A 70,748-nucleotide genomic window follows, 5' to 3' on the forward strand; every position below is an offset into this window, starting at 1 on the left:
CTTCCTTCTCCAGTACCTTTGGGTACAGTCACCAGGCCTTCATTCTCAGGTACCTCGCGGTACAGTCACCAGGCCTTCGTTCTGAGGTACCTCTGAGTAGAGTCAGCAGGTGTGCCTTCTCAGATGACTCTGGGTAGTATCACCAGGCCTCTCTTCCGAGGTAACTCTGGGTACAGATAATCAGACCTTTCTTCCGAGATACCTCTCGGTAGAGTGACCAGGCCTTCCTTCCGAGATAACTCTGGGTACAGTCAGTCGGTCTTCCTTCTGAGCTACATCTGGGTGATGTCACCAGGCCTTCCTTCCGAGGTACCTCTGGGTACAGTCACCAGGCCTTCCCTTCACGGTTACTCTGGCTACACTCACAAGGCCTTCCTTCCGAGGTACCCCAGGGTACAGACACCAAAGGTTTCTTCCATGGTAACTCTGGGTACAGTCACCAGACCTGCCTTCCGAGGTACCTCTGTTTACTGTCACCTGTCCTTCCTTCCGAGGTAAGTCTGGGTACAGTCACCAGGATTTCCTTCCGAGGTACCTCTGGGTTAGTCACCAGGCCTTCCTTTCGCGCTACGTCTGGGTACAGTCACCAGTCCTTTATTCTGAGGTACCTCTGGGTACAGTCAGCAGGCCTTCCTTCTCAGATACCTCTGGGCACAGTCACCAGGGCTTCCTTCTTAGGTACCTCTGAGTACAGTCACCAGCCTTCCTTCTGAGGTACCTTTTGGTACACTTACCAGGTCTTCCTTTTGAGGTACATCTGTGGACTGTCACCAGGCCTTCCTGCTGAGGCACCTCTGGGTACACTCATTAGACACTCCTATTTAGGTACCTCTGGTACAGTCACCAGGCCTTCCTTCCAAGGTATCTTTGGGTATATTCACCAGTCCTTCCTTCCGAGGTACCTCTGGGTACTGTCACCAGGCCTTCCTTCTGAGGTAAGTCTGGGTACAGTCAGTAGGCCTTCCTTCTGAGGTACATCTGGGAAATGTCACCAGGCCTTCCTTCCGAGGTATCTCTGGGTACAGTTACCAGGCCTTCATTCTCAGGCACCTCTGGGTACAGTCAATAGGCCTTCCTTCTGAGGTAGCTCTGGGTACAGTCACCAGGCCTTCCTTCCTAGTTACCTCTGCGTATAGACATCTGGCCTTCCTTCTGAGGTACCTCTGGGTACAGTCACCAGGGCTTCCTTCCGAGGTAACTCTGGGTACAGTCATCAGACCTTTTTTCCGAGGTAACTGTGGGTACAATCATCAGACCTTTCTTCCGAGATACCTCTGTGTAGAGTGACCAGGCCTTCCTTCCGAGGTACCTCTGAGTACAGTCAGTAGGCCTTCCTTCTGAGGTACATCTGGGTAATGTCACTAGGCCTTCCTTTCGAGGTACCTCTGGGTACAGTTACCAGGCCTTCCTTCTCAGACACCTCTGGGTACAGTCACCAGGCCTTCCTTCTCAGGCACCTCTGGGTACAGTCACCAAGCCGTTCTTCCCAGTTACGACTGGGTACTGTCACCAGGCCTTCCTTCGGAGGTAACTCTGGGTTCAGTCACCAGGCCTTCCCTCCAGGGTTACTCTGGGTACAGTCACCAGGCCTTCCTTCCAGGTACCTCTGGGTACAGTCCGTAGGCCTTCCTTCTGAGGTAACTCTGAGTACAGTCAGGAGGCCTGCCTTCTCAGACACTTCTGGGTACTGTCACCAGGCCTTCCTTCTGAGGTACCTCTGGGTCCAGTCATCAGGCCTTCCTTCCTAGGTATGCATGGGCAGAGTCACCAGGCCTTCCTTCTGAGGTACCTCTGGGTATAGTCACCAGGCCTTCCTTCCGAGGTACGTCTGGTACAGTCTCTAAGCCTTCCTTCCGAGGTTTGTCTTTGTACAGTTTCCAGGCCTTCCTTCTGAGGTACCTCTGGGTACAGTCACCACGCCTTCCTTCTTAGGTACCTCTGGGTATAGTTACCAGGCCTTCCTTCTCAGGTACGCCTGGGTACTGTCACCAGGCCTTCCTTCCGAGGTACCTCTGGGTACTGTAACCACGCCTTCCTTCCGAGCTACCTCTGGGTACAGGCACCAGCCATTGCTTCCGAAGTAACTCTGGGTACAGTCACCAGGCCTTGTATCCAAGGTAACTCTGGGTACAGTCAGCGGGACTTCCTTCCGAGGTACTTCTTGGTATAGTCAGTAGGCCTGCCTTCTGAGGTACCTCTGGGTAATGTCTCCTGGGCTTCCTTCTCCAGTACCTTTGGGTACAGTCACCAGGCCTTCATTCTCAGCTACCTCGGGGTACAGTCACCAGGCCTTCGTTCTGAGGTACCTCTGAGTAGAGTCAGCAGGCGTGCCTTCTCAGATGACTCTGGGTACTATCACCAGGCCTCTCTTCCGAGGTAACTCTGGGTACAGATAATCAGACCTTTCTTCCGAGATACCTCTCGGTAGAGTGACCAGGCCTTCCTTCCGAGATAACTCTGGGTACAGTCAGTGGGTCTTCCTTCTGAGCTACATCTGGGTGATGTCACCAGGCCTTCCTTCCGAGGTACCTCTGGGTACAGTCACTAGGCCTTCCCTTCACGGTTACTCTGGCTACACTCACAAGGCCTTCCTTCCGAGGTACCCCAGGGTACAGACACCAAAAGTTTCTTCCATGGTAACTCTGGGTACAGTCACCAGACCTGCCTTCCGAGGTACCTCTGTTTACTGTCACCTGTCCTTCCTTCCGAGGTAAGTCTGGGTACAGTCACCAGGATTTCCTTCCGAGGTACCTCTGGGTTAGTCACCAGGCCTTCCTCCCGAGGTACGTCTGGGTACAGTCACCAGGCCTTTATTCTGAGGTACCTCTGGGTACAGTCACCAGGCCTTCCTTCTGAGGTACCTCTGGTACAGTCACCAGGCCTTCCTTCTGAGATACCTGTGGTTACAGTCACCAGACCTTCCTTCTCAGGTTCCTTTGGCTGCAGTCACCAGGCCTTTTCTCCGAGTACCTCTGAGCACAGTCATCAGCCCTTTCTCCCGAAGTACCTCTGGGAATAGTACCAGGCCTTCCTTCTGAGGTACCTCTGGGTACAGTCAGCAGGCCTTCCTTCTCAGATACCTCTGGGCACAGTCACCAGGGCTTCCTTCTTAGGTACCTCTGAGTACAGTCACCAGCCTTCCTTCTGAGGTACCTTTTAGTACACTTACCAGGTCTTCCTTTTGAGGTACATCTGTGGACTGTCACCAGGCCTTCCTGCTGAGGCACCTCTGGGTACACTCATTAGACACTCCTATTTAGGTACCTCTGGGTACAGTCACCAGGCCTTCCTTCTGAGGTAGCTCTGGGTACAGTCACCAGGCCTTCCTTCCTAGTTACCTCTGCGTATAGACATCTGGCCTTCCTTCTGAGGTACCTCTGGGTACAGTCACCAGGGCTTCCTTCCGAGGTACCTCTGGGTACAGTCACCAGGGCTTCCTTCCGAGGTACGAGAGTGTACAGTCACCAGGCCTTCCTTCCGAGATACGTCAGTGTGCAGTCACCAGGCCGTCCTTCCCAGGTACCTCTGGGTACAGTCACCGGGCCTTCCTTCCAAAGAAACTCTGGGTACTGTCTCCAGGCCCTCCGTCTGAGATAACTCTGGGTACAGTCACTGGACCTTTCTTCCGAGGTACCTCTGGGTACTGTCACCAGGCCTTCATTCCGAGGTAAAGTTTTGTACTGTCACCTGGCCTTCCTTCTGAGGTACCTCTGGGTACAGTCACTAGGCCTTCCCTCTGAGGTACCTCTGAGTACAGTCAGCAGGCCTGCCTTCTCAGATACCTCTGGGTACTGTCACCAGACCTTCCTTCTGAGGTAGCTCTGGGTACAGACACCAGGGCATCCTTCGGAGGTACCTCTGGGTAAGGTCATCAGGGCTTCCTTCCGAGGTATGTATGGGTAGAGTCACCAGGGCTTCCTTCTAAGGTACGTCTGAGTACAGTCACCAGGCCTTCCTTCCGAGGTATCTCTGGGTACAGGCATCAGGCCTTCCCTCCGAAGAACGTCTGGGTACAGTCATCAGGCCTTCGTACCGAGTTACCTCAGGGTACAGTCACCAGGCCTTCCTTCCGAGGTACCTCTGTGTTCAGTCACCAGTCCTTCCTTCCGAGGAACCCCTGGGTACAGTCACCAGGCCTTCCTTCCAAGCTACCTCTGGGTATAGTCACCAGTCCTTCCTTCCGAGGTAACTCTGGGTACAGTCATCAGACCTTTTTTCCGAGGTAACTGTGGGTACAATCATCAGACCTTTCTTCCGAGATACCTCTGGGTAGAGTGACCAGGCCTTCCTTCCGAGGTACCTCTGAGTACAATCAGTAGGCCTTCCTTCTGAGGTATATCTCGGTAATGTCACCAGGCCTTCCTTCCGAGGTACCTCTGGGTACAGTTACCAGGCCTTCCTTCTCAGGCACCTCTGGGTACAGTCACCAGGCCTTCCTTCTCAGGCACCTCTGGGTACAGTCACCAAGCCGTCCTTCCCAGTTACGACTGGGTACTGTCACCAGGCCTTCCTTCCGAGGTCCCTCAGGGTACAGGCACCAGGCCTCGTATCCAAGGTACCTCTGGGTACAGTCACCAGGCCTTCCTTCCGAGGTACCTCTGGGTACAGTTACCAGGCCTTCCTTCTCAGGCACCTCTGGGTACAGTTACCAGGGCTTACTTCTGAGGTAGCTCTGGGTACAGTCACCAAGCCTTCCTTCCCAGTTACGACTGGGTACTGTCTCCAGGCCGTCCTTCCGAGGTACCTCAGGGTACAGGCACCAGGCCTCGTATCCAAGGTACCTCTGGGTACAGTCACCAGGGCTTCATTCCGAGGTACCTCTGGGTACAGTCAGTAGGCCTTCCTTCCGAGGTCCCTCTGGGTACTGTCACCAGGCCTTTCTTCTGAGGTACGTCTGGGTACAGTCACCAGGCCTTCCTTCCGAGGTACGTCTGTTTACTGTCACCTGTCCTTCCTTCCGAGGTAAGTCTGGGTACAGTCACCAGGATTTCCTTCCGAGGTACCACTGGGTTAGTCACCAGGACTTCCTTCCGAGGTACGTCTGGGTACAGTCACCAGGCCTTTATTCTGAGGTACCTCTGGGTACAGTCACCAGGCCTTCCTTCTGAGGTACCTCTGTTACACTCACCAGGCCTTCCTTCTGAGATACCTGTGGTTACAGTCACCAGACCTTCCTTCTCAGGTTCCTTTGGCTGCAGTCACCAGGCCTTTTTTCCGAGTACCACTGAGCACAGTCATCAACCCTTTCTCCCGAAGTACCTCTGGGAATAGTCACCAGGCCTTCCTTCTGAGGTACCTCTGGGTACAGTCAGCAGGCCTTCCTTCTCAGATACCTCTGGGCACAGTCACCAGGGCTTCCTTCTTAGGTACCTCTGAGTACAGTCACCAGCCTTCCTTCTGAGGTACCTTTTGGTACACTTACCAGGTCTTCCTTTTGAGGTACCTCTGTGGACTGTCACCAGGCCTTCCTGCTGAGGCACCTCTGGGTACACTCATTAGACACTCCTATTTAGGTACCTCTGGGTACAGTCACCAGGCCTTCCTTCCAAGGTATCTTTGGGTATATTCACCAGTCCTTCCTTCCGAGGTACTTCTGGGTACTGTCACCAGGCCTTCCTTCCTAGTTACCTCTGCGTATAGACATCTGGCCTTCTTTCTGAGGTACCTCTGGGTACAGTCACCAGGGCTTCCTTCCGAGGTACCTCTGGGTACAGTCACCAGGGCTTCCTTCCGAGGTACGACAGTGTACAGTCACCAGGCCTTCCTTCCGAGGTATGTCAATGTGCAGTCACCAGGCCGTCTTTCCCAGGTACCTCTGGGTACAGTCACCGGGCCTTCCTTCCAAAGAACCTCTGGGTACTGTCTCCAGGCCTTCCGTCTGAGGTAACTCTGGGTACAGTCACTGGACCTTTCTTCCGAGGTACCTCTGGGTACTGTCACCAGGCCTTCATTCCGAGGTAAATTTTTGTACTGTCACCTGGCCTTCCTTCCGAGGTACCTCTGGGTACAGTCACTAGGCCTTCCTTCTGAGGTACCTCTGAGTACAGTCAGGAGGCCTGCCTTCTCAGATACCTCTGGGTACTGTCACCAGACCTTCCTTCTGCGGTAGCTCTGGGTACAGACACCAGGGCTTCCTTCGGAGGTACCTCTGGGTAAGGTCATCAGGGCTTCCTTCCGAGGTATGTATGGGTAGAGTCACCAGGGCTTCCTTCTAAGGTACGTCTGAGTACAGTCACCAGGCCTTCCTTCCGAGGTATCTCTGGGTACAGGCATCAGGCCTTCCCTCCGAAGTACGTCTGGGTACAGTCATCAGGCCTTCGAACCGAGTTACCTCAGGGTACAGTCACCAGGCCTTCCTTCCGAGGTACGTCTGTGTTCAGTCACCAGTCCTTCCTTCCGAGGAACCTCTGGGTACAGTCACCAGGCCTTCCTTCCGAGGTACCTCTGTGTTCAGTCACCAGTCCTTCCTTCCGAGGAACCTCTGGGTACAGTCACCAGGCCTTCTTTCCGAAGTACCTCTGGGAATAGTCACCAGGCCTTCGGTCTGAGGTACCTCTGGGTACAGTCAGCAGGCCTTCCTTCTCAGATACCTCTGGGCACAGTCACCAGGGCTTCCTTCTTAGGTACCTCTGAGTACAGTCACCAGCCTTTCTTCTGAGGTACCTTTTGGTACACTTACCAGGTCTTCCTTTTGAGGTACCTCTGTGGACTGTCACCAGGCCTTCCTGCTGAGGCACCTCTGGGTACACTCATTAGACACTCCTATTTAGGTACCTCTGGGTACAGTCACCAGGCCTTCCTTCCAAGGTACATTTGGGTATATTCACCAGAACTTCCTCCGAGGTACCTCTGGGTACTGTCACCAGGCCTTCCTTCTGAGGTAAGTCTGGGTACAGTCAATAGGCCTTCCTTCTGAGGTACATCTGGGAAATGTCACCAGGCCTTCCTTCCGAGGTATATCTGGGTACAGTTACCAGGCCTTCATTCTCAGGCACCTCTGGGTACAGTCAATAGGCCTTCCTTCTGAGGTAGCTCTGGGTACAGTCACCAGGCCTTCCTTCCTAGTTACCTCTGCGTATAGACATCTGGCCTTCCTTCTGAGGTACCTCTGGGTATAGTCACCAGACCTTCCTTCTGAGGTACCTCTGGGTACTGTCACCAGGTTTTCCTTCTGAGGTAACTCTACATACTGTCACCAGGCCTTCCTTCCGAGGTAATTCTGTGTTCAGTCAAGAGTCCTTCCTTCCGAGGAACCTCTGGGTACACTCACGAGGCCCTGTATCCGAGGTACGTCTGGGTACAGTCACCAGGCCTTCCTTCCGAGGTACCTCTGGGTATAGTCAGTAGGCCTTCCTTCTGAGGTACTTCTGGGTAATGTCTCCAGGGATTCCATCTCCAGTACTTCTGGGTACAGTCAACAGGCCTTCATTCTCAGGTACCTCTTGGGTAGAGTCACCAGCCCTTCATTCTCAGGTACCTCAGAGTACGGTCTCCAGGACTTCTTTCCGAGGAACCTCTGGGTACAGTCACCAGACCTTCCTTCTGAGGTACCTCTGGGTATCGTCACCAGGCCTTTCTTCTGAGGTAACTCTGGGTACAGTCAGCAGGCCTTCCTCCTCAAATACCTCTGGGCACAGTCACCAGGCCTTCCTTCTTAGGTACCTCTGGGTACAGTCACCAGGCCTTCCTTCTCAGTTACCTTTGGGTACACTTACCAGGTCTTCCTTCTGAGGTACCTCAGTGGACTGTCACCAGGCCTTCCTTCCAAGCTACCTCTGGGTATAGTCACCAGTCCTTCCTTCCGAGGTAACTCTGGGTACAGTCATCAGACCTTTTTTCCGAGGTAACTGTGGGTACAATCATCAGACCTTTCTTCCGAGATACCTCTGGGTAGAGTGACCAGGCCTTCCTTCCGAGGTACCTCTGAGTACAATCAGTAGGCCTTCCTTCTGAGGTACATCTCGGTAATGTCACCAGGCCTTCCTTCCGAGGTACCTCTGGGTACAGTCACCAGGCCTTCCTTCTCAGGCACCTCTGGGTACAGTCACCAAGCCGTCCTTCCCAGTTACGACTGGGTACTGTCACCAGGCCTTCCTTCCGAGGTACCTCAGGGTACAGGCACCAGACCTCGTATCCAAGGTACCTCTGGGTACAGTCACCAGGCCTTCCTTCCGAGGTACCTCTGGGTACAGTTACCAGGCCTTCATTCTCAGGCACCTCTGGGTACAGTTAGCAGGGCTTCCTTCTGAGGTAGCTCTGGGTACAGTCACCAAGCCTTCTGTCCCAGTTACGACTGGGTACTGTCTCCAGGCCGTCCTTCCGAGGTACCTCAGGGTACAGGCACCAGGCCTCGTATCCAAGGTACCTCTGGGTACAGTCACCAGGGCTTCATTCCGAGGTACCTCTTGGTATAGTCAGTAGGCCTGCCTTCTGAGGTATCTCTGGGTAATGTCTCCTGGACTTCCTTCTCCAGTACCTCTGGGTACAGTCACCAGGCCTTCATTCTCAGGTACCTCTGGGTACAGTCAGTAGGCCTTCCTTCCGAGGTACATCTGGGTACAGTTACCAGGCCTTCCTTCTCAGGTTCCTCTGGGTACAGTCACCAGGCCTTCCTTCCGAGCTACCTCTGGGTACTGTCACCAGGCCTTCCTTCGGAGGTAACTCTGGGTTCAGTCACCAGGCCTTCCCTCCAGGGTTACTCTGGGTACAGTCACCAGGCCTTCCTTCCGAGGTACCTCTGGGTACAGTCAGTAGGCCTTCCTTCTGAGGTAACTCTGAGTATAGTCAGGAGGCCTGCCTTCTCAGACACCTCTGGGAACTGTCACCAGGCCTTCCTTCTGAGGTACCTCTGGGTCCAGTCATCAGGCCTTCCTTCCTAGGTATGCATGAGCAGAGTCACCAGGCCTTCCTTCTGAGGTACCTCTGGGTATAGTCACCAGGCCTTCCTTCCGAGATACGTCTGGGTACAGTCTCTAAGCCTTCCTTCCAAGGTTTGTCTTTGTACAGTTTCCAGGCCTTCCTTCTTAGGTACCTCTGGGTATAGTTACCAGGCCTTCCTTCTCAGGTACGCCTGGGTACTGTCACCAGGCCTTCCTTCCGAGGTACCTCTGGGTACTGTCACCAGGCCTTCCTTCCGAGGTACCTCTGGGTACAGGCACCAGCCATTGCTTCCGAAGTAACTCTGGGTACAGTCACCAGGCCTTGTATCCAAGGTAACTCTGGGTACAGTCAGCGGGACTTCCTTCCGAGGTACTTCTTGGTATAGTCAGTAGGCCTGCCTTCTGAGGTACCTCTGGGTAATGTCTCCTGGGCTTCCTTCTCCAGTACCTTTGGGTACAGTCACCAGGCCTTCATTCTCAGGTACCTCGCGGTACAGTCACCAGGCCTTCGTTCTGAGGTACCTCTGAGTAGAGTCAGCAGGTGTGCCTTCTCAGATGACTCTGGGTAGTATCACCAGGCCTCTCTTCCGAGGTAACTCTGGGTACAGATAATCAGACCTTTCTTCCGAGATACCTCTCGGTAGAGTGACCAGGCCTTCCTTCCGAGGTACCTCTGGGTACAGTCACTAGGCCTTCCCTTCACGGTTACTCTGGCTACACTCACAAGGCCTTCCTTCCGAGGTACCCCAGGGTACAGACACCAAACGTTTCTTCCATGGTAACTCTGGGTACAGTCACCAGGCCTTCCTTCCGAGGTACCTCTGGGTATAGTCAGTAGGCCTTCCTTCTGAGGTACCTCTGGGTAATGTCTCCAGGGATTGTATCTCCAGTACTTCTGGGTACAGTCAACAGGCCTTCATTCTCAGGTACCTCTGGGTAGAGTCACCAGCCCGTCATTCTCAGGTACCTCAGAGTACGGTCTCCAGGCCTTCTTTCCGAGGAACCTCTGTGTACAGTCACCAGACCTTCCTTCCGAGGTACCTCTGGGTATAGTCACCAGGCCTTTCTTCTGAGGTAACTCTGGGTACAGTCAGCAGGCCTTCCTCCTCAAATACCTCTGGGCACAGTCACCAGGCCTTCCTTCTCAGTTACCTTTGGGTACACTTACCAGGTCTTCCTTCTGAGGTACCTCAGTGGACTGTCACCAGGCCTTCCTTCCAAGCTACCTCTGGGTATAGTCACCAGTCCTTCCTTCCGAGGTAACTCTGGGTACAGTCATCAGACCTTTTTTCCGAGGTAACTGTGGGTACAATCATCAGACCTTTCTTCCGAGATACCTCTGGGTAGAGTGACCAGGCCTTCCTTCCGAGGTACCTCTGGGTACAGTTACCAGGCCTTCCTTCTCAGGCACCTCTGGGTACAGTCACCAGGCCTTCCTTCTCAGGCACCTCTGGGTACAGTCACCAAGCCGTCCTTCCCAGTTACGACTGGGTACTGTCACCAGGCCTTCCTTCCGAGGTACCTCAGGGTACAGGCACCAGGCCTCGTATCCAAGGTACCTCTGGGTACAGTCACCAGGCCTTCCTTCCGAGGTACCTCTGGGTACAGTTACCAGGCCTTCATTCTCAGGCACCTCTGGGTACAGTCACCAGGCCTTCCTTCTGAGGTAGCTCTGGGTACAGTCACCAAGCCTTCCTTCCCAGTTACGACTGGGTACTGTCTTCAGGCCGTCCTTCCGAGGTACCTCAGGGTACAGGCACCAGGCCTCGTATCCAATGTACCTCTGGGTACAGTCACCAGGGCTTCCTTCCGAGGTACCTCTTGGTATAGTCAGTAGGCCTGCCTTCTGAGGTACCTCTGGGTAATATCTCCTGGACTTCCTTCTCCAGTACCTCTGGGTACAGTCACCAGGCCTTCATTCTCAGGTACTTCGGGGTACAGTCACCAGGCTTTCATTCTCAGGTACCTCTGGGTACAGTCACCAGGCCTTCGTTCTGAGTTACCTCTGAGTAGAGTCAGCAGGTCTGCCTTCTCAGATACCTCTGGGTACAGTCACCAGGCTTTCCTTCTGACGTATTTCTGGGTACAGTCACCAGGCCTTCGTTCCGAGGTACCTCTGGGTAAGGTCAGTAGGCCTTCCTTCCGAGGTCCCTCTGGGTACTGTCACCAGGCCTTTCTTCTGAGGTACCTCTGGGTACAGTCACCAGGCCTTCCTTCCGAGGTACGTCTGGGTACAGTTACCAGGCCTTCCTTCTCAGGTTCCTCTGGGTACAGTCACCAGGCCTTCCTTCCGAGCTACCTCTGGGTACTGTCACCAGGCCTTCCTTCGGAGGTAACTCTGGGTTCAGTCACCAGGCCTTCCCTCCAGGGTTACTCTGGGTACAGTCACCAGGCCTTCCTTCCAGTTACCTCTGGGTACAGTCAGTAGGCCTTCCTTCTGAGGTAACTCTGAGTATAGTCAGGAGGCCTGCCTTCTCAGACACCTCTGGGAACTGTCACCAGGCCTTCCTTCTGAGGTACCTCTGGGTCCAGTCATCAGGCCTTCCTTCCTAGGTATGCATGGGCAGAGTCACCAGGCCTTCCTTCTGAGGTACCTCTGGGTATAGTCACCAGGCCTTCCTTCCGAGGTACGTCTGGGTACAGTCTCTAAGCCTTTCTTCCGAGGTTTGTCTTTGTACAGTTTCCAGGCCTTCCTTCTGAGGTACCTCTGGGTACAGTCACCACGCCTTCCTTCTTAGGTACCTCTGGGTATAGTTACCAGGCCTTCCTTCTCAGGTACGCCTGGGTACTGTCACCAGGCCTTCCTTCCGAGGTACCTCTGGGTACTGTCACCAGGCCTTCCTTCCGAGGTACCTCTGGGTACAGGCACCAGCCATTGCTTCCGAAGTAACTCTGGGTACAGTCACCAGGCCTTGTATCCAAGGTAACTCTGGGTACAGTCAGTCGGTCTTCCTTCTGAGGTATATCTGGGTAATGTCACCAGGCCTTCCTTCCGAGGTACCTCTGGGTACACTTACCAGGTCTTCATTCCCAAGCACCTCTGGGTACAGTCACCAGGACTTCCTTCTCAGGTATTGTGGGCACAGTCAGCAGGCCTTCCTTCCGAGGTACCTCTGGGTATAGTTACCAGGCCTTCCTTCTCAGGTATATCTGCGTACAGTCAGCAGGCCTTCCTTCCGAGTTACCTCTGGATACTGTCACCAGGCCTTCCTTCGGAGGCACCTCTGGGTACAGTCACCAGGCCTTCCCTTCACGGTTATTCTGGCTACACTCACAAGGCCTTCCTTCCGAGGTACCCCAGGGTACAGACACCAAACGTTTCTTCCATGGTAACTCTGGGTACAGTCACCAGACCTGCCTTCCGAGGTACCTCTGTTTACTGTCACCTGTCCTTCCTTCCGAGGTAAGTCTGGGTACAGTCACCAGGATTTCCTTCCGAGGTACCTCTGGGTTAGTCACCAGGCCTTCCTTCCGAGGTACGTCTGGGTACAGTCACCAGGCCTTTATTGTGAGGTACCTCTGGGTACAGTCACCAGGCCTTCCTTCTGAGGTACCTCTGGGTACAGTCACCAGGCCTTCCTTCTGAGATACCTGTGGTTACAGTCACCAGACCTTCCTTCTCATGTTCCTTTGGCTGCAGTCACCAGGCCTTTTTTCCGAGTACCTCTGAGCACAAGTCACCAGGCCTTTCTTCTGAGGTACCTCTGGGTATAGTCAGCAAGCCTTCCTTCTCAGATACCTCTGGGCACAGTCACCAGGGCTTCCTTCTTAGGTACCTCTGAGTACAGTCACCAGCCTTCCTTCTGAGGTACCTTTTGGTACACTTACCAGGTCTTCCTTTTGAGGTACATCTGTGGACTGTCACCAGGCCTTCCTGCTGAGGAACCTCTGGGTACACTCATTAGACACTCCTCTTTAGGTACCTCTCGGTACAGTCACCAGGCATTCCTTCCAAGGTATCTTTGGGTATATTCACCAGTCCTTCCTTCCGAGGTACCTCTGGGTACTGTCACCAAGGCCTTCCTTCTGAGGTAAGTCTGGGTACAGTCAGTAGGCCTTCCTTCTGAGGTACATCTGGGAAATGTCACCAGGCCTTCCTTCCGAGGTATCTCTGGGTACAGTTACCAGGCCTTCATTCTCAGGCACCTCTGGGTACAGTCAATAGGCCTTCCTTCTGAGGTAGCTCTGGGTACAGTCACCAGGCCTTCCTTCCTAGTTACCTCTGCGTATAGACATCTGGCCTTCCTTCTGAGGTACCTCTGGGTACAGTCATCAGGGCTTCCTTCCGAGGTACGACAGTGTACAGTCAGCAGGCCTTCCTTCCGAGGTACATTAGTGTGCAGTCACCAGGCCGTCCTTCCCAGGTACCTCTGGGTACAGTCACCGGGCCTTCCTTCCAAAGAACTTCTGGGTACTGTCTCCAGGCCTTCCGTCTGAGGTAACTCTGGGTACAGTCACTGGACCTTTCTTCCGAGGTAACTCTGGGTACTGTCACCAGGCCTTCATTCCGAGGTAAAATTTTGTACTGTCAAGAGGCCTTCCTTCCGAGGTACCTCTGGGTTTAGTCACAAGGCCTTCCTTCTCAGATACCTGTGGGTACTGTCACATGGCCTTCTTTCCGAGGTACCTGTGGGTAGAGTCACTAGGCCTTCCTTCCTATATACCTCTGGGTACCGTCACTAGGCCTTCCTTCCAGGTACCTCTGGGTACAGTCACCAGGCTTTCCTTCTGAGGTACCTCTGAGTACATTCAGCAGGCCTGCCTTCTCAGATACCTCTGGGTACTGTCACCAGACCTTCCTTCTGAGGTAGCTCTGGGTACAGACACCAGGGCTTCCTTCGGAGGTACCTCTGGGTAAGGTCATCAGGGCTTCCTTCCTAGGTATGTATGGGTAGAGTCACCAGGGCTTCCTTCTAAGGTACGTCTGAGTACAGTCACAGGGCCTTCCTTCCGAGGTATCTCTGGGTACAGGCATCATGCCTTCCTTCCGAGGTACATCTGGGTACAGTCATCAGGCCTTTGTACCGAGTTTCCTCAGGGTACAGTCACCAGGCCTTCCTTCGGAGGTACCTCTGTGTTCAGTCACCAGTCCTTCCTTCTGAGGAACCTCTGGGTACAGTCACCAGGCCTTCTTTCCGATGTTCCTCTGGGAATAGTCACCAGGCCTTCCTTCTGAGTTACCTCTGGGTACAGTCAGCAGGCCTTCCTTCTCAGATACCTCTGGGCACAGTCACCAGGACTTCCTTCTTAGGTACCTCTGAGTACAGTCATCAGCCTTCCTTCTGAGGTACCTTTTGGTACACTTACCAGGTCTTCCTTCTGAGGTTCCTCTGTGGACTGTCACTAGGACTTCCTGCTGAGGCAACTCTGGGTACACTCATCAGGCACTCCTATTTAGGTACCTCTGGGTACAGTCACCAGGCCTTCCTTCCAAAGTACCTTTGTGTATATTCACCAGGCCTTCCTTCCGAGGTAACTCTGGGTACAGTCAGTAGGCCTTCCTTCTGAGGTATATATGGGAAATGTCACCAGGCCTTCCTTCCGAGGTATCTCTGGGTACAGTTACCAGGCCTTCATTCTCAGGCACCTCTGGGCAGAGTCACCAGGCCTTCCTTCTGAAGTATCTCTGAGTTTAGTCACCAGGCCTTCCGTCTGAGGTACCTTGGCATATAGTATCCAGGCCTTCCTTCTGAGGTACCTCTGGGTCCAGTCACCAGGGCTTCCTTCCGAGGTACGACAGTGTACAGTCACCAGACCTTCCCTCTGAGGTACCTCTGGGTACAGTCACCACGCCTTCCTTCTTAGGTACCTCTGGGTATAGTTACCAGGCCTTCCTTCTCAGGTACGCCTGGGTACTGTCACCAGGCCTTCCTTCCGAGGTACCTCTGGGTACTGTCACCAGGCCTTCCTTCCGAGGTACCTCTGGGTACAGGCACCAGCCATTGCTTCCGAAGTAACTCTGGGTACAGTCACCAGGCCTTGTATCCAAGGTAACTCTGGGTACAGTCAGCGGGACTTCCTTTCGAGGTACTTCTTGGTATAGTCAGTAGGCCTGCCTTCTGAGGTACCTCTGGGTAATGTCTCCTGGGCTTCCTTCTCCAGTACCTTTGGGTACAGTCACCAGGCCTTCATTCTCAGGTACCTCGTGGTACAGTCACCAGGCCTTCGTTCTGAGGTACCTCTGAGTAGAGTCAGCAGGCGTGCCTTCTCAGATGACTCTGGGTACTATCACCAGGCCTCTCTTCCGAGGTAACTCTGGGTACAGATAATCAGACCTTTCTTCCGAGATACCTCTCGGTAGAGTGACCAGGCCTTCCTTCCGAGGTACCTCTGGGTACAGTCACTAGGCCTTCCCTTCACGGTTACTCTGGCTACACTCACAAGGCCTTCCTTCTGAGGTACCCCAGGGTACAGACACCAAACGTTTCTTCCATGGTAACTCTGGGTACAGTCACCAGACCTGCCTTCCGAGGTACCTCTGTTTACTGTCACCTGTCCTTCCTTCAGAGGTAAGTCTGGGTACAGACACCAGGATTTCCTTCCGAGGTACCTCTGGGTTAGTCACCAGGCCTTCCTTCCGAGGTACGTCTGGGTACAGTCACCAGGCCTTTATTCTGAGGTACCTCTGGGTACAGTCACCAGGCCTTCCTTCTGAGGTACCTCTGGTACAGTCACCAGGCCTTCCTTCTGAGATACCTGTGGTTACAGTCACCAGACCTTCCTTCTCAGGTTCCTTTGGCTGCAGTCACCAGGCCTTTTTTCCGAGTACCTCTGAGCACAGTCATCAGCCCTTTCTCCCGAAGTACCTCTGGGAATAGTCACCAGGCCTTCCTTCTGAGGTACCTCTGGGTACAGTCAGCAGGCCTTCCTTCTCAGATACCTCTGGGCACAGTCACCAGGGCTTCCTTCTTAGGTACCTCTGAATACAGTCACCAGCCTTTCTTCTGAGGTACCTTTTGGTACACTTACCAGGTCTTCCTTTTGAGGTACATCTGTGGACTGTCACCAGGCCTTCCTGCTGAGGCACCTCTGGGTACACTCATTAGACACTCCTATTTAGGTACCTCTGGGTACAGTCACCAGGCCTTCCTTCCAAGGTATCTTTGGGTATATTCACCAGTCCTTCCTTCCGAGGTACCTCTGGGTACTGTCACCAAGGCCTTCCTTCTGAGGTAAGTCTGGGTACAGTCAGTAGGCCTTCCTTCTGAGGTACATCTGGGAAATGTCACCAGGCCTTCCTTCCGAGGTATCTCTGGGTACAGTTACCAGGCCTTCATTCTCAGGCACCTCTGGGTACAGTCAATAGGCCTTCCTTCTGAGGTAGCTCTGGGTGCAGTCACCAGTCCTTCCTTCCTAGTTACCTCTGCGTATAGACATCTGGCCTTCCTTCTGAGGTACCTCTGGGTACAGTCACCAGGGCTTCCTTCCGAGGTACCTCTGGGTAGAGTCACCAGGGCTTCCTTCCCAGGTACCTCTGGGTACAGTCACCGGGCCTTCCTTCCAAAGAACCTCTGGGTACTGTCTCCAGGCCTTCCGTCTGAGGTAACTCTGGGTACAGTCACTGGACCTTTCTTCCGAGGTACCTCTGGGTACTGTCCCCAGGCCTTCATTCCGAGGTAAATTTTTGTACTGTCACCTGGCCTTCCTTCCGAGGTACCTCTGGGTACAGTCACTAGGCCTTCCTTCTGAGGTACCTCTGAGTACAGTCAGCATGCCTGCCTTCTCAGATAACTCTGGGTACTGTCACCAGACCTTCCTTCTGAGGTAGCTCTGGGTACAGACACCAGGGCTTTGTTCGGAGGTACCTCTGGGTAAGGTCATCAGGGCTTCCTTCCGAGGTATGTATGGGTAGAGTCACCAGGGCTTCCTTCTAAGGTACGTCTGAGTAGAGTCACCAGGCCTTCCTTCCGAGGTATCTCTGGGTACAGGCATCAGGCCTTCCCTCCGAAGTACGTCTGGGTACAGTCATCAGGCCTTCGTACGGAGTTACCTCAGGGTACAATCACCAGGCCTTCCCTCCGAGGTACCTCTGTGTTCAGTCACCCGTCCTTCCTTCCGAGGAACCTCTGGGTACAGTCACCAGGCCTTCTTTCCGAAGTTCCTCTGGGAATAGTCACCAGGCCTTCGGTCTGAGGTACCTCTGGGTACAGTCAGCAGGCCTTCCTTCTCAGATACCTCTGGGCACAGTCACCAGAGCTTCCTTCTTAGGTACCTCTGAGTACAGTCACCAGCCTTTCTTCTGAGGTAACTTTGGTACACTTACCAGGTCTTCCTTTTGAGGTACCTCTGTGGACTGTCACCAGGCCTTCCTGCTGAGGCACCTCTGAGTACACTCATTAGACACTCCTGTTTAGGTATCTCTGGTACAGTCACCAGGCTTTAAGTCCAAGATACATTTGGGTATATTCACCAGAACTTCCTTCCGAGGTACCTCTGTGTACTGTCACCAGGCCTTCCTTCTGAGGTAAGTCTGGGTACAGTCAATAGGCCTTCCTTCTGAGGTACATCTGGGAAATGTCACCAGGCCTTCCTTCCGAGGTATCTCTGGGTACAGTTACCAGGCCTTCATTCTCAGGCACCTCTGGGTACAGTCACCAGGTCTTCCTTCTGAGGTAGCTCTGCTTCTGTCACCAGGCCTTCCTTCTGAGTTACCTCTGCATATAGTCACCAGGCCTTCCTTCTGAGGTACCTCTGGGTACAGTCACCAGACCTTCCTTCTGAGGTACCTCTGGGTACTGTCACCAGGTTTTCCTTCTGAGGTAACTCTGCGTACTGTCACCAGGCCTTCCTTCCGAGGTAATTCTGTGTTCAGTCAAGAGTCCTGCCTTCCGAGGAACCTCTGGGTACACTCACGAGGCCTTGTATCCGAGGTACGTCTGGGTACAGTCACCAGGCCTTCCTTCCGAGGTACCTCTGGGTATAGTCAGTAGGCCTTCCTTCTGAGGTACCTCTGGGTAATGTCTCCAGGGATTGTATCTCCAGTACTTCTGGGTACAGTCAACAGGCCTTCATTCTCAGGTACCTCTGGGTAGAGTCACCAGCCCGTCATTCTCAGGTACCTCAGAGTACGGTCTCCAGGCCTTCTTTCCGAGGAACCTCTGTGTACAGTCACCAGACCTTCCTTCCGAGGTACCTCTGGGTATAGTCACCAGGCCTTTCTTCTGAGGTAACTCTGGGTACAGTCAGCAGGCCTTCCTCCTCAAATACCTCTGGGCACAGTCACCAGGCCTTCCTTCTCAGTTACCTTTGGGTACACTTACCAGGTCTTCCTTCTGAGGTACCTCAGTGGACTGTCACCAGGCCTTCCTTCCAAGCTACCTCTGGGTATAGTCACCAGTCCTTCCTTCCGAGGTAACTCTGGGTACAGTCATCAGACCTTTTTTCCGAGGTAACTGTGGGTACAATCATCAGACCTTTCTTCCGAGATACCTCTGGGTAGAGTGACCAGGCCTTCCTTCCGAGGTACCTCTGGGTACAGTTACCAGGCCTTCCTTCTCAGGCACCTCTGGGTACAGTCACCAGGCCTTCCTTCTCAGGCACCTCTGGGTACAGTCACCAAGCCGTCCTTCCCAGTTACAACTGGGTACTGTCACCAGGCCTTCCTTCCGAGGTACCTCAGGGTACAGGCACCAGGCCTCGTATCCAAGGTACCTCTGGGTACAGTCACCAGGCCTTCCTTCCGAGGTACCTCTGGGTACAGTTACCAGGCCTTCATTCTCAGGCACCTCTGGGTACAGTCACCAGGCCTTCCTTCTGAGGTAGCTCTGGGTACAGTCACCAAGCCTTCCTTCCCAGTTACGACTGGGTACTGTCTTCAGGCCGTCCTTCCGAGGTACCTCAGGGTACAGGCACCAGGCCTCGTATCCAATGTACCTCTGGGTACAGTCACCAGGGCTTCCTTCCGAGGTACCTCTTGGTATAGTCAGTAGGCCTGCCTTCTGAGGTACCTCTGGGTAATGTCTCCTGGACTTCCTTCTCCAATACCTCTGGGTACAGTCACCAGGCCTTCATTCTCAGGTACTTCGGGGTACAGTCACCAGGCTTTCATTCTGAGTTACCTCTGAGTAGAGTCAGCAGGTCTGCCTTCTCAGATACCTCTGGGTACAGTCACCAGGCTTCCCTTCTGACGTATTTCTGGGTACAGTCACCAGGCCTTCGTTCCGAGGTACCTCTGGGTAAGGTCAGTAGGCCTTCCTTCCGAGGTCCCTCTGGGTACTGTCACCAGGCCTTTCTTCTGAGGTACCTCTGGGTACAGTCACCAGGCCTTCCTTCCGAGGTACGTCTGGGTAGAGTTACCAGGCCTTTATTCTGAGGTACCTCTGGGTACAGTCACCAGGCCTTCCTTCTGAGGTACCTCTGGTACAGTCACCAGGCCTTCCTTCTGAGATACCTGTGGTTACAGTCAACAGACCTTCCTTCTCAGGTACCTTTTGGTACACTTACCAGGTCTTCCTTTTGAGGTACATCTGTGGACTGTCACCAGGCCTTCCTGCTGAGGCACCTCTGGGTACACTCATTAGACACTCCTATTTAGGTACCTCTGGGTACAGTCACCAGGCCTTCCTTCCAAGGTATCTTTGGGTATATTCACCAGTCCTTCCTTCCGAGGTACCTCTGGGTACTGTCACCAAGGCCTTCCTTCTGAGGTAAGTCTGGGTACAGTCAGTAGGCCTTCCTTCTGAGGTACATCTGGGAAATGTCACCAGGCCTTCCTTCCGAGGTATCTCTGGGTACAGTTACCAGGCCTTCATTCTCAGGCACCTCTGGGTACAGTCAATAGGCCTTCCTTCTGAGGTAGCTCTGGGTGCAGTCACCAGGCCTTCCTTCCTAGTTACCTCTGCGTATAGACATCTGGCCTTCCTTCTGAGGTACCTCTGGGTACAGTCACCAGGGCTTCCTTCCGAGGTACCTCTGGGTAGAGTCACCAGGGCTTCCTTCCCAGGTACCTCTGGGTACAGTCACCGGGCCTTCCTTCCAAAGAACCTCTGGGTACTGTCTCCAGGCCTTCCGTCTGAGGTAACTCTGGGTACAGTCACTGGACCTTTCTTCCGAGGTACCTCTGGGTACTGTCACCAGGCCTTCATTCCGAGGTAAATTTTTGTACTGTCACCTGGCCTTCCTTCCGAGGTACCTCTGGGTACAGTCACTAGGCCTTCCTTCTGAGGTACCTCTGAGTACAGTCAGCATGCCTGCCTTCTCAGATAACTCTGGGTACTGTCACCAGACCTTCCTTCTGAGGTAGCTCTGGGTACAGACACCAGGGCTTTGTTCGGAGGTACCTCTGGGTAAGGTCATCAGGGCTTCCTTCCGAGGTATGTATGGGTAGAGTCACCAGGGCTTCCTTCTAAGGTACGTCTGAGTAGAGTCACCAGGCCTTCCTTCCGAGGTATCTCTGGGTACAGGCATCAGGCCTTCCCTCCGAAGTACGTCTGGGTACAGTCATCAGGCCTTCGTACGGAGTTACCTCAGGGTACAATCACCAGGCCTTCCCTCCGAGGTACCTCTGTGTTCAGTCACCCGTCCTTCCTTCCGAGGAACCTCTGGGTACAGTCACCAGGCCTTCTTTCCGAAGTTCCTCTGGGAATAGTCACCAGGCCTTCGGTCTGAGGTACCTCTGGGTACAGTCAGCAGGCCTTCCTTCTCAGATACCTCTGGGCACAGTCACCAGAGCTTCCTTCTTAGGTACCTCTGAGTACAGTCACCAGCCTTTCTTCTGAGGTAACTTTGGTACACTTACCAGGTCTTCCTTTTGAGGTACCTCTGTGGACTGTCACCAGGCCTTCCTGCTGAGGCACCTCTGAGTACACTCATTAGACACTCCTGTTTAGGTATCTCTGGTACAGTCACCAGGCTTTAAGTCCAAGATACATTTGGGTATATTCACCAGAACTTCCTTCCGAGGTACCTCTGTGTACTGTCACCAGGCCTTCCTTCTGAGGTAAGTCTGGGTACAGTCAATAGGCCTTCCTTCTGAGGTACATCTGGGAAATGTCACCAGGCCTTCCTTCCGAGGTATCTCTGGGTACAGTTACCAGGCCTTCATTCTCAGGCACCTCTGGGTACAGTCACCAGGTCTTCCTTCTGAGGTAGCTCTGCTTCTGTCACCAGGCCTTCCTTCTGAGTTACCTCTGCATATAGTCACCAGGCCTTCCTTCTGAGGTACCTCTGGGTACAGTCACCAGACCTTCCTTCTGAGGTACCTCTGGGTACTGTCACCAGGTTTTCCTTCTGAGGTAACTCTGCGTACTGTCACCAGGCCTTCCTTCCGAGGTAATTCTGTGTTCAGTCAAGAGTCCTGCCTTCCGAGGAACCTCTGGGTACACTCACGAGGCCTTGTATCCGAGGTACGTCTGGGTACAGTCACCAGGCCTTCCTTCCGAGGTACCTCTGGGTATAGTCAGTAGGCCTTCCTTCTGAGGTACCTCTGGGTAATGTCTCCAGGGATTGTATCTCCAGTACTTCTGGGTACAGTCAACAGGCCTTCATTCTCAGGTACCTCTGGGTAGAGTCACCAGCCCGTCATTCTCAGGTACCTCAGAGTACGGTCTCCAGGCCTTCTTTCCGAGGAACCTCTGTGTACAGTCACCAGACCTTCCTTCCGAGGTACCTCTGGGTATAGTCACCAGGCCTTTCTTCTGAGGTAACTCTGGGTACAGTCAGCAGGCCTTCCTCCTCAAATACCTCTGGGCACAGTCACCAGGCCTTCCTTCTCAGTTACCTTTGGGTACACTTACCAGGTCTTCCTTCTGAGGTACCTCAGTGGACTGTCACCAGGCCTTCCTTCCAAGCTACCTCTGGGTATAGTCACCAGTCCTTCCTTCCGAGGTAACTCTGGGTACAGTCATCAGACCTTTTTTCCGAGGTAACTGTGGGTACAATCATCAGACCTTTCTTCCGAGATACCTCTGGGTAGAGTGACCAGGCCTTCCTTCCGAGGTACCTCTGGGTACAGTTACCAGGCCTTCCTTCTCAGGCACCTCTGGGTACAGTCACCAGGCCTTCCTTCTCAGGCACCTCTGGGTACAGTCACCAAGCCGTCCTTCCCAGTTACAACTGGGTACTGTCACCAGGCCTTCCTTCCGAGGTACCTCAGGGTACAGGCACCAGGCCTCGTATCCAAGGTACCTCTGGGTACAGTCACCAGGCCTTCCTTCCGAGGTACCTCTGGGTACAGTTACCAGGCCTTCATTCTCAGGCACCTCTGGGTACAGTCACCAGGCCTTCCTTCTGAGGTAGCTCTGGGTACAGTCACCAAGCCTTCCTTCCCAGTTACGACTGGGTACTGTCTTCAGGCCGTCCTTCCGAGGTACCTCAGGGTACAGGCACCAGGCCTCGTATCCAATGTACCTCTGGGTACAGTCACCAGGGCTTCCTTCCGAGGTACCTCTTGGTATAGTCAGTAGGCCTGCCTTCTGAGGTACCTCTGGGTAATGTCTCCTGGACTTCCTTCTCCAGTACCTCTGGGTACAGTCACCAGGCCTTCATTCTCAGGTACCTCTGGGTACAGTCACCAGGCCTTCGTTCTGAGTTACCTCTGAGTAGAGTCAGCAGGTCTGCCTTCTCAGATACCTCTGGGTACAGTCACCAGGCTTTCCTTCTGACGTATTTCTGGGTACAGTCACCAGGCCTTCGTTCCGAGGTACCTCTGGGTAAGGTCAGTAGGCCTTCCTTCTGAGGTCCCTCTGGGTACTGTCACCAGGCCTTTCTTCTGAGGTACCTCTGGGTACAGTCACCAGGCCTTCCTTCCGAGGTACGTCTGGGTACAGTTACCAGGCCTTCCTTCTCAGGTTCCTCTGGGTACAGTCACCAGGCCTTCCTTCCGAGCTACCTCTGGGTACTGTCACCAGGCCTTCCTTCGGAGGTAACTCTGGGTTCAGTCACCAGGCCTTCCCTCCAGGGTTACTCTGGGTACAGTCACCAGGCCTTCCTTCCAGTTACCTCTGGGTACAGTCAGTAGGCCTTCCTTCTGAGGTAACTCTGAGTATAGTCAGGAGGCCTGCCTTCTCAGACACCTCTGGGAACTGTCACCAGGCCTTCCTTCTGAGGTACCTCTGGGTACAGTCACCACGCCTTCCTTCTGAGGTACCTCTGGGTATAGTTATCAGGCCTTCCTTCTCAGGTACGCCTGGGTACTGTCACCAGGCCTTCCTTCCGAGGTACCTCTGGGTACTGTCACCAGGCCTTCCTTCCGAGGTACCTCTGGGTACAGGCACCAGCCATTGCTTCCGAAGTAACTCTGGGTACAGTCACCAGGCCTTGTATCCAAGGTAACTCTGGGTACAGTCAGCGGGACTTCCTTCCGAGGTACTTCTTGGTATAGTCAGTAGGCCTGCCTTCTGAGGTACCTCTGGGTAATGTCTCCTGGGCTTCCTTCTCCAGTACCTTTGGGTACAGTCACCAGACCTTCATTCTCAGCTACCTCGGGGTACAGTCACCAGGCCTTCGTTCTGAGGTACCTCTGAGTAGAGTCAGCAGGCGTGCCTTCTCAGATGACTCTGGGTACTATCACCAGGCCTTTCTTCCGAGGTAACTCTGGGTACAGATAATCAGACCTTTCTTCCGAGATACCTCTCGGTAGAGTGACCAGGCCTTCCTTCTGAGGTACCTCTGGGTACAGTCAGTCGGTCTTCCTTCTGAGGTATATCTGGGTAATGTCACCAGGCCTTCCTTCCGAGGTACCTCTGGGTACACTTACCAGGTCTTCATTCCCAAGCACCTCTGGGTACAGTCACCAGGCCTTCCTTCTCAGGTACTGTGGGCACAGTCAGCAGGCCTTCCTTCCGAGGTACCTCTGGGTATAGTTACCAGGCCTTCCTTCTCAGGTATATCTGCGTACAGTCAGCAGGCCTTCCTTCCGAGTTACCTCTGGATACTGTCACCAGGCCTTCCTTCGGAGGCACCTCTGGGTACAGTCACCAGGCCTTCCCTTCACGGTTACTCTGGCTACACTCACAAGGCCTTCCTTCCGAGGTACCCCAGGGTACAGACACCAAACGTTTCTTCCATGGTAACTCTGGGTACAGTCACCAGACCTGCCTTCCGAGGTACCTCTGTTTACTGTCACCTGTCCTTCCTTCCGAGGTAAGTCTGGGTACAGTCACCAGGATTTCCTTCCGAGGTACCTCTGGGTTAGTCACCAGGCCTTCCTTCCGAGGTACGTCTGGGTACAGTCACCAGGCCTTTATTCTGAGGTACCTCTGGGTACAGTCACCAGGCCTTCCTTCTGAGGTACCTCTGGTACAGTCACCAGGCCTTCCTTCTGAGATACCTGTGGTTACAGTCACCAGACCTTCCTTCTCAGGTTCCTTTGGCTGCAGTCACCAGGCCTTTTTTCCGAGTACCTCTGAGCACAGTCATCAGCCCTTTCTCCCGAAGTACCTCTGGGAATAGTCACCAGGCCTTCCTTCTGAGGTACCTCTGGGTACAGTCAGCAGGCCTTCCTTCTCAGATACCTCTGGGCACAGTCACCAGGGCTTCCTTCTTAGGTACCTCTGAGTACAGTCACCAGCCTTTCTTCTGAGGTACCTTTTGGTACACTTACCAGGTCTTCCTTTTGAGGTACATCTGTGGACTGTCACCAGGCCTTCCTGCTGAGGCACCTCTGGGTACACTCATTAGACACTCCTATTTAGGTACCTCTGGGTACAGTCACCAGGCCTTCCTTCCAAGGTATCTTTGGGTATATTCACCAGTCCTTCCTTCCGAGGTACCTCTGGGTACTGTCACCAAGGCCTTCCTTCTGAGGTAAGTCTGGGTACAGTCAGTAGGCCTTCCTTCTGAGGTACATCTGGGAAATGTCACCAGGCCTTCCTTCCGAGGTATCTCTGGGTACAGTTACCAGGCCTTCATTCTCAGGCACCTCTGGGTACAGTCAATAGGCCTTCCTTCTGAGGTAGCTCTGGGTGCAGTCACCAGGCCTTCCTTCCTAGTTACCTCTGCGTATAGACATCTGGCCTTCCTTCTGAGGTACCTCTGGGTACAGTCACCAGGGCTTCCTTCCGAGGTACCTCTGGGTAGAGCCACCAGGGCTTCCTTCCCAGGTACCTCTGGGTACAGTCACCGGGCCTTCCTTCCAAAGAACCTCTGGGTACTGTCTCCAGGCCTTCCGTCTGAGGTAACTCTGGGTACAGTCACTGGACCTTTCTTCCGAGGTACCTCTGGGTACTGTCCCCAGGCCTTCATTCCGAGATAAATTTTTGTACTGTCACCTGGCCTTCCTTCCGAGGTACCTCTGGGTACAGTCACTAGGCCTTCCTTCTGAGGTACCTCTGAGTACAGTCAGCATGCCTGCCTTCTCAGATAACTCTGGGTACTGTCACCAGACCTTCCTTCTGAGGTAGCTCTGGGTACAGACACCAGGGCTTTGTTCGGAGGTACCTCTGGGTAAGGTCATCAGGGCTTCCTTCCGAGGTATGTATGGGTAGAGTCACCAGGGCTTCCTTCTAAGGTACGTCTGAGTAGAGTCACCAGGCCTTCCTTCCGAGGTATCTCTGGGTACAGGCATCAGGCCTTCCCTCCGAAGTACGTCTGGGTACAGTCATCAGGCCTTCGTACGGAGTTACCTCAGGGTACAATCACCAGGCCTTCCCTCCGAGGTACCTCTGTGTTCAGTCACCCGTCCTTCCTTCCGAGGAACCTCTGGGTACAGTCACCAGGCCTTCTTTCCGAAGTTCCTCTGGGAATAGTCACCAGGCCTTCGGTCTGAGGTACCTCTGGGTACAGTCAGCAGGCCTTCCTTCTCAGATACCTCTGGGCACAGTCACCAGAGCTTCCTTCTTAGGTACCTCTGAGTACAGTCACCAGCCTTTCTTCTGAGGTAACTTTGGTACACTTACCAGGTCTTCCTTTTGAGGTACCTCTGTGGACTGTCACCAGGCCTTCCTGCTGAGGCACCTCTGAGTACACTCATTAGACACTCCTGTTTAGGTATCTCTGGTACAGTCACCAGGCTTTAAGTCCAAGATACATTTGGGTATATTCACCAGAACTTCCTTCCGAGGTACCTCTGTGTACTGTCACCAGGCCTTCCTTCTGAGGTAAGTCTGGGTACAGTCAATAGGCCTTCCTTCTGAGGTACATCTGGGAAATGTCACCAGGCCTTCCTTCCGAGGTATCTCTGGGTACAGTTACCAGGCCTTCATTCTCAGGCACCTCTGGGTACAGTCACCAGGTCTTCCTTCTGAGGTAGCTCTGCTTCTGTCACCAGGCCTTCCTTCTGAGTTACCTCTGCATATAGTCACCAGGCCTTCCTTCTGAGGTACCTCTGGGTACAGTCACCAGACCTTCCTTCTGAGGTACCTCTGGGTACTGTCACCAGGTTTTCCTTCTGAGGTAACTCTGCGTACTGTCACCAGGCCTTCCTTCCGAGGTAATTCTGTGTTCAGTCAAGAGTCCTGCCTTCCGAGGAACCTCTGGGTACACTCACGAGGCCTTGTATCCGAGGTACGTCTGGGTACAGTCACCAGGCCTTCCTTCCGAGGTACCTCTGGGTATAGTCAGTAGGCCTTCCTTCTGAGGTACCTCTGGGTAATGTCTCCAGGGATTGTATCTCCAGTACTTCTGGGTACAGTCAACAGGCCTTCATTCTCAGGTACCTCTGGGTAGAGTCACCAGCCCGTCATTCTCAGGTACCTCAGAGTACGGTCTCCAGGCCTTCTTTCCGAGGAACCTCTGTGTACAGTCACCAGACCTTCCTTCCGAGGTACCTCTGGGTATAGTCACCAGGCCTTTCTTCTGAGGTAACTCTGGGTACAGTCAGCAGGCCTTCCTCCTCAAATACCTCTGGGCACAGTCACCAGGCCTTCCTTCTCAGTTACCTTTGGGTACACTTACCAGGTCTTCCTTCTGAGGTACCTCAGTGGACTGTCACCAGGCCTTCCTTCCAAGCTACCTCTGGGTATAGTCACCAGTCCTTCCTTCCGAGGTAACTCTGGGTACAGTCATCAGACCTTTTTTCCGAGGTAACTGTGGGTACAATCATCAGACCTTTCTTCCGAGATACCTCTGGGTAGAGTGACCAGGCCTTCCTTCCGAGGTACCTCTGGGTACAGTTACCAGGCCTTCCTTCTCAGGCACCTCTGGGTACAGTCACCAGGCCTTCCTTCTCAGGCACCTCTGGGTACAGTCACCAAGCCGTCCTTCCCAGTTACAACTGGGTACTGTCACCAGGCCTTCCTTCCGAGGTACCTCAGGGTACAGGCACCAGGCCTCGTATCCAAGGTACCTCTGGGTACAGTCACCAGGCCTTCCTTCCGAGGTACCTCTGGGTACAGTTACCAGGCCTTCATTCTCAGGCACCTCTGGGTACAGTCACCAGGCCTTCCTTCTGAGGTAGCTCTGGGTACAGTCACCAAGCCTTCCTTCCCAGTTACGACTGGGTACTGTCTTCAGGCCGTCCTTCCGAGGTACCTCAGGGTACAGGCACCAGGCCTCGTATCCAATGTACCTCTGGGTACAGTCACCAGGGCTTCCTTCCGAGGTACCTCTTGGTATAGTCAGTAGGCCTGCCTTCTGAGGTACCTCTGGGTAATGTCTCCTGGACTTCCTTCTCCAGTACCTCTGGGTACAGTCACCAGGCCTTCATTTTCAGGTACTTCGGGGTACAGTCACCAGGCTTTCATTCTCAGGTACCTCTGGGTACAGTCACCAGGCCTTCGTTCTGAGTTACCTCTGAGTAGAGTCAGCAGGTCTGCCTTCTCAGATACCTCTGGGTACAGTCACCAGGCTTTCCTTCTGACGTATTTCTGGGTACAGTCACCAGGCCTTCGTTCCGAGGTACCTCTGGGTAAGGTCAGTAGGCCTTCCTTCCGAGGTCCCTCTGGGTACTGTCACCAGGCCTTTCTTCTGAGGTACCTCTGGGTACAGTCACCAGGCCTTCCTTCCGAGGTACGTCTGGGTACAGTTACCAGGCCTTCCTTCTCAGGTTCCTCTGGGTACAGTCACCAGGCCTTCCTTCCGAGCTACCTCTGGGTACTGTCACCAGGCCTTCCTTCGGAGGTAACTCTGGGTTCAGTCACCAGGCCTTCCCTCCAGGGTTACTCTGGGTACAGTCACCAGGCCTTCCTTCCAGTTACCTCTGGGTACAGTCAGTAGGCCTTCCTTCTGAGGTAACTCTGAGTATAGTCAGGAGGCCTGCCTTCTCAGACACCTCTGGGAACTGTCACCAGGCCTTCGTTCTGAGGTACCTCTGGGTACAGTCACCACGCCTTCCTTCTGAGGTACCTCTGGGTATAGTTACCAGGCCTTCCTTCTCAGGTACGCCTGGGTACTGTCACCAGGCCTTCCTTCCGAGGTACCTCTGGGTACTGTCACCAGGCCTTCCTTCCGAGGTACCTCTGGGTACAGGCACCAGCCATTGCTTCCGAAGTAACTCTGGGTACAGTCACCAGGCCTTGTATCCAAGGTAACTCTGGGTACAGTCAGCGGGACTTCCTTCCGAGGTACTTCTTGGTATAGTCAGTAGGCCTGCCTTCTGAGGTACCTCTGGGTAATGTCTCCTGGGCTTCCTTCTCCAGTACCTTTGGGTACAGTCACCAGACCTTCATTCTCAGCTACCTCGGGGTACAGTCACCAGGCCTTCGTTCTGAGGTACCTCTGAGTAGAGTCAGCAGGCGTGCCTTCTCAGATGACTCTGGGTACTATCACCAGGCCTTTCTTCCGAGGTAACTCTGGGTACAGATAATCAGACCTTTCTTCCGAGATACCTCTCGGTAGAGTGACCAGGCCTTCCTTCTGAGGTACCTCTGGGTACAGTCAGTCGGTCTTCCTTCTGAGGTATATCTGGGTAATGTCACCAGGCCTTCCTTCCGAGGTACCTCTGGGTACACTTACCAGGTCTTCATTCCCAAGCACCTCTGGGTACAGTCACCAGGCCTTCCTTCTCAGGTACTGTGGGCACAGTCAGCAGGCCTTCCTTCCGAGGTACCTCTGGGTATAGTTACCAGGCCTTCCTTCTCAGGTATATCTGCGTACAGTCAGCAGGCCTTCCTTCCGAGTTACCTCTGGATACTGTCACCAGGCCTTCCTTCGGAGGCACCTCTGGGTACAGTCACCAGGCCTTCCCTTCACGGTTACTCTGGCTACACTCACAAGGCCTTCCTTCCGAGGTACCCCAGGGTACAGACACCAAACGTTTCTTCCATAGTAACTCTGGATACAGTCACCAGACCTGCCTTCCGAGGTACCTCTGTTTACTGTCACCTGTCCTTCCTTCCGAGGTAAGTCTGGGTACAGTCACCAGGATTTCCTTCCGAGGTACCTCTGGGTTAGTCACCAGGCCTTCCTTCCGAGGTACGTCTGGGTACAGTCACCAGGCCTTTATTGTGAGGTACCTCTGGGTACAGTCACCAGGCCTTCCTTCTGAGGTACCTCTGGGTACAGTCACCAGGCCTTCCTTCTGAGATACCTGTGGTTACAGTCACCAGACCTTCCTTCTCATGTTCCTTTGCCTGCAGTCACCAGGCCTTTTTTCCGAGTACCTCTGAGCACAAGTCACCAGGCCTTTCTTCTGAGGTACCTCTGGGTACAGTCAGCAGGCCTTCCTTCTCAGATACCTCTGGGCACAGTCACCAGGGCTTCCTTCTTAGGTACCTCTGAGTACAGTCACCAGCCTTCCTTCTGAGGTACCTTTTGGTACACTTACCAGGTCTTCCTTTTGAGGTACATCTGTGGACTGTCACCAGGCCTTCTTGCTGAGGCACCTCTGGGTACACTCATTAGACACTCCTATTTAGGTACCTCTCGGTACAGTCACCAGGCATTCCTTCCAAGGTATCTTTGGGTATATTCACCAGTCCTTCCTTCCGAGGTACCTCTGGGTACTGTCACCAGGCCTTCCTTCTGAGGTAAGTCTGGGTACAGTCAGTAGGCCTTCCTTCTGAGGTACATCTGGGAAATGCCACCAGGCCTTCCTTCCGAGGTATCTCTGGGTACAGTTACCAGGCCTTCATTCTCAGGCACCTCTGGGTACAGTCAATAGGCCTTCCTTCTGAGGTAGCTCTGGGTACAGTCACCAGGCCTTCCTTCCTAGTTACCTCTGCGTATAGACATCTGGCCTTCCTTCTGAGGTACCTCTGGGTACAGTCACCAGGGCTTCCTTCCGAGGTAACTCTGGGTACAGTCATCAGACCTTTTTTCCAAGGTAACTGTGGGTACAATCATCAGACCTTTCTTCCGAGATACCTCTGTGTAGAGTGACCAGGCCTTCCTTCCGAGGTACCTCTGAGTACAGTCAGTAGGCCTTCCTTCTGAGGTACATCTGGGTAATGTCACTAGGCCTTCCTTCCGAGGTACCTCTGGGTACAGTTACCAGGCCTTCCTTCTCAGACACCTCTGGGTACAGTCACCAGGCCTTCCTTCTCAGGCACCTCTGGGTACAGTCACCAAGCCGTCCTTCCCAGTTACGACTGGGTACTGTCACCAGGCCTTCCTTCGGAGGTAACTCTGGGTTCAGTCACCAGGCCTTCCCTCCAGGGTTACTCTGGGTACAGTCACCAGGCCTTCCTTCCAGGTACCTCTGGGTAGAGTCCGTAGGCCTTCCTTCTGAGGTAACTCTGAGTACAGTCAGGAGGCCTGCCTTCTCAGACACTTCTGAGTACTGTCACCAGGCCTTCCTTCTGAGGTACCTCTGGGTCCCCTCATCAGGCCTTCCTTCCTAGGTATGCATGGGCAGAGTCACCAGGCCTTCCTTCTGAGGTACCTCTGGGTATAGTCACCAGGCCTTCCTTCCGAGGTACGTCTGGGTACAGTCTCTAAGCCTTCCTTCCGAGGTTTGTCTTTGTACAGTTTCCAGGCCTTCCTTCTGAGGTACCTCTGGGTACAGTCACCACGCCTTCCTTCTCAGGTACCTCTGGGTACTGTCACCGGGCCTTCCTTCCGAGCTACCTCTGGGTACAGGCTCCAGCCATTGCTTCCGAAGTAACTCTGGGTACAGTCACCAGGCCTTGTATCCAAGGTAACTCTGGGTACAGTCAGCGGGACTTCCTTCCGAGGTACTTCTTGGTATAGTCAGTAGGCCTGCCTTCTGAGGTACCTCTGGGTAATGTCTCCTGGGCTTCCTTCTCCAGTACCTTTGGGTACAGTCACCAGGCCTTCATTCTCAGCTACCTCGGGGTACAGTCACCAGGCCTTCGTTCTGAGGTACCTCTGAGTAGAGTCAGCAGGCGTGCCTTCTCAGATGACTCTGGGTACTATCACCAGGCCTCTCTTCCGAGGTAACTCTGGGTACAGATAATCAGACCTTTCTTCCGAGATACCTCTCGGTAGAGTGACCAGGCCTTCCTTCCGAGATAACTCTGGGTACAGTCAGTGGGTCTTCCTTCTGAGCTACATCTGGGTGATGTCACCAGGCCTTCCTTCCGAGGTACCTCTGGGTACAGTCACCAGGCCTTCCCTTCACGGTTACTCTTGCTACACTCACAAGGCCTTCCTTCCGAGGTACCCCAGGGTACAGACACCAAACGTTTCTTCCATGGTAACTCTGGGTACAGTCACCAGACCTGCCTTCCGAGGTACCTCTGTTTACTGTCACCTGTCCTTCCTTCCGAGGTAAGTCTGGGTACAGTCACCAGGATTTCCTTCCGAGGTACCTCTGGGTTAGTCACCAGGCCTTCCTTCCGAGGTACGTCTGGGTACAGTCACCAGGCCTTTATTGTGAGGTACCTCTGGGTACAGTCACCAGACCTTCCTTCTGAGGTACCTCTGGTACAGTCACCAGGCCTTCCTTCTGAGATACCTGTGGTTACAGTCACCAGACCTTCCTTCTCAGGTTCCTTTGGCTGCAGTCACCAGGCCTTTTTTCCGAGTACCTCTGAGCACAGTCATCAGCCCTTTCTCCCGAAGTACCTCTGGGAATAGTCACCAGGCCTTCCTTCTGAGGTACCTCTGGGTACAGTCAGCAGGCCTTCCTTCTCAGATACCTCTGGGCACAGTCACCAGGGCTTCCTTCTTAGGTACCTCTGAGTACAGTCACCAGCCTTCCTTCTGAGGTACCTTTTGGTACACTTACCAGGTCTTCCTTTTGAGGTACATCTGTGGACTGTCACCAGGCCTTCCTGCTGAGGCACCTCTGGGTACACTCATTAGACACTCCTATTTAGGTACCTCTGGGTACAGTCACCAGGCCTTCCTTCCAAGGTATCTTTGGGTATATTCACCAGTCCTTCCTTCCGAGGTACCTCTGGGTACTGTCACCAGGCCTTCCTTCTGAGGTAAGTCTGGGTACAGTCAGTAGGCCTTCCTTCTGAGGTACATCTGGGAAATGTCACCAGGCCTTCCTTCCGAGGTATCTCTGGGTACAGTTACCAGGCCTTCATTCTCAGGCACCTCTGGGTACAGTCAATAGGCCTTCCTTCTGAGGTAGCTCTGGGTACAGTCACCAGGCCTTCCTTCCTAGTTACCTCTGCGTATAGACATCTGGCCTTCCTTCTGAGGTACCTCTGGGTACAGTCACCAGGGCTTCCTTCCGAGGTACCTCTGGGTACAGTCACCAGGGCTTCCTTCCGAGGTACGACAGTGTACAGTCACCAGGCCTTCCTTCCGAGATACGTCAGTGTGCAGTCACCAGGCCGTCCTTCCCAGGTACCTCTGGGTACAGTCACCGGGCCTTCCTTCCAAAGAACCTCTGGGTACTGTCTCCAGGCCTTCCGTCTGAGATAACTCTGTTGTACAGTCACTGGACCTTTCTTCCGAGGTACCTCTGGGTACTGTCACCAGGTCTTCATTCCGAGGTAAATTTTTGTACTGTCACCTGGCCTTCCTTCCGAGGTACCTCTGGGTACAGTCACTAGGCCTTCCCTCTGAGGTACCTCTGAGTACAGTCAGCAGGCCTGCCTTCTCAGATACCTCTGGGTACTGTCACCAGACCTTCCTTCTGCGGTAGCTGTGGGTACAGACACCAGGGCTTCCTTCGGAGGTACCTCTGGGTAAGGTCATCAGGGCTTCCTTCCGAGGTATGTATGGGTAGAGTCACCAGGCCTTCCTTCTGAGGTACCTCTGGGTAATGTCTCCAGGGATTCTATCTCCAGTACTTCTGGGTACAGTCAACAGGCCTTCATTCTCAGGTACCTCTTGGGTAGAGTCACCAGCCCTTCATTCTCAGGTACCTCAGAGTACGGTCTCCAGGACTTCTTTCCGAGGAACCTCTGGGTACAGTCACCAGACCTTCCTTCCGAGGTACCTCTGGGTATCGTCACCAGGCCTTTCTTCTGAGGTAACTCTGGGTACAGTCACCAGGCCTTCCTTCTCAGGTACTGTGGGCACAGTCAGCAGGCCTTCCTTCCGAGGTACCTCTGGGTATAGTTACCAGGCCTTCCTTCTCAGGTACCTCTGGGTACAGTCACCAGGCCTTCCTTCTCAGGTACTGTGGGCACAGTCAGCAGGCCTTCCTTCCGAGGTACCTCTGGGCACAGTCACCAGGCCTTCCTTCTTAGGTACCTCTGGGTACAGTCACCAGGCCTTCCTTCTCAGTTACCTTTGGGTACACTTACCAGGTCTTCCTTCTGAGGTACCTCAGTGGACTGTCACCAGGCCTTCCTTCCAAGCTACCTCTGGGTATAGTCACCAGTCCTTCCTTCCGAGGTAACTCTGGGTACAGTCATCAGACCTTTTTTCCGAGGTAACTGTGGGTACAATCATCAGACCTTTCTTCCGAGATACCTCTGGGTAGAGTGACCAGGCCTTCCTTCCGAGGTACCTCTGAGTACAATCAGTAGGCCTTCCTTCTGAGGTACATCTGGGTAATGTCACCAGGCCTTCCTTCCGAGGTACCTCTGGGTACAGTTACCAGGCCTTCCTTCTCAGGCACCTCTGGGTACAGTCACCAGGCCTTCCTTCTCAGGCACCTCTGGGTACAGTCACCAAGCCGTCCTTCCCAGTTACGACTGGGTACTGTCACCAGGCCTTCCTTCCGAGGTCCCTCAGGGTACAGGCACCAGGCCTCGTATCCAAGGTACCTCTGGGTACAGTCACCAGGCCTTCCTTCTGAGGTACCTCTGGGTACAGTTACCAGGCCTTCCTTCTCAGGCACCTCTGGGTACAGTTACCAGGGCTTACTTCTGAGGTAGCTCTGGGTACAGTCACCAAGCCTTCCTTCCCAGTTACGACTGGGTACTGTCTCCAGGCCGTCCTTCCGAGGTACCTCAGTGTACAGGCACCAGGCCTCGTATCCAAGGTACCTCTGGGTACAGTCACCAGGGCTTCATTCCGAGGTACCTCTGGGTACAGTCAGTAGGCCTTCCTTCCGAGGTCCCTCTGGGTACTGTCACCAGGCCTTTCTTCTGAGGTACGTCTGGGTACAGTCACCAGGCCTTCCTTCCGAGGTACGTCTGGGTACAGTTACCAGGCCTTCCTTCTCAGGTTCCTCTGTGTACAGTCACCAGGCCTTCCTTCCGAGCTACCTCTGGGTACTGTCACCAGGCCTTCCTTCGGAGGTAACTCTGGGTTCAGTCACCAGGCCTTCCCTCCAGGGTTACTCTGGGTACAGTCACCAGGCCTTCCTTCCAGGTACCTCTGGGTACAGTCCGTAGGCCATCCTTCTGAGGTAACTCTGAGTACAGTCAGGAGGCCTGCCTTCTCAGACACTTCTGGGTACTGTCACCAGGCCTTCCTTCTGAGGTACCTCTGCGTCCAGTCATCAGGCCTTCCTTCCTAGGTATGCATGGGCAGAGTCACCAGGCCTTCCTTCTGAGGTACCTCTGGGTATAGTCACCAGGCCTTCCTTCCGAGGTACGTCTGGGTACAGTCTCTAAGCCTTCCTTCCGAGGTTTGTCTTTGTACAGTTTCCAGGCCTTCCTTCTGAGGTACCTCTGGGTACAGTCACCACGCCTTCCTTCTATATATAGTTACCAGGCCTTCCTTCTCAGGTACGCCTGGGTACTGTCACCAGGCCTTCCTTCCGAGGTACCTCTGGGTACTGTCACCAGGCCTTCCTTCCGAGCTACGTCTGGGTACAGGCACCAGCCATTGCTTCCGAAGTAACTCTGGGTACAGTCACCAGGCCTTGTATCCAAGGTAACTCTGCGTACAGTCAGCGGGACTTCCTTCCGAGGTACTTCTTGGTATAGTCAGTAGGCCTGCCTCCTGAGGTACCTCTGGGTAATGTCTCCTGGGCTTCCTTCTCCAGTACCTTTGGGTACAGTCACCAGACCTTCATTCTCAGCTACCTCGGGGTACAGTCACCAGGCCGTCGTTCTGAGGTACCTCTGAGTAGAGTCACGAGGCATGCCTTCTCAGATGACTCTGGGTACTATCACCAGGCCTCTCTTCCGAGGTAACTCTGGGTACAGATAATCAGACCTTTCTTCCGAGATACCTCTCGGTAGAGTGACCAGGCCTTCCTTCCGAGATAACTCTAGGTACAGTCAGTCGGTCTTCCTTCTGAGGTACATCTGGGTGATGTCACCAGGCCTTCCTTCCGAGGTACCTCTGGGTACAGTCACCAGGCCTTCCCTTCACGGTTACTCTGGCTACACTCACAAGGCCTTCCTTCCGAGGTACCCCAGGGTACAGACACCAAACGTTTCTTCCATGGTAACTCTGGGTACAGTCACCAGACCTGCCTTCCGAGGTACCTCTGTTTACTGTCACCTGTCCTTCCTTCCGAGGTAAGTCTGGGTACAGTCACCAGGATTTCCTTCCGAGGTACCACTGGGTTAGTCACCAGGCCTTCCTTCCGCGCTACGTCTGGGTACAGTCACCAGGCCTTTATTCTGAGGTACCTCTGTTACAGTCACCAGGCCTTCCTTCTGAGATACCTGTGGTTACAGTCACCAGACCTTCCTTCTCAGGTTCCTTTGGCTGCAGTCACCAGGCCTTTTTTCCGAGTACCTCTGAGCACAGTCATCAGCCCTTTCTCCCGAAGTACCTCTGGGAATAGTCACCAGGCCTTCCTTCTGAGGTACCTCTGGGTACAGTCAGCAGGCCTTCCTTCTCAGATACCTCTGGGCACAGTCACCAGGGCTTCCTTCTTAGGTACCTCTGAGTACAGTCACCAGCCTTCCTTCTGAGGTACCTTTTGGTACACTTACCAGATCTTCCTTTTGAGGTACCTCTGTGGACTGTCACCAGGCCTTCCTGCTGAGGCACCTCTGGGTACACTCATTAGACACTCCTATTTAGGTACCTCTGGGTACAGTCACCAGTCCTTCCTTCCGAGGTACCTCTGGGTACTGTCACCAGGCCTTCCTTCTGAGGTAAGTCTGGGTACAGTCAGTAGGCCTTCCTTCTGAGGTACATCTGGGAAATGTCACCAGGCCTTCCTTCCGAGGTATCTCTGGGTACAGTTACCAGGCCTTCATTCTCAGGCACCTCTGGGTACAGTCAATAGGCCTTCCTTCTGAGGTAGCTCTGGGTACAGTCACCAGGCCTTCCTTCCTAGTTACCTCTGCGTAGAGACATCTGGCCTTCCTTCTGAGGTACCTCTGGGTACAGTCACCAGGGCTTCCTTCCGAGGTACCTCTGGGTACAGTCACCAGGGCTTCCTTCCGAGGTACGACAGTGTACAGTCACCAGGCCTTCCTTCCGAGGTATGTCAGTGTGCAGTCACCAGGCCGTCCTTCCCAGGTACCTCTGGGTACAGTCACCGGGCCTTCCTTCCAAAGAACCTCTGGGTACTGTCTCCAGGCCTTCCGTCTGAGGTAACTCTGGGTACAGTCACTGGACCTTTCTTCCGAGGTACCTCTGGGTACTGTCACCAGGTCTTCATTCCGAGGTAAATTTTTGTACTGTCACCTGGCCTTCCTTCAGAGGTACCTCTGGGTACAGTCACTAGGCCTTCCTTCTGAGGTACCTCTGAGTACAGTCAGGAGGCGTGCCTTCTCAGATACCTCTGGGTACTGTCACCAGACCTTCCTTCTGAGGTAGCTCTGGGTACAGACACCAGGGCTTCCTTCGGAGGTACCTCTGGGTAAGGTCATCAGGGCTTCCTTCCGAGGTATGTATGGGTAGAGTCACCAGGGCTTCCTTCTAAGGTACGTCTGAGTACAGTCACCAGGCCTTCCTTCCGAGGTATCTCTGGGTACAGGCATCAGGCCTTCCCTCCGAAGTACGTCTGGGTACAGTCATCAGTCCTTCGAACCGAGTTACCTCAGGGTACAGTCACCAGGCCTTCCTTCCGAGGTACCTCTGTGTGCAGTCACCAGTCCTTCTTTCCGAGGAACCTCTGGGTACAGTCACCAGGCCTTCCTTCCGAGGTACCTCTGTGTTCAGTCACCAGTCCTTCCTTCCGAGGAACCTCTGGGTACAGTCACCAGGCCTTCTTTCCGAAGTACCTCTGGGAATAGTCACCAGGCCTTCGGTCTGAGGTACCTCTGGGTACAGTCAGCAGGCCTTCCTTCTCAGATACCTCTGGGCACAGTCACCAGGGCTTCCTTCTTAGGTACCTCTGAGTACAGTCACCAGCCTTTCTTCTGAGGTACCTTTTGGTACACTTACCAGGTCTTCCTTTTGAGGTACCTCTGTGGACTGTCACCAGGCCTTCCTGCTGAGGCACCTCTGGGTACACTCATTAGACACTCCTATTTAGGTACCTCTGGTACAGTCACCAGGCCTTCCTTCCAAGGTACCTTTGGGTATATTCACCAGAACTTCCTTCCGAGGTACCTCTGGGTACTGTCACCAGGCCTTCCTTCTGAGGTAACTCTGGGTACAGTCAATAGGCCTTCCTTCTGAGGTAGCTCTGGGTACACTCACCAGGCCTTCCTTCCTAGTTACCTCTGCGTATAGACATCTGGCCTTCCTTCTGAGGTACCTCTGGGTATAGTCACCAGACCTTCCTTCTGAGGTACCTCTGGGTACTGTCACCAGGTTTTCCTTCTGAGGTAACTCTACATACTGTCACCAGGCCTTCCTTCCGAGGTAATTCTGTGTTCAGTCAAGAGTCCTTCCTTCCGAGGAACCTCTGGGTACACTCACGAGGCCCTGTATCCGAGGTACGTCTGGGTACAGTCACCAGGCCTTCCTTCCGAGGTACCTCTGGGTATAGTCAGTAGGCCTTCCTTCTGAGGTACCTCTGGGTAATGTCTCCAGGGATTCTATCTCCAGTACTTCTGGGTACAGTCAACAGGCCTTCATTCTCAGGTACCTCTTGGGTAGAGTCACCAGCCCTTCATTCTCAGGTACCTCAGAGTACGGTCTCCAGGACTTCTTTCCGAGGAACCTCTGGGTACAGTCACCAGACCTTCCTTCCGAGGTACCTCTGGGTATCGTCACCAGGCCTTTCTTCTGAGGTAACTCTGGGTACAGTCAGCAGGCCTTCCTCCTCAAATACTTCTGGGCACAGTCACCAGGCCTTCCTTCTTAGGTACCTCTGGGTACAGTCACCAGGCCTTCCTTCTCAGTTACCTTTGGGTACACTTACCAGGTCTTCCTTCTGAGGTACCTCAGTGGACTGTCACCAGGCCTTCCTTCCAAGCTACCTCTGGGTATAGTCACCAGTCCTTCCTTCCGAGGTAACTCTGGGTACAGTCATCAGACCTTTTTTCCGAGGTAACTGTGGGTACAATCATCAGACCTTTCTTCCGAGATACCTCTGGGTAGAGTGACCAGGCCTTCCTTCCGAGGTACCTCTGAGTACAATCAGTAGGCCTTCCTTCTGAGGTACATCTGGGTAATGTCACCAGGCCTTCCTTCCGAGGTACCTCTGGGTACAGTTACCAGGCCTTCCTTCTCAGGCACCCCTGGGTACAGTCACCAGGCCTTCCTTCTCAGGCAACTCTGGGTACAGTCACCAAGCCGTCCTTCCCAGTTACGACTGGGTACTGTCACCAGGCCTTCCTTCCGAGGTACCTCAGGGTACAGGCACCAGGCCTCGTATCCAAGGTACCTCTGGGTACAGTCACCAGGCCTTCCTTCCGAGGTACCTCTGGGTACAGTTACCAGGCCTTCATTCTCAGGCACCTCTGGGTACAGTTACCAGGGCTTCCTTCTGAGGTAGCTCTGGGTACAGTCACCAAGCCTTCTGTCCCAGTTACGACTGGGTACTGTCTCCAGGCCGTCCTTCCGAGGTACCTCAGGGTACAGGCACCAGGCCTCGTATCCAAGGTACCTCTGGGTACAGTCACCAGGGCTTCATTCCGAGGTACCTCTTGGTATAGTCAGTAGGCCTGCCTTCTGAGGTATCTCTGGGTAATGTCTCCTGGACTTCCTTGTCCACTACCTCTGGGTACAGTCACCAGGCCTTCATTCTCAGGTACCTCTGGGTACAGTCACCAGGCCTTCGTTCCGAGGTACCTCTGGGTACAGTCAGTAGGCCTTCCTTCCGAGGTACGTCTGGGTACAGTTACCAGGCCTTCCTTCTCAGGTTCCTCTGGGTACAGTCACCAGGCCTTCCTTCCGAGCTACCTCTGGGTACTGTCACCAGGCCTTCCTTCGGAGGTAACTCTGGGTTCAGTCACCAGGCCTTCCCTCCAGGGTTACTCTGGGTACAGTCACCAGGCCTTCCTTCCAGGTACCTCTGGGTACAGTCAATAGGCCTTCCTTCTGAGGTAACTCTGAGTACAGTCAGGAGGCCTGCCTTCTCAGACACCTCTGGGAACTGTCACCAGGCCTTCCTTCTGAGGTACCTCTGGGTCCAGTCATCAGGCCTTCCTTCCTAGGTATGCATGGGCAGAGTCACCAGGCCTTCCTTCTGAGGTACCTCTGGGTATAGTCACCAGGCCTTCCTTCCGAGGTACGTCTGGGTACAGTCTCTAAGCCTTCCTTCCAAGGTTTGTCTTTGTACAGTTTCCAGGCCTTCCTTCTTAGGTACCTCTGGGTATAGTTACCAGGCCTTCCTTCTCAGGTATGCCTGGGTACTGTCACCAGGCCTTCCTTCCGAGGTACCTCTGGGTACTGTCACCAGGCCTTCCTTCCGAGGTACCTCTGGGTACAGGCACCAGCCATTGCTTCCGAAGTACCTCTGGGTACAGTCACTAGGCCTTGTATCGAAGGTAACTCTGGGTACAGTCAGCGGGACTTCCTTCCGAGGTACTTCTTGGTATAGTCAGTAGGCCTGCCTTCTGAGGTACCTCTGGGTAATGTCTCCTGGGCTTCCTTCTCCAGTACCTTTGGGTACAGTCACCAGACCTTCATTCTCAGATACCTCGGGGTACAGTCACCAGGCCTTCGTTCTGAGGTACCTCTGAGTAGAGTCAGCAGGCGTGCCTTCTCAGATGACTCTGGGTACTATCACCAGGCCTTTCTTCCGAGGTAACTCTGGGTACAGATAATCAGACCTTTCTTCCGAGATACCTCTCGGTAGAGTGACCAGGCCTTCCTTCCGAGGTACCTCTGGGTACAGTCAGTGGGTCTTCCTTCTGAGGTACATCTGGGTAATGTCACCAGGCCTTCCTTCGAGGTACCTCTAGGTACAGTTACCAGGCCTTCATTCCCAAGCACCTCAGGGTACAGTCACCAGGCCTTCCTTCTCAGGTACTGTGGGCACAGTCAGCAGGCCTTCCTTCCGAGGTACCTCTGGGTATAGTTACCAGGCCTTCCTTCTCAGGTATATCTGCGTACAGTCAGCAGGCCTTCCTTCCGAGTTACCTCTGGATACTGTCACCAGGCCTTCCTTCGGAGGCACCTCTGGGTACAGTCACCAGGGCTTCCCTTCACGGTTACTCTGGCTACACTCACAAGGCCTTCCTTCCGAGGTACCCCAGGGTACAGACACCAAACGTTTCTTCCATGGTAACTCTGGGTACAGTCACCAGACCTGCCTTCCGAGGTACCTCTGTTTACTGTCACCTGTCCTTCCTTCCGAGGTAAGTCTGGGTACAGTCACCAGGATTTCCTTCCGAGGTACCTCTGGGTTAGTCACCAGGCCTTCCTTCCGAGGTACGTCTGGGTACAGTCACCAGGCCTTTATTGTGAGGTACCTCTGGGTACAGTCACCAGGCCTTCCTTCTGAGGTACCTCTGTTACAGTCACCAGGCCTTCCTTCTGAGATACCTGTGGTTACAGTCACCAGACCTTTCGTCTCAGGTTCCTTTGGCTGCAGTCACCAGGCCTTTTTTCCGAGTACCTCTGAGCACAGTCATCAGCCCTTTCTCCCGAAGTACCTCTGGGAATAGTCACCAGGGCTTTCTTCTGAGGTACCTCTGGGTACAGTCAGCAGGCCTTCCTTCTCAGATACCTCTGGGCACAGTCACCAGGGCTTCCTTCTTAGGTACCTCTGAGTACAGTCACCAGCCTTCTTTCTGAGGTACCTTTTGGTACACTTACCAGGTCTTCCTTTTGAGGTAGATCTGTGGACTGTCACCAGGCCTTCCTGCTGAAGCACCTCTGGGTACACTCATTAGACACTCCTATTTAGATACCTCCGGGTAAGGTCACCAGGCCTTCCTTCCAAGGTATCTTTGGGTATATTCACCCGTCCTTCCTTCCGAGGTACCTCTGGGTACTGTTACCAGGCCTTCCTTCTGAGGTAACTCTGGGTACAGTCAGTAAGCCTTCCTTCTGAGGTGCATCTGGGAAATGTCACCAGGCCTTCATTCTCAGGCACCTCTGGGTACAGTCATCAGGCCTTCCTTCTGAGGGAGATCTGGGTACAGTCACCAGGCCTTCCTTCCTAGTTACCTCTGCGTATAGACACCAGGCCTTCCTTCTGAGGTACCTCTGCTTACAGTCACCAGGGCTTCCTTCCGAGGTACCTCTGGGTACAGTCATCAGGGCTTCCTTCCGAGGTACGACAGTGTACAGTCAGCAGGCCTTCCTTCCGAGGTACATCAGTGTGCAGTCACCAGGCCGTCCTTCCCAGGTACCTCTGGGTACAGTCACCGGGCCTTCCTTCCAAAGAACTTCTGGGTACTGTCTCCAGGCCTTCCGTCTGAGGTAACTCTGGGTACAGTCACTGGACCTTTCTTCCGAGGTAACTCTGGGTACTGTCACCAGGCCTTCATTCCGAGGTAAAATTTTGTACTGTCACCAGGCCTTCCTTCCGAGGTACCTCTGGGTTTAGTCACAAGGCCTTCCTTCTCAGATACCTGTGGGTACTGTCACATGGCCTTCTTTCCGAGGTACCTGTGGGTAGAGTCACTAGGCCTTCCTTCCTATATACCTCTGGGTACCGTCACTAGGCCTTCCTTCCAGGTACCTCTGGGTACAGTCACCAGGCTTTCCTTCTGAGGTACCTCTGAGTACATTCAGCAGGCCTGCCTTCTCAGATACCTCTGGGTACTGTCACCAGACCTTCCTTCTGAGGTAGCTCTGGGTACAGACACCAGGGCTTCCTTCGGAGGTACCTCTGGGTAAGGTCATCAGGGCTTCCTTCCTAGGTATGTATGGGTAGAGTCACCAGGGCTTCCTTCTAAGGTACGTCTGAGTACAGTCACAGGGCCTTCCTTCCGAGGTATCTCTGGGTACAGGCATCATGCCTTCCTTCCGAGGTACATCTGGGTACAGTCATCAGGCCTTTGTACCGAGTTTCCTCAGGGTACAGTCACCAGGCCTTCCTTCGGAGGTACCTCTGTGTTCAGTCACCAGTCCTTCCTTCTGAGGAACCTCTGGGTACAGTCACCAGGCCTTCTTTCCGATGTTCCTCTGGGAATAGTCACCAGGCCTTCCTTCTGAGTTACCTCTGGGTACAGTCAGCAGGCCTTCCTTCTCAGATACCTCTGGGCACAGTCACCAGGACTTCCTTCTTAGGTACCTCTGAGTACAGTCATCAGCCTTCCTTCTGAGGTACCTTTTGGTACACTTACCAGGTCTTCCTTCTGAGGTTCCTCTGTGGACTGTCACTAGGACTTCCTGCTGAGGCAACTCTGGGTACACTCATCAGGCACTCCTATTTAGGTACCTCTGGGTACAGTCACCAGGCCTTCCTTCCAAAGTACCTTTGTGTATATTCACCAGGCCTTCCTTCCGAGGTAACTCTGGGTACAGTCAGTAGGCCTTCCTTCTGAGGTATATATGGGAAATGTCACCAGGCCTTCCTTCCGAGGTATCTCTGGGTACAGTTACCAGGCCTTCATTCTCAGGCACCTCTGGGCAGAGTCACCAGGCCTTCCTTCTGAAGTATCTCTGAGTTTAGTCACCAGGCCTTCCGTCTGAGGTACCTTGGCATATAGTATCCAGGCCTTCCTTCTGAGGTACCTCTGGGTCCAGTCACCAGGGCTTCCTTCCGAGGTACGACAGTGTACAGTCACCAGACCTTCCCTCTGAGGTACCTCTGGGTACAGTCACCACGCCTTCCTTCTTAGGTACCTCTGGGTATAGTTACCAGGCCTTCCTTCTCAGGTACGCCTGGGTACTGTCACCAGGCCTTCCTTCCGAGGTACCTCTGGGTACTGTCACCAGGCCTTCCTTCCGAGGTACCTCTGGGTACAGGCACCAGCCATTGCTTCCGAAGTAACTCTGGGTACAGTCACCAGGCCTTGTATCCAAGGTAACTCTGGGTACAGTCAGCGGGACTTCCTTCCGAGGTACTTCTTGGTATAGTCAGTAGGCCTGCCTTCTGAGGTACCTCTGGGTAATGTCTCCTGGGCTTCCTTCTCCAGTACCTTTGGGTACAGTCACCAGGCCTTCATTCTCAGGTACCTCGCGGTACAGTCACCAGGCCTTCGTTCTGAGGTACCTCTGAGTAGAGTCAGCAGGCGTGCCTTCTCAGATGACTCTGGGTACTATCACCAGGCCTCTCTTCCGAGGTAACTCTGGGTACAGATAATCAGACCTTTCTTCCGAGATACCTCTCGGTAGAGTGACCAGGCCTTCCTTCCGAGGTACCTCTGGGTACAGTCACTAGGCCTTCCCTTCACGGTTACTCTGGCTACACTCACAAGGCCTTCCTTCCGAGGTACCCCAGCGTACAGACACCAAACGTTTCTTCCATGGTAACTCTGGGTACAGTCACCAGACCTGCCTTCCGAGGTACCTCTGTTTACTGTCACCTGTCCTTCCTTCAGAGGTAAGTCTGGGTACAGACACCAGGATTTCCTTCCGAGGTACCTCTGGGTTAGTCACCAGGCCTTCTTTCCGACGTACGTCTGGGTACAGTCACCAGGCCTTTATTCTGAGGTACCTCTGGGTACAGTCACCAGGCCTTCCTTCTGAGGTACCTCTGGTACAGTCACCAGGCCTTCCTTCTGAGATACCTGTGGTTACAGTCACCAGACCTTCCTTCTCAGGTTCCTTTGGCTGCAGTCACCAGGCCTTTTTTCCGAGTACCTCTGAGCACAGTCATCAGCCCTTTCTCCCGAAGTACCTCTGGGAATAGTCACCAGGCTTTCCTTCTGAGGTACCTCTGGGTACAGTCAGCAGGCCTTCCTTCTCAGATACCTCTGGGCACAGTCACCAGGGCTTCCTTCTTAGGTACCTCTGAGTACAGTCACCAGCCTTCCTTCTGAGGTACCTTTTGGTACACTTACCAGGTCTTCCTTTTGAGGTTCATCTGTGGACTGTCACCAGGCCTTCCTGCTGAGGCACCTCTGGGTACACTCATTAGACACTCCTATTTAGGTACCTCTGGGTACAGTCACCAGGCCTTCCTTCCAAGGTATCTTTGGGTATATTCACCAGTCCTTCCTTCCGAGGTACCTCTGGGTACTGTCACCAAGGCCTTCCTTCTGAGGTAAGTCTGGGTACAGTCAGTAGGCCTTCCTTCTGAGGTACATCTGGGAAATGTCACCAGGCCTTCCTTCCGAGGTATCTCTGGGTACAGTTACCAGGCCTTCATTCTCAGGCACCTCTGGGTACAGTCAATAGGCCTTCCTTCTGAGGTAGCTCTGGGTACAGTCACCAGGCCTTCCTTCCTAGTTACCTCTGCGTATAGACATCTGGCCTTCCTTCTGAGGTACCTCTGGGTACAGTCACCAGGGCTTCCTTCCGAGGTACCTCTGGGTAGAGTCACCAGGGCTTCCTTCCCAGGTACCTCTGGGTACAGTCACCGGGCCTTCCTTCCAAAGAACCTCTGGGTACTGTCTCCAGGCCTTCCGTCTGAGGTAACTCTGGGTACAGTCACTGGACCTTTCTTCCGAGGTACCTCTGGGTACTGTCACCAGGTCTTCATTCCGAGGTAAATTTTTGTACTGTCACCTGGCCTTCCTTCCGAGGTACCTCTGGGTACAGTCACTAGGCCTTCCTTCTGAGGTACCTCTGAGTACAGTCAGGAGGCGTGCCTTCTCAGATACCTCTGGGTACTGTCACCAGACCTTCCTTCTGAGGTAGCTCTGGGTACAGACACCAGGGCTTCCTTCGGAGGTACCTCTGGGTAAGGTCATCAGGGCTTCCTTCCGAGGTATGTATGGGTAGAGTCACCAGGGCTTCCTTCTAAGGTACATCTGAGTACAGTCACCAGGCCTTCCTTCCGAGGTATCTCTGGGTACAGGCATCAGGCCTTCCCTCCGAAGTACGTCTGGGTACAGTCATCAGGACTTCGAACCGAGTTACCTCAGGGTACAGTCACCAGGCCTTCCTTCCGAGGTACCTCTGTGTTCAGTCACCAGTCCTTCTTTCCGAGGAACCTCTGGGTACAGTCACCAGGCCTTCCTTCCGAGGTACCGCTGTGTTCAGTCACCAGTCCTTCCTTCCGAGGAACCTCTGGGTACAGTCACCAGGCCTTCTTTCCGAAGTACCTCTGGGAATAGTCACCAGGCCTTCGGTCTGAGGTACCTCTGGGTACAGTCAGCAGGCCTTCCTTCTCAGATACCTCTGGGCACAGTCACCAGGGCTTCCTTCTTAGGTACCTCTGAGTACAGTCACCAGCCTTTCTTCTGAGGTACCTTTTGGTACACTTACCAGGTCTTCCTTTTGAGGTACCTCTGTGGACTGTCACCAGGCCTTCCTGCTGAGGCACCTCTGGGTACACTCATTAGACACTCCTATTTAGGTACGTCTGGTACAGTCACCAGGCCTTCCTTCCAAGGTACCTTTGGGTATATTCACCAGAACTTCCTTCCGAGGTACCTCTGGGTACTGTCACCAGGCCTTCCTTCTGAGGTAACTCTGGGTACAGTCAATAGGCCTTCCTTCTGAGGTAGCTCTGGGTACACTCACCAGGCCTTCCTTCCTAGTTACCTCTGCGTATAGACATCTGGCCTTCCTTCTGAGGTACCTCTGGGTATAGTCACCAGACCTTCCTTCTGAGGTACCTCTGGGTACTGTCACCAGGTTTTCCTTCTGAGGTAACTCTACATACTGTCACCAGGCCTTCCTTCCGAGGTAATTCTGTGTTCAGTCAAGAGTCCTTCCTTCCGAGGAACCTCTGGGTACACTCACGAGGCCCTGTATCCGAGGTACGTCTGGGTACAGTCACCAGGCCTTCCTTCCGAGGTACCTCTGGGTATAGTCAGTAGGCCTTCCTTCTGAGGTACCTCTGGGTAATGTCTCCAGGGATTCTATCTCCAGTACTTCTGGGTACAGTCAACAGGCCTTCATTCTCAGGTACCTCTTGGGTAGAGTCACCAGCCCTTCATTCTCAGGTACCTCAGAGTACGGTCTCCAGGACTTCTTTCCGAGGAACCTCTGGGTACAGTCACCAGACCTTCCTTCCGAGGTACCTCTGGGTATCGTCACCAGGCCTTTCTTCTGAGGTAACTCTGGGTACAGTCAGCAGGCCTTCCTCCTCAAATACCTCTGGGCACAGTCACCAGGCCTTCCTTCTTAGGTACCTCTGGGTACAGTCACCAGGCCTTCCTTCTCAGTTACCTTTGGGTACACTTACCAGGTCTTCCTTCTGAGGTACTTCAGTGGACTGTCACCAGGCCTTCCTTCCAAGCTACCTCTGGGTATAGTCACCAGTCCTTCCTTCCGAGGTAACTCTGGGTACAGTCATCAGACCTTTTTTCCGAGGTAACTGTGGGTACAATCATCAGACCTTTCTTCCGAGATACCTCTGGGTAGAGTGACCAGGCCTTACTTCCGAGGTACCTCTGAGTACAATCAGTAGGCCTTCCTTCTGAGGTACATCTGGGTAATGTCACCAGGCCTTCCTTCCGAGGTACCTCTGGGTACAGTTACCAGGCCTTCCTTCTCAGGCACCTCTGGGTACAGTCACCAGGCCTTCCTTCTCAGGCACCTCTGGGTACAGTCACCAAGCCGTCCTTCCCAGTTACGACTGGGTACTGTCACCAGGCCTTCGTTCCGAGGTACCTCAGGGTACAGGCACCAGGCCTCGTATCCAAGGTACCTCTGGGTACAGTCACCAGGCCTTCCTTCCGAGGTACCTCTGGGTACAGTTACCAGGCCTTCATTCTCAGGCACCTCTGGGTACAGTTACCAGGGCTTCCTTCTGAGGTAGCTCTGGGTACAGTCACCAAGCCTTCTGTCCCAGTTACGACTGGGTACTGTCTCCAGGCCGTCCTTCCGAGGTACCTCAGGGTACAGGCACCAGGCCTCGTATCCAAGGTACCTCTGGGTACAGTCACCAGGGCTTCATTCCGAGGTACCTCTTGGTATAGTCAGTAGGCCTGCCTTCTGAGGTATCTCTGGGTAATGTCTCCTGGACTTCCTTCTCCAGTACCTCTGGGTACAGTCACCAGGCCTTCATTCTCAGGTACCTCTGGGTACAGTCACCAGGCCTTCGTTCCGAGGTACCTCTGGGTACAGTCAGTAGGCCTTCCTTCCGAGGTACGTCTGGGTACAGTTACCAGGCCTTCCTTCTCAGGTTCCTCTGGGTACAGTCACCAGGCCTTCCTTCCGAGCTACCTCTGGGTACTGTCACCAGGCCTTCCTTCGGAGGTAACTCTGGGTTCAGTCACCAGGCCTTCCCTCCAGGGTTACTCTGGGTACAGTCACCAGGCCTTCCTTCCAGGTACCTCTGGGTACAGTCAATAGGCCTTCCTTCTGAGGTAACTCTGAGTACAGTCAGGAGGCCTGCCTTCTCAGACACCTCTGGGAACTGTCACCAGGCCTTCCTTCTGAGGTACCTCTGGGTCCAGTCATCAGGCCTTCCTTCCTAGGTATGCATGGGCAGAGTCACCAGGCCTTCCTTCTGAGGTACCTCTGGGTATAGTCACCAGGCCTTCCTTCCGAGATACGTCTGGGTACAGTCTCTAAGCCTTCCTTCCAAGGTTTGTCTTTGTACAGTTTCCAGGCCTTCCTTCTTAGGTACCTCTGGGTATAGTTACCAGGCCTTCCTTCTCAGGTACGCCTGGGTACTGTCACCAGGCCTTCCTTCCGAGGTACCTCTGGGTACTGTCACCAGGCCTTCCTTCCGAGGTACCTCTGGGTACAGGCACCAGCCATTGCTTCCGAAGTACCTCTGGGTACAGTCACTAGGCCTTGTATCGAAGGTAACTCTGGGTACAGTCAGCGGGACTTCCTTCCGAGGTACTTCTTGGTATAGTCAGTAGGCCTGCCTTCTGAGGTACCTCTGGGTAATGTCTCCTGGGCTTCCTTCTCCAGTACCTTTGGGTACAGTCACCAGACCTTCATTCTCAGATACCTCGGGGTACAGTCACCAGGCCTTCGTTCTGAGGTACCTCTGAGTAGAGTCAGCAGGCGTGCCTTCTCAGATGACTCTGGGTACTATCACCAGGCCTTTCTTCCGAGGTAACTCTGGGTACAGATAATCAGACCTTTCTTCCGAGATACCTCTCGGTAGAGTGACCAGGCCTTCCTTCCGAGGTACCTCTGGGTACAGTCAGTGGGTCTTCCTTCTGAGGTACATCTGGGTAATGTCACCAGGCCTTCCTTCGAGGTACCTCTAGGTACAGTTACCAGGCCTTCATTCCCAAGCACCTCAGGGTACAGTCACCAGGCCTTCCTTCTCAGGTACTGTGGGCACAGTCAGCAGGCCTTCCTTCCGAGGTACCTCTGGGTATAGTTACCAGGCCTTCCTTCTCAGGTATATCTGCGTACAGTCAGCAGGCCTTCCTTCCGAGTTACCTCTGGATACTGTCACCAGGCCTTCCTTCGGAGGCACCTCTGGGTACAGTCACCAGGGCTTCCCTTCACGGTTACTCTGGCTACACTCACAAGGCCTTCCTTCCGAGGTACCCCAGGGTACAGACACCAAACGTTTCTTCCATGGTAACTCTGGGTACAGTCACCAGACCTGCCTTCCGAGGTACCTCTGTTTACTGTCACCTGTCCTTCCTTCCGAGGTAAGTCTGGGTACAGTCACCAGGATTTCCTTCCGAGGTACCTCTGGGTTAGTCACCAGGCCTTCCTTCCGCGGTACGTCTGGGTACAGTCACCAGGCCTTTATTCTGAGGTACCTCTGGGTACAGTCACCAGGCCTTCCTTCTGAGGTACCTCTGTTACAGTCACCAGGCCTTCCTTCTGAGATACCTGTGGTTACAGTCACCAGACCTTTCGTCTCAGGTTCCTTTGGCTGCAGTCACCAGGCCTTTTTTCCGAGTACCTCTGAGCACAGTCATCAGCCCTTTCTCCCGAAGTACCTCTGGGAATAGTCACCAGGGCTTTCTTCTGAGGTACCTCTGGGTACAGTCAGCAGGCCTTCCTTCTCAGATACCTCTGGGCACAGTCACCAGGGCTTCCTTCTTAGGTACCTCTGAGTACAGTCACCAGCCTTCTTTCTGAGGTACCTTTTGGTACACTTACCAGGTCTTCCTTTTGAGGTAGATCTGTGGACTGTCACCAGGCCTTCCTGCTGAAGCACCTCTGGGTACACTCATTAGACACTCCTATTTAGATACCTCCGGGTAAGGTCACCAGGCCTTCCTTCCAAGGTATCTTTGGGTATATTCACCCGTCCTTCCTTCCGAGGTACCTCTGGGTACTGTTACCAGGCCTTCCTTCTGAGGTAACTCTGGGTACAGTCAGTAAGTCTTCCTTCTGAGGTACATCTGGGAAATGTCACCAGGCCTTCATTCTCAGGCACCTCTGGGTACAGTCATCAGGCCTTCCTTCTGAGGGAGATCTGGGTACAGTCACCAGGCCTTCCTTCCTAGTTACCTCTGCGTATAGACACCAGGCCTTCCTTCTGAGGTACCTCTGCTTACAGTCACCAGGGCTTCCTTCCGAGGTACCTCTGGGTACAGTCATCAGGGCTTCCTTCCGAGGTACGACAGTGTACAGTCAGCAGGCCTTCCTTCCGAGGTACATCAGTGTGCAGTCACCAGGCCGTCCTTCCCAGGTACCTCTGGGTACAGTCACCGGGCCTTCCTTCCAAAGAACTTCTGGGTACTGTCTCCAGGCCTTCCGTCTGAGGTAACTCTGGGTACAGTCACTGGACCTTTCTTCCGAGGTAACTCTGGGTACTGTCACCAGGCCTTCATTCCGAGGTAAAATTTTGTACTGTCACCAGGCCTTCCTTCCGAGGTACCTCTGGGTTTAGTCACAAGGCCTTCCTTCTCAGATACCTGTGGGTACTGTCACATGGCCTTCTTTCCGAGGTACCTGTGGGTAGAGTCACTAGGCCTTCCTTCCTATATACCTCTGGGTACCGTCACTAGGCCTTCCTTCCAGGTACCTCTGGGTACAGTCACCAGGCTTTCCTTCTGAGGTACCTCTGAGTACATTCAGCAGGCCTGCCTTCTCAGATACCTCTGGGTACTGTCACCAGACCTTCCTTCTGAGGTAGCTCTGGGTACAGACACCAGGGCTTCCTTCGGAGGTACCTCTGGGTGAGGTCATCAGGGCTTCCTTCCTAGGTATGTATGGGTAGAGTCACCAGGGCTTCCTTCTAAGGTACGTCTGAGTACAGTCACAGGGCCTTCCTTCCGAGGTATCTCTGGGTACAGGCATCATGCCTTCCTTCCGAGGTACATCTGGGTACAGTCATCAGGCCTTTGTACCGAGTTTCCTCAGGGTACAGTCACCAGGCCTTCCTTCGGAGGTACCTCTGTGTTCAGTCACCAGTCCTTCCTTCTGAGGAACCTCTGGGTACAGTCACCAGGCCTTCTTTCCGATGTTCCTCTGGGAATAGTCACCAGGCCTTCCTTCTGAGTTACCTCTGGGTACAGTCAGCAGGCCTTCCTTCTCAGATACCTCTGGGCACAGTCACAAGGACTTCCTTCTTAGGTACCTCTGAGTACAGTCATCAGCCTTCCTTCTGAGGTACCTTTTGGTACACTTACCAGGTCTTCCTTCTGAGGTTCCTCTGTGGACTGTCACTAGGACTTCCTGCTGAGGCAACTCTGGGTACACTCATCAGGCACTCCTATTTAGGTACCTCTGGGTACAGTCACCAGGCCTTCCTTCCAAAGTACCTTTGTGTATATTCACCAGGCCTTCCTTCCGAGGTAACTCTGGGTACAGTCAGTAGGCCTTCCTTCTGAGGTATATATGGGAAATGTCACCAGGCCTTCCTTCCGAGGTATCTCTGGGTACAGTTACCAGGCCTTCATTCTCAGGCACCTCTGGGCAGAGTCACCAGGCCTTCCTTCTGAAGTATCTCTGAGTTTAGTCACCAGGCCTTCCGTCTGAGGTACCTTGGCATATAGTATCCAGGCCTTCCTTCTGAGGTACCTCTGGGTCCAGTCACCAGGGCTTCCTTCCGAGGTACGACAGTGTACAGTCACCAGACCTTCCCTCTGAGGTACCTCTGGGTACAGTCACCACGCCTTCCTTCTTAGGTACCTCTGGGTATAGTTACCAGGCCTTCCTTCTCAGGTACGCCTGGGTACTGTCACCAGGCCTTCCTTCCGAGGTACCTCTGGGTACTGTCACCAGGCCTTCCTTCCGAGGTACCTCTGGGTACAGGCACCAGCCATTGCTTCCGAAGTAACTCTGGGTACAGTCACCAGGCCTTGTATCCAAGGTAACTCTGGGTACAGTCAGCGGGACTTCCTTCCGAGGTACTTCTTGGTATAGTCAGTAGGCCTGCCTTCTGAGGTACCTCTGGGTAATGTCTCCTGGGCTTCCTTCTCCAGTACCTTTGGGTACAGTCACCAGGCCTTCATTCTCAGGTACCTCGCGGTACAGTCACCAGGCCTTCGTTCTGAGGTACCTCTGAGTAGAGTCAGCAGGCGTGCCTTCTCAGATGACTCTGGGTACTATCACCAGGCCTCTCTTCCGAGGTAACTCTGGGTACAGATAATCAGACCTTTCTTCCGAGATACCTCTCGGTAGAGTGACCAGGCCTTCCTTCCGAGGTACCTCTGGGTACAGTCACTAGGCCTTCCCTTCACGGTTACTCTGGCTACACTCACAAGGCCTTCCTTCCGAGGTACCCCAGGGTACAGACACCAAACGTTTCTTCCATGGTAACTCTGGGTACAGTCACCAGACCTGCCTTCCGAGGTACCTCTGTTTACTGTCACCTGTCCTTCCTTCAGAGGTAAGTCTGGGTACAGACACCAGGATTTCCTTCCGAGGTACCTCTGGGTTAGTCACCAGGCCTTCCTTCCGAGGTACGTCTGGGTACAGTCACCAGGCCTTTATTCTGAGGTACCTCTGGGTACAGTCACCAGGCCTTCCTTCTGAGGTACCTCTGGTACAGTCACCAGGCCTTCCTTCTGAGATACCTGTGGTTACAGTCACCAGACCTTCCTTCTCAGGTTCCTTTGGCTGCAGTCACCAGGCCTTTTTTCCGAGTACCTCTGAGCACAGTCATCAGCCCTTTCTCCCGAAGTACCTCTGGGAATAGTCACCAGGCCTTCCTTCTGAGGTACCTCTGGGTACAGTCAGCAGGCCTTCCTTCTCAGATACCTCTGGGCACAGTCACCAGGGCTTCCTTCTTAGGTACCTCTGAGTACAGTCACCAGCCTTTCTTCTGAGGTACCTTTTGGTACACTTACCAGGTCTTCCTTTTGAGGTACATCTGTGGACTGTCACCAGGCCTTCCTGCTGAGGCACCTCTGGGTACACTCATTAGACACTCCTATTTAGGTACCTCTGGGTACAGTCACCAGGCCTTCCTTCCAAGGTATCTTTGGGTATATTCACCAGTCCTTCCTTCCGAGGTACCTCTGGGTACTGTCACCAAGGCCTTCCTTCTGAGGTAAGTCTGGGTACAGTCAGTAGGCCTTCCTTCTGAGGTACATCTGGGAAATGTCACCAGGCCTTCCTTCCGAGGTATCTCTGGGTACAGTTACCAGGCCTTCATTCTCAGGCACCTCTGGGTACAGTCAATAGGCCTTCCTTCTGAGGTAGCTCTGGGTACAGTCACCAGGCCTTCCTTCCTAGTTACCTCTGCGTATAGACATCTGGCCTTCCTTCTGAGGTACCTCTGGGTACAGTCACCAGGGCTTCCTTCCGAGGTACCTCTGGGTAGAGTCACCAGGGCTTCCTTCCCAGGTACCTCTGGGTACAGTCACCGGGCCTTCCTTCCAAAGAACCTCTGGGTACTGTCTCCAGGCCTTCCGTCTGAGGTAACTCTGGGTACAGTCACTGGACCTTTCTTCCGAGGTACCTCTGGGTACTGTCACCAGGCCTTCATTCCGAGGTAAATTTTTGTACTGTCACCTGGCCTTCCTTCCGAGGTACCTCTGGGTACAGTCACTAGGCCTTCCTTCTGAGGTACCTCTGAGTACAGTCAGCATGCCTGCCTTCTCAGATAACTCTGGGTACTGTCACCAGACCTTCCTTCTGAGGTAGCTCTGGGTACAGACACCAGGGCTTTGTTCGGAGGTACCTCTGGGTAAGGTCATCAGGGCTTCCTTCCGAGGTATGTATGGGTAGAGTCACCAGGGCTTCCTTCTAAGGTACGTCTGAGTAGAGTCACCAGGCCTTCCTTCCGAGGTATCTCTGGGTACAGGCATCAGGCCTTCCCTCCGAAGTACGTCTGGGTACAGTCATCAGGCCTTCGTACGGAGTTACCTCAGGGTACAATCACCAGGCCTTCCCACCGAGGTACCTCTGTGTTCAGTCACCCGTCCTTCCTTCCGAGGAACCTCTGGGTACAGTCACCAGGCCTTCTTTCCGAAGTTCCTCTGGGAATAGTCACCAGGCCTTCGGTCTGAGGTACCTCTGGGTACAGTCAGCAGGCCTTCCTTCTCAGATACCTCTGGGCACAGTCACCAGAGCTTCCTTCTTAGGTACCTCTGAGTACAGTCACCAGCCTTTCTTCTGAGGTAACTTTGGTACACTTACCAGGTCTTCCTTTTGAGGTACCTCTGTGGACTGTCACCAGGCCTTCGTGCTGAGGCACCTCTGAGTACACTCATTAGACACTCCTGTTTAGGTATCTCTGGTACAGTCACCAGGCTTTAATTCCAAGATACATTTGGGTATATTCACCAGAACTTCCTTCCGAGGTACCTCTGGGTAGTGTCACCAGGCCTTCCTTCTGAGGTAAGTCTGGGTACAGTCAATAGGCCTTCCTTCTGAGGTACATCTGGGAAATGTCACCAGGCCTTCCTTCCGAGGTATCTCTGGGTACAGTTACCAGGCCTTCATTCTCAGGCACCTCTGGGTACAGTCACCAGGTCTTCCTTCTGAGGTAGCTCTGCTTACTGTCACCAGGCCTTCCTTCTGAGTTACCTCTGCATATAGTCACCAGGCCTTCCTTCCGAGGTACCTCTGGGTATAGTCAGTAGGCCTTCCTTCTAAGGTACCTCTGGGTAATGTCTCCAGGGATTGTATCTCCAGTACTTCTGGGTACAGTCAACAGGCCTTCATTCTCAGGTACCTCTGGGTAGAGTCACCAGCCCGTCATTCTCAGGTACCTCAGAGTACGGTCTCCAGGCCTTCTTTCCGAGGAACCTCTGGGTACAGTCACCAGACCTTCCTTCCGAGGCACCTCTGGGTATAGTCACCAGGCCTTTCTTCTGAGGTAACTCTGGGTACAGTCAGCAGGCCTTCCTCCTCAAATACCTCTGGGTACAGTCACCAGGCCTTCCTTCTCAGTTACCTTTGGGTACACTTACCAGGTCTTCCTTCTGAGGTACCTCAGTGAACTGTCACCAGGCCTTCCTTCCAAGCTACCTCTGGGTATAGTCACCAGTCCTTCCTTCCGAGGTAACTCTGGGTACAGTCATCAGACCTTTTTTCCGAGGTAACTGTGGGTACAATCATCAGACCTTTCTTCCGAGATACCTCTGGGTAGAGTGACCAGGCCTTCCTTCCGAGGTACCTCTGGGTACAGTTACCAAGCCTTCCTTCTCAGGCACCTGTTAGTACAGTCACCAAGCCGTCCTTCCCAGTTACGAGTGGGTACTGTCACCAGGCCTTCCTTCCGAGGTACCTCAGGGTACAGGCACCAGGCCTCGTATCCAAGGTACCTCTGGGTACAGTCACCAGGCCTTCCTTCCGAGGTACCTCTGGGTACAGTTACCAGGCCTTCATTCTCAGGCACCTCTGGGTACAGTCACCAGGCCTTCCTTCTGAGGTAGCTCTGGGTGCAGTCACCAAGCCTTCCTTCCCAGTTACGACTGGGTACTGTCTTCAGGCCGTCCTTCCGAGGTACCTCAGGGTACAGGCACCAGGCCTCGTATCCAATGTACCTCTGGGTACAGTCACCAGGGCTTCCTTCCGAGGTACCTCTTGGTATAGTCAGTAGGCCTGCCTTCTGAGGTACCTCTGGGTAATGTCTCCTGGACTTCCTTCTCCAGTACCTCTGGGTACAGTCACCAGGCCTTCCTTCCGAGGTACGTCTGGGTACAGTTACCAGGCCTTCCTTCTCAGGTTCCTCTGGGTACAGTCACCAGGCCTTCCTTCCGAGCTACCTCTGGGTACTGTCACCAGGCCTTCCTTCGGAGGTAACTCTGGGTTCAGTCACCAGGCCTTCCCTCCAGGGTTACTCTGGGTACAGTCACCAGGCCTTCCTTCCAGTTACCTCTGGGTACAGTCAGTAGGCCTTCCTTCTGAGGTAACTCTGAGTATAGTCAGGAGGCCTGCCTTCTCAGACACCTCTGGGAACTGTCACCAGGCCTTCCTTCTGAGGTACCTCTGGGTCCAGTCATCAGGCCTTCCTTCCTAGGTATGCATGGGCAGAGTCACCAGGCCTTCCTTCTGAGGTACCTCTGGGTATAGTCACCAGGCCTTCCTTCCGAGGTACGTCTGGGTACAGTCTCTAAGCCTTCCTTCCGAGGTTTGTCTTTGTACAGTTTCCAGGCCTTCCTTCTGAGGTACCTCTGGGTACAGTCACCACGCCTTCCTTCTTAGGTAACTCTGGGTATAGTTACCAGGCCTTCCTTCTCAGGTACGCCTGGGTACTGTCACCAGGCCTTCCTTCCGAGGTACCTCTGGGTACTGTCACCAGGCCTTCCTTCCGAGGTACTTCTGGGTACAGGCACCAGCCATTGCTTCCGAAGTAACTCTGGGTACAGTCACCAGGCCTTGTATCCAAGGTAACTCTGGGTACAGTCAGCGGGACTTCCTTCCGAGGTACTTCTTGGTATAGTCAGTAGGCCTGCCTTCTGAGGTACCTCTGGGTAATGTCTCCTGGGCTTCCTTCTCCAGTACCTTTGGGTACAGTCACCAGACCTTCATTCTCAGCTACCTCGGGGTACAGTCACCAGGCCTTCGTTCTGAGGTACCTCTGAGTAGAGTCAGCAGGCGTGCCTTCTCAGATGACTCTGGGTACTATCACCAGGCCTTTCTTCCGAGGTAACTCTGGGTACAGATAATCAGACCTTTCTTCCGAGATACCTCTCGGTAGAGTGACCAGGCCTTCCTTCTGAGGTACCTCTGGGTACAGTCAGTCGGTCTTCCTTCTGAGGTATATCTGGGTAATGTCACCAGGCCTTCCTTCCGAGGTACCTCTGGGTACACTTACCAGGTCTTCATTCCCAAGCACCTCTGGGTACAGTCACCAGGCCTTCCTTCTCAGGTACTGTGGGCACAGTCAGCAGGCCTTCCTTCCGAGGTACCTCTGGGTATCGTTACCAGGCCTTCCTTCTCAGGTATATCTGCGTACAGTCAGCAGGCCTTCCTTCCGAGTTACCTCTGGATACTATCACCAGGCCTTCCTTCGGAGGCACCTCTGGGTACAGTCACCAGGCCTTCCCTTCACGGTTACTCTGGCTACACTCACAAGGCCTTCCTTCCGAGGTACCCCAGGGTACAGACACCAAACGTTTCTTCCATGGTAACTCTGGGTACAGTCACCAGACCTGCCTTCCGAGGTACCTCTGTTTACTGTCACCTGTCCTTCCTTCCGAGGTAAGTCTGGGTACAGTCACCAGGATTTCCTTCCGAGGTACCTCTGGGTTAGTCACCAGGCCTTCCTTCCGAGGTACGTCTGGGTACAGTCACCAGGCCTTTATTCTGAGGTACCTCTGGGTACAGTCACCAGGCCTTCCTTCTGAGGTACCTCTGGGTACAGTCACCAAGCCTTCCTTCTGAGATACCTGTGGTTACAGTCACCAGACCTTCCTTCTCATGTTCCTTTGGCTGCAGTCACCAGGCCTTTTTTCCGAGTACCTCTGAGCACAAGTCACCAGGCCTTTCTTCTGAGGTACCTCTGGGTACAGTCAGCAGGCCTTCCTTCTCAGATACCTCTGGGCACAGTCACCAGGGCTTCCTTCTTAGGTACCTCTGAGTACAGTCAACAGCCATCCTTCTGAGGTACCTTTTGGCACACTTACCAGGTCTTCCTTTTGAGGTACATCTGTGGACTGTCACCAGGCCTTCCTGCTGAAGCACCTCTGGGTACACTCATTAGACACTCCTATTTAGATACCTCCGGGTAAGGTCACCAGGCCTTCCTTCCAAGGTATCTTTGGGTATATTCACCCGTCCTTCCTTCCGAGGTACCTCTGGGTACTGTTACCAGGCCTTCCTTCTGAGGTAACTCTGGGTACAGTCAGTAAGCCTTCCTTCTGAGGTACATCTGGGAAATGTCACCAGGCCTTCATTCTCAGGCACCTCTGGGTACAGTCATCAGGCCTTCCTTCTGAGGGAGATCTGGGTACAGTCACCAGGCCTTCCTTCCTAGTTACCTCTGCGTATAGACACCAGGCCTTCCTTCTGAGGTACCTCTGCTTACAGTCACCAGGGCTTCCTTCCGAGGTACCTCTGGGTACAGTCATCAGGGCTTCCTTCCGAGGTACGACAGTGTACAGTCAGCAGGCCTTCCTTCCGAGGTACATCAGTGTGCAGTCACCAGGCCGTCCTTCCCAGGTACCTCTGGGTACAGTCACCGGGCCTTCCTTCCAAAGAACTTCTGGGTACTGTCTCCAGGCCTTCCGTCTGAGGTAACTCTGGGTACAGTCACTGGACCTTTCTTCCGAGGTAACTCTGGGTACTGTCACCAGGCCTTCATTCCGAGGTAAAATTTTGTACTGTCACCAGGCCTTCCTTCCGAGGTACCTCTGGGTTTAGTCACAAGGCCTTCCTTCTCAGATACCTGTGGGTACTGTCACATGGCCTTCTTTCCGAGGTACCTGTGGGTAGAGTCACTAGGCCTTCCTTCCTATATACCTCTGGGTACCGTCACTAGGCCTTCCTTCCAGGTACCTCTGGGTACAGTCACCAGGCTTTCCTTCTGAGGTACCTCTGAGTACATTCAGCAGGCCTGCCTTCTCAGATACCTCTGGGTACTGTCACCAGACCTTCCTTCTGAGGTAGCTCTGGGTACAGACACCAGGGCTTCCTTCGGAGGTACCTCTGGGTAAGGTCATCAGGGCTTCCTTCCTAGGTATGTATGGGTAGAGTCACCAGGGCTTCCTTCTAAGGTACGTCTGAGTACAGTCACAGGGCCTTCCTTCCGAGGTATCTCTGGGTACAGGCATCATGCCTTCCTTCCGAGGTACATCTGGGTACAGTCATCAGGCCTTTGTACCGAGTTTCCTCAGGGTACAGTCACCAGGCCTTCCTTCGGAGGTACCTCTGTGTTCAGTCACCAGTCCTTCCTTCTGAGGAACCTCTGGGTACAGTCACCAGGCCTTCTTTCCGATGTTCCTCTGGGAATAGTCACCAGGCCTTCCTTCTGAGTTACCTCTGGGTACAGTCAGCAGGCCTTCCTTCTCAGATACCTCTGGGCACAGTCACCAGGACTTCCTTCTTAGGTACCTCTGAGTACAGTCATCAGCCTTCCTTCTGAGGTACCTTTTGGTACACTTACCAGGTCTTCCTTCTGAGGTTCCTCTGTGGACTGTCACTAGGACTTCCTGCTGAGGCAACTCTGGGTACACTCATCAGGCACTCCTATTTAGGTACCTCTGGGTACAGTCACCAGGCCTTCCTTCCAAAGTACCTTTGTGTATATTCACCAGGCCTTCCTTCCGAGGTAACTCTGGGTACAGTCAGTAGGCCTTCCTTCTGAGGTATATATGGGAAATGTCACCAGGCCTTCCTTCCGAGGTATCTCTGGGTACAGTTACCAGGCCTTCATTCTCAGGCACCTCTGGGCAGAGTCACCAGGCCTTCCTTCTGAAGTATCTCTGAGTTTAGTCACCAGGCCTTCCGTCTGAGGTACCTTGGCATATAGTATCCAGGCCTTCCTTCTGAGGTACCTCTGGGTCCAGTCACCAGGGCTTCCTTCCGAGGTACGACAGTGTACAGTCACCAGACCTTCCCTCTGAGGTACCTCTGGGTACAGTCACCACGCCTTCCTTCTTAGGTACCTCTGGGTATAGTTACCAGGCCTTCCTTCTCAGGTACGCCTGGGTACTGTCACCAGGCCTTCCTTCCGAGGTACCTCTGGGTACTGTCACCAGGCCTTCCTTCCGAGGTACCTCTGGGTACAGGCACCAGCCATTGCTTCCGAAGTAACTCTGGGTACAGTCACCAGGCCTTGTATCCAAGGTAACTCTGGGTACAGTCAGCGGGACTTCCTTCCGAGGTACTTCTTGGTATAGTCAGTAGGCCTGCCTTCTGAGGTACCTCTGGGTAATGTCTCCTGGGCTTCCTTCTCCAGTACCTTTGGGTACAGTCACCAGGCCTTCATTCTCAGGTACCTCGCGGTACAGTCACCAGGCCTTCGTTCTGAGGTACCTCTGAGTAGAGTCAGCAGGCGTGCCTTCTCAGATGACTCTGGGTACTATCACCAGGCCTCTCTTCCGAGGTAACTCTGGGTACAGATAATCAGACCTTTCTTCCGAGATACCTCTCGGTAGAGTGACCAGGCCTTCCTTCCGAGGTACCTCTGGGTACAGTCACTAGGCCTTCCCTTCACGGTTACTCTGGCTACACTCACAAGGCCTTCCTTCCGAGGTACCCCAGGGTACAGACACCAAACGTTTCTTCCATGGTAACTCTGGGTACAGTCACCAGACCTGCCTTCCGAGGTACCTCTGTTTACTGTCACCTGTCCTTCCTTCAGAGGTAAGTCTGGGTACAGACACCAGGATTTCCTTCCGAGGTACCTCTGGGTTAGTCACCAGGCCTTCTTTCCGACGTACGTCTGGGTACAGTCACCAGGCCTTTATTCTGAGGTACCTCTGGGTACAGTCACCAGGCCTTCCTTCTGAGGTACCTCTGGTACAGTCACCAGGCCTTCCTTCTGAGATACCTGTGGTTACAGTCACCAGACCTTCCTTCTCAGGTTCCTTTGGCTGCAGTCACCAGGCCTTTTTTCCGAGTACCTCTGAGCACAGTCATCAGCCCTTTCTCCCGAAGTACCTCTGGGAATAGTCACCAGGCTTTCCTTCTGAGGTACCTCTGGGTACAGTCAGCAGGCCTTCCTTCTCAGATACCTCTGGGCACAGTCACCAGGGCTTCCTTCTTAGGTACCTCTGAGTACAGTCACCAGCCTTCCTTCTGAGGTACCTTTTGGTACACTTACCAGGTCTTCCTTTTGAGGTTCATCTGTGGACTGTCACCAGGCCTTCCTGCTGAGGCACCTCTGGGTACACTCATTAGACACTCCTATTTAGGTACCTCTGGGTACAGTCACCAGGCCTTCCTTCCAAGGTATCTTTGGGTATATTCACCAGTCCTTCCTTCCGAGGTACCTCTGGGTACTGTCACCAAGGCCTTCCTTCTGAGGTAAGTCTGGGTACAGTCAGTAGGCCTTCCTTCTGAGGTACATCTGGGAAATGTCACCAGGCCTTCCTTCCGAGGTATCTCTGGGTACAGTTACCAGGCCTTCATTCTCAGGCACCTCTGGGTACAGTCAATAGGCCTTCCTTCTGAGGTAGCTCTGGGTACAGTCACCAGGCCTTCCTTCCTAGTTACCTCTGCGTATAGACATCTGGCCTTCCTTCTGAGGTACCTCTGGGTACAGTCACCAGGGCTTCCTTCCGAGGTACCTCTGGGTAGAGTCACCAGGGCTTCCTTCCCAGGTACCTCTGGGTACAGTCACCGGGCCTTCCTTCCAAAGAACCTCTGGGTACTGTCTCCAGGCCTTCCGTCTGAGGTAACTCTGGGTACAGTCACTGGACCTTTCTTCCGAGGTACCTCTGGGTACTGTCACCAGGCCTTCATTCCGAGGTAAATTTTTGTACTGTCACCTGGCCTTCCTTCCGAGGTACCTCTGGGTACAGTCACTAGGCCTTCCTTCTGAGGTACCTCTGAGTACAGTCAGCATGCCTGCCTTCTCAGATAACTCTGGGTACTGTCACCAGACCTTCCTTCTGAGGTAGCTCTGGGTACAGACACCAGGGCTTTGTTCGGAGGTACCTCTGGGTAAGGTCATCAGGGCTTCCTTCCGAGGTATGTATGGGTAGAGTCACCAGGGCTTCCTTCTAAGGTACGTCTGAGTAGAGTCACCAGGCCTTCCTTCCGAGGTATCTCTGGGTACAGGCATCAGGCCTTCCCTCCGAAGTACGTCTGGGTACAGTCATCAGGCCTTCGTACGGAGTTACCTCAGGGTACAATCACCAGGCCTTCCCTCCGAGGTACCTCTGTGTTCAGTCACCCGTCCTTCCTTCCGAGGAACCTCTGGGTACAGTCACCAGGCCTTCTTTCCGAAGTTCCTCTGGGAATAGTCACCAGGCCTTCGGTCTGAGGTACCTCTGGGTACAGTCAGCAGGCCTTCCTTCTCAGATACCTCTGGGCACAGTCACCAGAGCTTCCTTCTTAGGTACCTCTGAGTACAGTCACCAGCCTTTCTTCTGAGGTAACTTTGGTACACTTACCAGGTCTTCCTTTTGAGGTACCTCTGTGGACTGTCACCAGGCCTTCGTGCTGAGGCACCTCTGAGTACACTCATTAGACACTCCTGTTTAGGTATCTCTGGTACAGTCACCAGGCTTTAATTCCAAGATACATTTGGGTATATTCACCAGAACTTCCTTCCGAGGTACCTCTGGGTAGTGTCACCAGGCCTTCCTTCTGAGGTAAGTCTGGGTACAGTCAATAGGCCTTCCTTCTGAGGTACATCTGGGAAATGTCACCAGGCCTTCCTTCCGAGGTATCTCTGGGTACAGTTACCAGGCCTTCATTCTCAGGCACCTCTGGGTACAGTCACCAGGTCTTCCTTCTGAGGTAGCTCTGCTTACTGTCACCAGGCCTTCCTTCTGAGTTACCTCTGCATATAGTCACCAGGCCTTCCTTCTGAGGTACCTCTGGGTACAGTCACCAGACCTTCCTTCTGAGGTACCTCTGGGTACTGTCACCAGGTTTTCCTTCTGAGGTAACTCTGCGTACTGTCACCAGGCCTTCCTTCCGAGGTAATTCTGTGTTCAGTCAAGAGTCCTGCCTTCCGAGGAACCTCTGGGTACACTCACGAGGCCTTGTATCCGAGGTACGTCTGGGTACAGTCACCAGGCCTTCCTTCCGAGGTACCTCTGGGTATAGTCAGTAGGCCTTCCTTCTGAGGTACCTCTGGGTAATGTCTCCAGGGATTGTATCTCCAGTACTTCTGGGTACAGTCAACAAGCCTTCATTCTCAGGTACCTCTGGGTAGAGTCACCAGCCCGTCATTCTCAGGTACCTCAGAGTACGGTCTCCAGGCCTTCTTTCCGAGGAACCTCTGGGTACAGTCACCAGACCTTCCTTCCGAGGTACCTCTGGGTATAGTCACCAGGCCTTTCTTCTGAGGTAACTCTGGGTACAGTCAGCAGGCCTTCCTCCTCAAATACCTCTGGGTACAGTCACCAGGCCTTCCTTCTCAGTTACCTTTGGGTGCACTTACCAGGTCTTCCTTCTGAGGTACCTCAGTGGACTGTCACCAGGCCTTCCTTCCAAGCTACCTCTGGGTATAGTCACCAGTCCTTCCTTCCGAGGTAACTCTGGGTACAGTCATCAGACCTTTTTTCTGAGGTAACTGTGGGTACAATCATCAGACCTTTCTTCCGAGGTACCTCTGGGTACAGTTACCAGGCCTTCCTTCTCAGGCACCTCTGGGTACAGTCACCAGGCCTTCCTTCTCAGACACCTCTGGGTACAGTCACCAAGCCGTCCTTCCCAGTTACGACTGGGTACTGTCACCAGGCCTTCCTTCCGAGGTACCTCAGGGTACAGGCACCAGGCCTCGTATCCAAGGTACCTCTGGGTACAGTCACCAGGCCTTCCTTCCTAGGTACCTCTGGGTACAGTTACCAGGCCTTCATTCTCAGGCACCTCTGGGTACAGTCACCAGGCCTTTCTTCTGAGGTAGCTCTGGGTACAGTCACCAAGCCTTCCTTCCCAGTTACGACTGGGTACTGTCTTCAGGCCGTCCTTCCGAGGTACCTCAGGGTACAGGCACCAGGCCTCGTATCCAATGTACCTCTGGGTACAGTCACCAGGGCTTCCTTCCGAGGTACCTCTTGGTATAGTCAGTAGGCCTGCCTTCTGAGGTACCTCTGGGTAATGTCTCCTGGACTTCCTTCTCCAGTACCTCTGGGTACAGTCACCAGGCCTTCATTCTCAGGTACTTCGGGGTACAGTCACCAGGCTTTCATTCTCAGGTACCTCTGGGTACAGTCACCAGGCCTTCGTTCTGAGTTACCTCTTAGTAGAGTCAGCAGGTCTGCCTTCTCAGATACCTCTGAGTACAGTCACCAGCCATCCTTCTGAGGTACCTTTTGGTACACTTACCAGGTCTTCCTTTTGAGGTACATCTGTGGACTGTCACCAGGCCTTCCTGCTGAGGCACCTCTGGGTACACTCATTAGACACTCCTATTTAGATACCTCCGGGTACACTCACCAGGCCTTCCTTCCAGGGTATCTTTGGGTATATTCACCTGTCCTTCCTTCCGAGGTACCTCTGGGTACTGTTACCAGGCCTTCCTTCTGAGGTAACTCTGGGTACAGTCAGTAGGCCTTCCTTCTGAGATACATCTGGGAAATGTCACCAGGCCTTCCTTCCGAGGTATCTCTGGGTACAGTCACCAGGCCTTCGTTCCTAGTTACCTCTGCGTATAGACACTAGGCCTTCCTTCTGAGGTACATCTGGGTACAGTCACCAGGGCTGCCTTTCGAGGTACGACAGTGTACAGTCACCAGGGCTTCCTTCCGAGGTACGACAGTGTACAGTCACCAGGCCTTCCTTCCGAGGTACGTCAGTGTGCAGTCACCAGGCCGTCCTTCCCAGGTACCTCTGGGTACAGTCACCGGGCCTTCCTTCCAAAGAACCTCTGGGTACTGTCTCCAGGCCTTCCGTCTGAGGTAACTCTGGGTACAGTCACTGGACCTTTCTTCCGAGGTACCTCTGGGTACTGTCACCAGGCCTTCATTCCGAGGTAAATTTTTGTACTGTCACCAGGCCTTCCTTCCGAGGTACCTCTGGGTATAGTCACAAGGCCTTCCTTCTCAGATACCTGTGGGTAGAGTCACTAGGTCTTCCTTCCGATATACCTCTGGGTATCGTCACTAGGCCTTCCTTCCAGGTACCTCTGGGTACAGTCACCAGGTTTTCCTTCTGAGGTACCTCTGAGTACATTCAGGAGGCCTGCCTTCTCAGATACCTCTGGGTACTGTCACCAGACCTTCCTTCTGAGGTAGCTCTGGGTACAGACACCAGGGCTTCCTTCGGAGGTACCTCTGGGTAACGTCATCAGGGCTTCCTTCCGAGGTATGTATGGGTAGAGTCACCAGGGATTCCTTCTAAGGTACGTCTGAGTACAGTCACAAGGCCTTCCTTCCGAGGTATCTCTGGGTACAGGCATCATGCCTTCCTTCCGAGGTACATCTGGGAACAGTTATCAGGCCTTTGTACCGAGTTACCTCAGGGTACAGTCACCAGGCCTTCCTTCGGAGGTACCTCTGTGTTCAGTCACCAGTCCTTCCTTCTGAGGAACCTCTGGGTACAGTCACCAGGCCTTCTTTCCGATGTTCCTCTGGGAATAGTCACCAGGCCTTCCTTTTGAGGTACCTCTGGGTACAGTCAGCAGACCTTCCTTCTCAGATACCTCTGGGCACAGTCACAAGGACTTCCTTCTTAGGTACCTCTGAGTACAGTCACCAGCGTTCCTTCTGAGGTACCTTTTGGTACACTTACCAGGTCTTCCTTCTGAGGTTCCTCTGTGGACTGTCACTAGGACTTCCTGCTGAGGCACCTCTGGGTACACTCATCAGGCACTCCTATTTAGGTACCTCCGGGTACAGTCACCAGGCCTTCCTTCCAAAGTACCTTTGTGTATATTCACCAGGCCTTCCTTCCGAGGTAACTCTGGGTACAGTCCGTAGGTCTTCCTTCTCAGGTATATATGGGAAATGTCACCAGGCCTTCCTTCCGAGGTATCTCTGGGTACAGTTACCAGGCCTTCATTCTCAGGCACCTCTGGGTAGAGTCACCAGGCCTTCCTTCTGAAGTATGTCTGAGTTTAGTCACCAGGCGTTCCGTCTAAGGTACCTCGGCATATAGTATCTAGGCCTTCCTTCTGAGGTACCTCTGGGTACAGTCACCAGGGCTTCCTTCCGAGGTAGGACAGTGTACAGTCACCAGGCCTTCCCTCTGAGGTACCTCTGGGTACAGTCACTAGGCCTTCCTTCTGAGGTACCTCTGAGTACAGTGAGCCGGCCTGCCTTCTCAGATACCTCTGGGTACAGTAACCAGGCCTTCTGTCTGAGGTAACTCTGGGTAAAGTCACCAGGGCTTCCTTCCTAGGTACCTCTGGGTACAGTTACCAGGCCTTCCTTCCGAGGTACTTCAGGGTACAGTCATCAGGCCTTCCTCCGAGGTCACTCTGGGTACAGTCACCAGGCCTTCCTTCCGAGGTAAATTTGCGTACAGTCACCAGGCCTTCCTTCCGAGGCACCTCTGGGTACCGTCACCAGGCCTTCCTTCCGAGGTAAATTTGGGTACAGTCACCAGACCTTCCTTCCGAGGTACCTCTTGGTATAGACACCAGGCCTTCCTTCTGAGGTACCTCTGGTTACAGTCTCTAAGCCTTCCTTCCGAGTTTTGTCTCGTTACACTTTCCAGTCCTTCCTTCCGAGGTACCTCTGGGTACAGTCACCACTCCTTCCTTCTTAGGTATCTCTGGGTATAGTTACCAGGCCTTCCTTCTCAGGTACGCCTGGGTACTGTCACCAGGCCTTCCTTCCGAGGTACCTCTGGGTACAGGCACCAGGCCTTTTATGCAAGGTAACTCTGGGTACAGTCAGCAGGACTTTCTTCCGAGGTACTTCTTTGTATAGTCAGTAGGTCTGCCTTCTGAGGTACCTCTGGGTAATGTCTCCTGGGCTTTCTTCTCCAGTACCTGTGGGTACAGTCACCAGGCTTTCTTTCTCAGGTACCTCTGGGTACTGTCATCAGGCCTTCATTCTGAGGTACCTCTGAGTAGAGTCAGCAGGCCTGCCTTCTCAGATACCTCTGGGTACAGTCATCAGGTTTTCCTTCTGATGTAGTTCTGGGTACAGTCACCAAGCCTTCCTTCTGAGGTATCTCTGGGTACAGTCACCCGGCCTTCCTTCTGAGGTAATTGTGTGTATGTCACCAGGTCTTCCTTCCGATTCAGCTCTGGGTACAGTCACCAGGCCTTCCATCCGAGCTACCTCTGGGTACTGTCACCAGGCCTTCCCTCCAGGGTTACTCTGGGTACAGCCACCAGGCCTTCCTTCCAGGTACCTCTGGGTACAGTCAGTAGGCCTTCCTTCTGAGGTAACTCTGAGTACAGTCAGGAGGCCTGCCTTCTCAGACACCTCTGGGTACTGTCACCAGGCCTTCCTTCTGAGGTACCTCTGGGTCCAGTCATCAGGCCTTCCTTCCTAGGTATGCATGAGCAGAGTCACCAGGCCTTCCTTCTGAGGTACCTCTGGGTATAGTCACCAGGCCTTCCTTCCGAGGTACGTCTGGGTACTGTCTCTAAGCCTTCCTTCCGAGGTTTTTCTGGGTACAGTTTCCAGGCCTTCCTTCTGAGGTACCTCTGGTTACAGTCACCAGGCCTTCCTTCTTAGGTACCTCTGGGTATAGTTACCAGACCTTCCTTCTCAGGTACGCCTGGGTACTGTCACCAGTCCTTCCTTTCGAGGTATCTCTGGGTACTGTCACCAGGCCTTCCTTCCGATGTACCTCTGGGTACAGGCACCAGCCATTGCTTCCGAAGTACCTCTGTGTACAGTCACCAGGCCTTGTATCCAAGGTAACTCTGGGTAGAGTCAGCAGGACTTCCTTCCGAGGAACTTCTTGGTATAGTCAGTAGGCCTGCCTTCTGAGGTACCTCTGGGTAATGTCTCCTAGGCTTCCTTCCCAGTACCTCTAGGTACAGTCACCAGGCCTTCATTCTCAGGTACCTCGGGGTACAGTCACCAGGCTTTCATTCTCAGATACCTCGGGGTACAGTCACCAGGCCTTCGTTCTGAGGTACCTCTGAGTAGAGTCAGCAGGCGTGCCTTCTCAGATGACTCTGGGTACTATCACCAGGCCTTCATTCCGAGGTAACTCTGGGTAGAGATTATTAGACCTTTCTTCTGAGATTCCTCTGGGTAGAGTGACCAGGCCTTCCTTCCGAGGTACCTCTGGGTACAGTCAGTAGGCCTTCCTTCTGAGGTACATCTGGGCAATGTCACCAGGCCTTCCTTCCGATGTACCTCTGGGTACAGTTACCAGGCCTTCATTCCCAAGCACCTCTGGGTACAGTCTCCAGGCCTTCCTTCTCAGGTACTGTGGGTACAGTCAGCAGGGCTTCCTTCCGAGGTGCCTCTGGGTACAGTTACCAGGACTTCATTCTCAGGTACATCTGGGTACAGTCAGCAGGCCTTCCTTCCGAGTTACCTCTGGGTACTGTCTCCCGGTCTTCCTTTGGGGGCACCTCTGGGTACAGTCACCAGGTCTTCCCTTCACGGTTACTCTGAGTACACTCACAAGGCCTTCCTTTCGAGGTACCCCAGGGTACAGACACCAAACGTTTCTTCCATGGTAACTCTGGGTACAGTCACCAGACCTGCCTTCCGAAGTACCTCTGTTTACTGTCACCAGTCCTTCCTGCCGAGGTAACTCTGGGTACAGTCACCAGGATTTCCTTCTGAGGTACCTCGGGGTTAGTCACCAGGCCTTCCTTCTGAGGTACCTCTGTGTACAGTCACCAGGCCTTCCTTCTGAGATACCTGTGGTTACAGTCACCAGACCTTCCTTCTAAGGTTCCTCTGGCTGCAGTCACCAGGCCTTTCTTCTGAGTACCTCTGAGTACAGTCATCAGCCCTTTCTCCCGAAGTACCTCTGGGTACAGTCACCAGGCCCTCCTTCCGAGGTACCGCTGTGTTCAGTCACCAGTCCTTCCTTCCGAGGAACCTCTGGGTACAATCACCAGGCCTTCTTTCCAAAGTACCTCTGGGAATAGTCACCAGGCCTTCCTTCTGAGGTACCTCTGCGTACAGTCAGCAGGCCTTCCTTCTCAGATACCTCAGGGCTTCTTTCTTAGGTACCTCTGAGTACAGTCACCAGGCCTTCCTTCCAAGGTACCTTTGGGTATATTCACCAGTCCTTCCTTCCGAGGTACCTCTGGGTACTGTCACCAGGCCTTCCTCCTGAGGTAACTCTGGGTACAGTCAGTAGGCCTTCCTTCTGAGGTACATCTGGGAAATGTCACCAGGCCTTCCTTCCGAGGTATCTCTGGGTACAGGATTCAGGCCTTCCTTCCGAGGTACATCTGGGTACAGTCATCAGGCCTTTGTACCGAGTTACCTCAGGGTACAGTCACCAGGCCTTCCTTCGGAGGTACCTCTGTGTTCAGTCACCAGTCCTTCCTTCCGAGGAAACTGTGGGTACAGTCACCAGGCCTTCTTTCCGAAGTTCCTCTGGGAATTGTCACCAGGCCTTCCTTCTGAGGTACCTCTGGGCACAGTCAGCAGGCCTTCCTTCTCAGATACCTCTGGGCACAGTCACCAGCCTTCCTTCTGAGGTAACTTTTGGTTCTCTTACCAGGTCTTCCTTCTGAGGTTCCTCTGTGGACTGTCACTTGGCCTTCCTGCTGAGGTACCTCTGGGTACACTCATCAGACACTCCTATTTAGGTACCTCTGGGTACAGTCACCAGGTCTACCTTCCAAGGTACCTTTGTGTATATTCACCAGTCCTTCCTTCCGAGGTACCTCTTGGGACTGTCACCAGGCCTTCCTTCTGAGATAACTCTGGGTACAGTCAGTAGGCCTTCCCTCTGAGGTATATCTGGGAAATGTAACCAGGCCTTCCTCCGAGGTATCTCTGGGTACAGTTACCAGGCCTTCATTCTCAGGCACCTCTGGGTACAGTCACCAGGGCTTCCTTCTGAAGAATCTCTGGGTACAGTCACCAGGGCTTCCTTCCGAGGTACGACAGTGTACAGTCACCAGGCCTTCCCTCTTAGGTACCTCTGGGTACAGTCACTAGGTCTTCCTTCTGAGGTATCTCTGAGTACAGTGAGCAGGCCTGCCTTCTCAGATACCTCTGGGTACAGTAACCAGGCCTTCTGTCTGAGGTAACTCTGGGTAAAGTCACCAGGGATTCCTTCCGAGGTACCTCTGGGTACAGTTACCAGGCCTTCCTTCCGACGTACTTCAGGGTACAGTCATCAGGCCTTCCTCCGAGGTACCTATGGGTACAGTCACCAGGCCTTCCTTCTGAGGTACCTCTTGGTATAGACACGAGGCCTTCCTTCTGAGGTACCTCTGGGTACACTCTCTAAGCCTTCCTTCCGAGTTTTGTCTGGGTACAGTTTCCAGGCCTTCCTTCCGAGGTACCTCTGGGTACACTCACCAGGCCTTCCTTCTTAGGTATCTCTGGGTATAGTTACCAGGCCTTCCTTCTCAGGTACACCTGGGTACTGTCAACAGGCCTTCGTTCCGAGGTTCCTCTGGGTACAGGCACCAGGCATTGCTTCCGAAGTACCTCTGGGTACAGTCACCAGGCCTTGTATCCAAGGTAACTCTGGGTACAGTCAGCAGGACTTCCTTCCGGGGTACTTCTTGGTACAGTCAGTAGGCCTGCCTTCTGAGGTACCTCTGGGTAATGTCTCCTAGGCTTCCTTCCCTGTACCTCTAGGAACAGTCACCAGGCCTTCATTCTCAGGTACCTGTGGGTACAGTCACCAGGCCTTCGTTCTGAGGTACCTCTGAGTAGAGTCAGCAGGCGTGCCTTCTCAGATGCCTCTGGGTATTATCACCAGGCCTTCCTTCCGAGGTAACTCTGAGTAGGGATTATTAGACCTTTCTTCTGAGATTCCTCTCGGTAGAGTGACCAGGCCTTCCTTCCGAGGTACCTCTGGGTACAGTCAGTAGGCCTTCCTTCTGAGGTACATCTGGGCAATGTCACCAGGCCTTCCTTCCGAGGTACCTCTGGGTACAGTCACCAGGCCTTCCTTCACAGGTACTGTGGGTACAGTCAGCAGGCCTTCCTTCCGAGGTACCTCTGGGTACAGTTACCAGGACTTCATTCTCAGGTACATCTGGGTACAGTCAGCAGGCCTTCCTTCCGAGTTACCTCTGGGTACTGTCTCCAGGTCTTCCTTCGGAGGCACCTCTGGGTACAGTCACCAGGTCTTCCCTTCACGGTTACTCTGAGTACACTCACAAGGCCTTCCTTTCGAGGTACCCCAGGGTACAGACACCAAACGTTTCTTCCATGGTATCTCTGGGTACAGTCACCAGACCTGCCTTCAGAAGTACCTCTGTTTACTGTCACCAGTCCTTCCTGCCGAGGTAACTCTGGGTACAGTCACCAGGATTTATTTCCGAGGTACCTCGGGGTTAGTCATCAGGCCTTCCTTCTGAGGTACCTCTGGGTACAGTCACCAGGCCTTCCTTCTGAGATACCTGTGGTTACAGTCACCAGAACTTCCTTCTCAGGTTCCACTGGCTGCAGTCACCAGGCCTTTCTTCCGAGT

The sequence above is a fragment of the Elephas maximus genome, chromosome Y (assembly GCF_024166365.1).
Source record: "Elephas maximus indicus isolate mEleMax1 chromosome Y, mEleMax1 primary haplotype, whole genome shotgun sequence".
Classification (NCBI taxonomy): domain Eukaryota; kingdom Metazoa; phylum Chordata; class Mammalia; order Proboscidea; family Elephantidae; genus Elephas; species Elephas maximus.